General features: G+C 36.2%; 4 protein-coding genes and 1 pseudogene across 5 annotated transcripts; 2 read left to right on the plus strand and 3 right to left on the minus strand.

The window, feature by feature from the left end:
• The first annotated feature begins 5,998 nt into the window (after positions 1–5,998).
• Positions 5,999–7,950, plus strand: LOC145132979 (cyclin-dependent kinase B2-2). The gene is made up of 8 exons (XM_079067936.1): positions 5,999–6,345; positions 6,596–6,737; positions 6,835–6,896; positions 6,970–7,081; positions 7,151–7,244; positions 7,332–7,401; positions 7,491–7,629; positions 7,707–7,950. Exons 1-8 carry the CDS (start codon positions 6,128–6,130, stop codon positions 7,800–7,802), a joined length of 933 nt encoding a protein of 310 aa, XP_078924062.1. The 5' UTR covers positions 5,999–6,127; the 3' UTR covers positions 7,803–7,950.
• Positions 7,951–15,746: 7,796 nt separating this feature from the next.
• On the plus strand, positions 15,747–19,321 carry LOC145133471 (AT-rich interactive domain-containing protein 6-like). Of its 2 annotated transcripts, none has more exons than XM_079068406.1 (14): positions 15,747–16,079; positions 16,685–17,213; positions 17,287–17,420; positions 17,506–17,545; positions 17,645–17,697; positions 17,808–17,853; positions 17,932–18,027; positions 18,106–18,207; positions 18,288–18,339; positions 18,429–18,501; positions 18,608–18,674; positions 18,754–18,804; positions 18,891–18,983; positions 19,081–19,321. In XM_079068406.1, exons 2-14 carry the CDS (start codon positions 16,692–16,694, stop codon positions 19,183–19,185), a joined length of 1,434 nt encoding a protein of 477 aa, XP_078924532.1. In that variant the 5' UTR covers positions 15,747–16,079; positions 16,685–16,691; the 3' UTR covers positions 19,186–19,321. The 2 variants fall into 2 exon arrangements, with proteins under 2 accessions (XP_078924532.1, XP_078924531.1); XM_079068405.1 differs by having other exon boundaries at positions 15,747–16,049.
• Positions 19,322–20,019: 698 nt separating this feature from the next.
• LOC145132878 (uncharacterized) lies at positions 20,020–20,920 on the minus strand. The gene is made up of 3 exons (XM_079067829.1): positions 20,627–20,920; positions 20,469–20,543; positions 20,020–20,310 (listed from the first exon to the last, which is right to left on the minus strand). Exons 1-3 carry the CDS (start codon positions 20,789–20,791, stop codon positions 20,257–20,259), a joined length of 294 nt encoding a protein of 97 aa, XP_078923955.1. The 5' UTR covers positions 20,792–20,920; the 3' UTR covers positions 20,020–20,256.
• Positions 20,921–22,999: 2,079 nt separating this feature from the next.
• On the minus strand, positions 23,000–25,708 carry LOC145133058 (3-hydroxy-3-methylglutaryl coenzyme A reductase 1-like). The gene is made up of 4 exons (XM_079068001.1): positions 24,594–25,708; positions 24,085–24,266; positions 23,656–24,002; positions 23,000–23,578 (listed from the first exon to the last, which is right to left on the minus strand). The coding sequence occupies exons 1-4, from the start codon at positions 25,691–25,693 to the stop codon at positions 23,336–23,338; spliced, it is 1,872 nt and encodes a 623-aa protein (XP_078924127.1). The 5' UTR covers positions 25,694–25,708; the 3' UTR covers positions 23,000–23,335.
• A 19,941-nt stretch (positions 25,709–45,649) lies between these two features.
• Positions 45,650–47,272, minus strand: LOC145133265 (alkane hydroxylase MAH1 pseudogene; annotated as a pseudogene).
• Positions 47,273–72,089: the final 24,817 nt, after the last annotated feature.

Genomic DNA, 72,089 nt, shown 5'->3' on the forward strand with positions numbered 1-72,089 from the left:
GCATAGTCATTACGAGAGGATCAATGCATATAAGTTTAGAATCTAACAAATTTTGTTAAATGGTAGGAATTTGGAATTCTTACATTTACGATAAAGATTTGAGATTGTGAAATGAGCATCATTGGAATCATGTTCAATTGATCTACTTCACAAAGTAAAGATCATAGATAAACATAGTGTGCATACTTGGTGTATGGCATGACTAGTGTATAGAAAACCATAGTTTACATGCTTGGAGCATGGGACAACTATTGTTTTAATTCAAGTATAAAGTTGATTATTTGAAACATTATACAATGAATAATGAGTAATCAATATGGTGTTTAAATAAAGGGATAATGACTTGAAAGGGTAACGAACTTTCGACTTTTTTCACATTTAGTCACTAAACTTTTTTTCGTTATCTATTTGCCATTGAACTATTGAAACTGTTCACATTTTACCCTTATGACCGGCTGTTGCCGGTCATAAGGGTAAAATGTGAACAGTTTCAATAGTTCAATGGCAAATAGATAATGAAAAAAAGTTTAGTGACTAAATGTGAACAAAATCGAAAGTTCGTTTCCCTCTAAAAAGTTCAATGACTAAATATGAACAAACTTTCTATTGTATTATGTTTTAGCAAATTATTTATTTTTGTTTAATTGTAGCAACATTTGTTGATGAAGAAATCTATGAAATAAAAAAATAACAAAACCCTGAAAATATATTTAAAAAAAAAACAAAAAACCGAAACCGAAATAAAAAACCAATGGTTTGACATTTTCCAAAATAAAAAATCAAAATTTCCAATCTGATTTTGGTTTTACAAAAAAATGAACCATTCTCACTGATGTGAATTATGACCATTGGTTTGGCATGCGGAATTTGTGACATCCCATGAATATGTAGTTACAACATCGTCTGAACTCGTAATTCATCACCTACAAGTTATGGGCCTGCTGGTGTTTCCACTGGGTTGTCTAGAATAGTCTGTGGTCGTCATCTATACTCTGGTAGATGACTACATCGCCACATTGCCGGTTAAGGTTATGGTATCTCCTTTCATCCTACATCACCTATTCATCATCATCTATTTACCTAATTATCATCACCTTTCTATCATCACCTATCTCTCATCATTTTATTTCATCACACACCAACTATTTCATCTACCTATGTTTCATCCGTAACATATTTGTAGATATAAAATAAATATACCGTTTAAATCTTTTAAAGCATGTATAAAATTGTTCATCCAGCATAGACAGCAAGTATTCAAATAATATACACACATAACACGTAATTTATATAAAATACTTCATATCTATGTGTAAGATGAAAGTAACTATATATACCATAAAAATCCCATAAATGCTTCCTAACTTCAAACCCCAAGGTTTACTCTACTAAAGCTTCATATTCTCGGCTCTCTGGACCTAGAAGGGTCCAGATCAATAACAAAAACTTGCAAGAGGGGTTTGAGGCATTCAAAACCCCAAAGATGAAGTGATTCAAGCCCTAACCCCAAATGGAATCTACACAATAGGGAAGGAAAAGGGTTCATTTTTGTACCTCATAATGAAGCTCCTTGCTTGAATAACTCAGAACAATAACTTTCCTTGGTCCCTCTTGTTGGAACTCTTCTCCTTTCTTGCAAAATCACACCAAAAAGCTCAAGATAGCTCTTCTCTCATTCTACACACTCAAGCTCGCTAGGGTTCTCACTTATGGGAAAGGTAGTCGCAATTGAAGGCCATAAGTGCCTTTAAATATGGCTCGGGCCCAAATATTTAGGGTTTCTGCCAACAGTGCGGACTCGTCGAGTCGCCTCACCGACTCGTCGAGTCCATTCAATAATCTGAGTCATCAGTCGCGACCTTACTCGACGAGTTGAGGCGTCAACTCGTCGAGTCTCTCTTCTTAACTCAAAAGAAAAATACTTAAATTATGATACCTGGAAATCTGGATGTTACATTTTGTTTTTTTATTTCATAGATTTCTTCATCAACAAATGTTCCTACAATTAAACAAAAATAAATAATTTGCTAAAACATAATACAATAGAAAGTTTGTTCACATTTAGTCATTGAACTTTTTAGAGGGAAACGAACTTTCGATTTTGTTCACATTTAGTCACTAAGCTTTTTTTCGTTATCTATTTGCCACTAAACTATTGAAATTGTTCACATTTTACCCTTATGACCGGTAACAGCCGGTCATAAGGGTAAAATGTGATCAGTTTCAATAGTTCAATGGCAAATAGATAACGAAAAAAAGTTTAGTGACTAAATGTGAACAAAGTCGAAAGTTCGTTACCCTTTCAAGTCATTATCCCTTTAAATAAAAGGTGTTCTATTTACTCTCAAAGGTGCTTGGGACCATAGAGTGATTAGTATTATTCTTGTGTTTCACGTTGCATGTTTTGACTTCCAGAATAACTAGGTTATTCTTTCCGAATGACTAAGTTATTCAAACCATCCACAATCGATAATACGTTGGAAGTAGGTATTAAGGCAAGACTGTCATGAATCGGGTTTGTAGATGTCCAAGGTAGTGGACATAGTAAGAGTTACTACAACATTAATGAGTACTCCTGGAATAGGGATTTGAGTATTGGATTCAACCCACGCTCACTTGAATCACTTCATGGATTTTATCACGAGTGATCGTGAGACGATAATATCTTATATTCTTCAAACCTAGAGATATGACTTGTTGCCTATGAGTTGTACATTGATTGCACGTAAACGCATTTGGTAACTCGATGTTATAAAACGTGCCTTTGTGTATGATTCAACAAGTAGTAGAACAAGCATATGAGTCGAAGTTTATCCATTCCTTTTACCCTTGGAGGGATAAAAGCGATATCTGTGGGCCCCTCGATGATTTGGTGATGACAAACGTAAGTGCTCGGCCGGGCCTGGACTGATTTGATTTGTTCAATTAGTCAGTCGTCATAAATCGGAAATCGGGAAACAACAAATGGACAGAGAGAATGATTATAATCCATGTCTCAGTCCATATGATATCTAGAATGGAGGAATATATGATCCCTTATCTAATGGACGCGTCATTGATTTGTTTAGAGTTCGACAGCGGCTTTAAGAGCTACGATTGCTGGTCGGGTTTTGGAGTCATACGCAATAATAGTTTTAGACTTATCCAAGTGGGAGATTGTTGGATTAGGTGTCTAAGCCCATAACTATTATTGGTATGTATTCGACCCGAGAGTAGCATGGTCCATTTGGGTTGCATATCATCAGGACAATTTGTTAGGATGGACTTTTGAGAGAAGAGGTTATATATGATTTATTAATATATTATAAGTTCTATGAAGTCATATGTTTTAAATAGTATTGATCAAGAATTAATTTGGAATTAATTTAGTGATCAAAAGAGACTAATTAAAACTATGGGGACTAATTATGGTAATTAGTTATATTTATATGTGTTGGGCTTATGATCCATGTTGGACCAAGTTTATGTATGGATACATAAAGAGTTGGGCCACATGAACCATGGATCATAAGATCCATGGATATGGGTTTGGGTTATACCCATGACTCTTAGAATTAAACACATATAAATACATATGTTATGACCTAAAACCGAAACCTCCTAGCCACCCTAGTGTGTGTGTGCATGTTCTTGGAGTTCATGAAGGTTTTAGAGTGCATGGAGATTCTCTCTCAAGTCCTACCTTTGTCCTTGATGTGTTGTGACTTCATTTGAGGCTTCCACACTATTGGGGCTAAGTTCTTAAGGCCAAATACATCAAGACTTCCAGCCACACAAAAAGGTATGTTACACTATCTAGTATTTTATGTAGTTTGTATGACAATTGCATGCTAGCTATAGGTTCAATACCTTGGAAACCATTTGCATGGATAATTAGTGAAAACATAGATCCAAGGTATTTAGGGTTGTATGTGCACCATAGGATGTTGTATTATACCAAAACCCAACACATTTACCATGCTCTAACATCATCAACTTCATTGTTAAGGGTGTCCATATCTCTTCTGACCCTCTTGTGTAGCTCGCGCATGTCATTAACAACCTCCTCATTGATCAATGACACCTCCAACTGTGTTTGGAGAAGGCTGATGGCCATGTCTTCTTCTATGACTCCGTTAGACCCGCTCTCCTCTAAGTGACGTCGGTTACTAAACGACCGACTGTTAGGGGGAGATGCAGAAAGTGTACGAAAGTTTGGATTTTTGCCATTTTAGGGCGCAGGCTTGTAGTTTTATACGAAGGCGGCAATGAATAGTTCTAACTTCGGCCCTACGATTCATACACAAAACAATGTCGTTTGGGTAACCCGTAACAATTACATGGTTGTCATGTCATATCTGATGTGTCAACTAATGTGGATGTGACACGCTAACCAGGTATAACAAATCTAAGAGACTAAATTGACAAGTTGCCAACCATTTTGTTCTCTCAGAAAATTCATAGGACATTTATGTCATTTTCCTATATAAATATATAACAATAACAATTAGATAAATAAAAATATATATTCCCCGTATAAATATATAACAATAACAACTAGCATGAATCAAGTGTGCGCCTTTGGCGCTGTCTTGCATGTAAGTGATGATAAATATTTATGTGGATATTGTCAATCGATAGTTCGATGTTATGTGGATTGGAGGGTTGTGGGTTAATTGTTTATGTGAGGTATGTTACTTTGTAATATAGCATTTATTTATATACTGATATGGAGGTTATTCCACTTCACAAGACCTGAACAAACTTTTGTTGGAGGAAAATATAGAAACGAACGCAGCATAAACATAAAGGAAATAGACATAGAGAAACATAAAAGCAATGTCGACGTCTAGTCATCAGTTGTATGTTTGATTGTGCGTTTGTACTTTCCATGGTGAAGCCTTCTTGTAATTTCGTCTCAGCTGCTTCAATAAGATCTGCTACTTCCCGAATGCAAGCAATGAGTGAGAGGAGCACGTTGTGGAGTTGTTGGTTGTTCATCTTTTAGGTTTTCGCCTTCAGATAAGTAATGTGGTTATTGTACGTGTTTGAGATGTTGGGTTTTCTATAGAACTTGCTAAAGGAGCAGGGGGAGGGGAGGACGAGGGGGTTATGGGTGTGGTTAATCAGTGACGTGCATGTATCTAAATTTCTCTGTGTGACATTGCTGTCATAGTAGGTTAAATAAGTCATTTCATGCAATTGTATTTAGGATATGAGGTGGCCTGTTTTGGTGGTGTTAGTTATACAACTTATATTTGCCTATGCTAGATATGGTCTGAAAGAAGCATGAAGACGGTGCCCACAATGTGGAGCTTTCTTTTTGTGTGTGTATATGATTAAAATACTTGTTATTAAAATTATTGTGGTTGAAGATGGTCTTTTTAATAATGTATATATAACCAATAAGAAACGGAAGGTAGAGGCGGTGAGTGAAATTGCAAATACAAGGTAATTTGGTGCCGAATATATGAATGTACAAACTATATTGTTAACCAAGTTGTTTGTGAATTATTATATGATAAATTAAATAGTCTCCTACTTTTTGTTCCTATTATCCTCCTACCTATTTTAGATGGTAACAAGTGTTATTAAATTTAATTTAAATTTGATTGAGATTTTGAATTTGTACACTTATCATCATCTTAAATAGGTAGGAAAAAAAGTATGAACAAAATGTAGGATGATATTTAATTTCTCTTATTATATATATAAATTATTGGGGTTGAAGTGGGTTGTTTTTAATAATTTATATATAACAAAAAAGAAACTGAAGGTAAAGGCGGTGGGTGAAATTGAAAATACAAGGTAATTTGGTGCCAAAAATATGAATGTACAAACTTTACTGTTAACCAAGTCGGTTTTGAATTAATATATATATATATATATATATATATATATATATATATATATATATATATATAATATAATGAGATAAATAGAAAAAATATATTTCTTTTTATACACCTATATAATAAAAAAACGAATGTTAAAACACATATTCAAATTTCAAAATACATTGTTGTGCCGTTAGACAACAAGAGAGTCGGTCTCCTCAACGGCTGTATAAAATCCACGCCATTTCTTCTTCGTCTGAAAGCCTTTTTTATTCTGACGATTCTTCTTTCTTCGAGAGAGATAGAGAGAGATGGAGTCCACCAAAACTGCAATGGAGGCCTTCGAGAAGCTAGAGAAGGTCGGAGAAGGAACCTATGGCAAAGTATACAGAGCCAGAGAGAGAGCCACCGGAAGAATCATCGCCCTTAAGAAAACCAAACTTCATGAAGACGATGAAGGCGTCCCCCCAACAACGCTTCGAGAGATCTCGATCTTGCGAATGCTCTCCCGTGATCCTCATGTCGTCAAGTATTTTTTCGATTTCATTTTCCTACTACCACTAGGGTTTTGAAATTTGATGATTCCGCAACTGGTTTTCCATTTTGATTATTCTAACGGGAATTTTGATTTGTAATCTATTGATTTGAATCACTCTTCTTTGGGTTTTAGGTTATATTATGAGTATCCGATTTATGTTTCTATCTATGATTTTTTAGTAATCAAATCGAAATGGTATTGATTCGTTCTGGATTTGACTGCCATTAACGAAATCAAACAGGCTGTTGGATGTGAAGCAAGGTGTAAACAAAGATGGGAAGACAGTCCTCTACTTGGTCTTCGAGTACATGGAAACCGATTTAAAGAAATTCATCAGATCATTTCGGCAAACTGGTGAAAACATTCAACCCAACGTCGTCAAGGTAAAAATCGTCTTAACATCCCACTTCCCATTCTTTATTTTCTTCTTTGATTTCATCAATAATCTTATCATGTAACGTTTTGTGCTGTTTAATGCAGTGCTTGATGTACCAGCTTTGTAAGGGGGTTGCTTTCTGCCATGCCCATGGTGTATTACACAGGTACATAAGATCTTTTTCTCTTTCTTGAAAATTCAAAAAGAATCTTTCTGATTTCTTTTCTCATTTGTTTTAGGGATCTTAAGCCCCACAATCTCTTGATGGACAAAAAGACATTGATACTTAAAATAGCAGACCTTGGACTTGCTAGAGCTTTTACTCTACCAATCAAGAAGTATACTCATGAGGTATAACAAAATGGTTAAATCTGTTAAAAAGTTAATTACAAGTTTGCTAAATAACTTGTATCATTTCAGATATTAACCCTTTGGTATAGAGCTCCAGAAGTCCTTTTGGGTGCTACTCATTATTCAACAGCTGTTGACATGTGGTCTGTTGGCTGCATATTTGGTATTCCTTCTTTCTGAATTAATTAAGTCCTTTATGTATTAAGTCAAAAAAAAAAAAAAAACACTAATTTGTTCTTCAAATTTGAAGCTGAACTAGTCACAAAAACTGCTCTTTTTGCTGGTGATTCAGAGCTTCAACAGCTCCTGCATATTTTCAGGTCCATATTTCATAACAAGATTATAATTTCTCATTGTTTAAATAATTAAATTCTTGATTATTATTATTGTGATATTTATGAATATTCAGATTGTTGGGTACTCCAAATGAAGAAATCTGGCCAGGAGTTAGCAAGCTTAAAGACTGGCATGAATATCCTCAATGGAAGCCTAAGCCAATTTCAACCTGTGTGCCAAATCTTGATGACGATGGGCTTAATCTTCTTTCGGTAATTAAATATAAATTTAACTTCTTTTTTATTAACCAATTTTTATAAACTTTGATATATTGTTGTTATTTGGGCAGCAAATGTTGGAGTATGAGCCATCAAAACGGATTTCTGCAAAGAAGGCAATGGAGCATCCGTATTTTGATGATCTGGTGGACAAGACCCATTTATGAAGTTCTTGTCGTTGCTTATCTCGAGCATAATTCATTTTTTTTTTGAAAGTTTTTGATAGATAACAAAATGTCAACATGTTGTTTCATTCTATTTGTTATACAATTTTCTTCAGATTCTAATGCAAAATAATATGTTATTGATCTGCAATTAATTTGGCCTTGGAATCGCATCAACTAAACTACGCATTAAAATAGAACTAGAAAATATCTTTAATATGATAACATATTCTTTTTTATTAGTATATTTACTTTACAATAATAATTTATGCTATAAAAATCAGTTACTCCTCTAGATAGTTCAAATGAAGAGAACAACTAGTCTAAGATTTCATAGTCCCCTATTGACATCCCAAACCTAGTTTACTAAGTTAAGTCAAATCCATGCTCAATGTCCATAATTGGCAAATTGACCCCTTAACATTCAAATTTTCAAATAAACCCAAAATGACTTTTTAATTAACATTTCTAGTCTTATAATATATCTTCTAATTCAACTTTAAATGATAAAAACACTTTCGAATAAGTTTATATCCTAATTAAATCGGTTTACTCATGTATCATTCCTTAATTCCCAATTGTAAAGCTTTCAACTTTAACTTTCCTCAACAAATTGAAATTTTAATTTAGACATTTCTAATCTAACTAACTTTGAAAAAAAAAATTAATTAATTATTTCCATTTGCTTTAGAGAAAACTACAAAAAAAGGTCCATGGGGATTGCATTTTTCTTTGACAAGGTTTAAAAATGTTTCATATTACAAAAATTATCATTATTTGATGGTTTCATTGTGGATTTGGTCCATTAAATCTTTGTAGAATGATAATTTGTCCCTCTAGTTTTATATTTTTATTATTAATAATAATATTATCAATATCTTATTAGCATAAAAAGAAAAGTTAACACCAATACCCAGCCCCACGATCCTCTCATATTTTCTTTCTTGTGTCGTCCCCCTCTTATTTCCTTACATCTTATTCCCGAGTTCAATTTAACGAAAGAAAATAAGAAAATTTGATAGAAGTGAGAAGAAAGCAAAAAGAAAAAAAAAAGTGTTCCTCAATTTCACTAATGGAAATGAAAAAAAAATGGAAGGAAAACTTTCCCTCCAAACTTTCATTTCTATTTAGAAGGATTTCGAGAGAAATGAACACAATGTTTAATTTTTCTTTAACTTCTCTTCAACTCGTTAACACACAATACAATTTTCTTGTACTTTTCTTTGTCTTCATACTTTCTCTCCCCTTCTTTTCTTTTCTTTGCTAAAACACGGAAACTAGGCGTTACCTTTCCATCCCTAAAATATAACCATCGGTGACATACATGCTCTCCATCCCTAACATATAACCATCATCCCCCCCCCACCAAAAAAAAAAAAAAAAAAAAACAACCCTCATCTCTGATTAACTCACATCGATGACACCCGCTGCTCCGTCGATCAAATCACCGACATTACCGGCCCGTTTCGTTTTCTCTGGCCATGGCTTCGTCGTATCCCTTTCTTCTCCGACTACATTAACTAGATGTTAGGGTTTTTTTTCTCTTTTTGTTCTAGAGCATCAAAAGTTGACGAACATTATATTGTAAATGAGTATCAAGGATCATTCCCAAACCCAAATCTCAGAGTTGAGTATCAACCCTCAAAATTTTGTGTTTCTCTCTTTATGAATGTGTGTAATCGGATGAATGGGTGTAGAAAGTTTGTGAAGAATGTAATTGGGAAGATAGTTATAAGGTGAGTAGGGGTGCAAACGAGCCAATCTACTCGTGAGCTACTCGAGATCGGCTTGTTGAAAGCTCGACTCGAAGCCGATTTTAAACGAGCCTAAACCAATATTGATCTTAATATTAAGCTCGTTTGTTAAACGAGCTCGAGCTCGAGCCTATGTCACTAAGCTTGATTAGGTTCGCGAGCCTAAACGACCATATATATAATATAATTTATTATTATTTTTATATATTAAAATTAAAACATATTTAGGGGATTAGGGATTTAGGATATTAGTAAACGAGTTTGAACTGAGCTTAAGCTTATTTAGGTTCATTAGACAACAAACGAGCTAAGTCTGAGCCCGAGTCGAGCTTGTATAATTCTTTATGAGCTCGAGCCGAGCTCAGTATAATAAAGCTCGAATCGAGCCGAGCTCGAGCTCGAGCCCCGTATAACTTAAACGAGCCCGAGCTGAGCCTGGCCAGGCTCGGGATCGGCTTGGCTCGTTTACATCCCTAAAGGTGAGGAAGGATATGGTCAATAAAGAAAAGAGAAATAGGTTCATTGAAGAAGACAAACGGGATGAGATAGAACTAGGTGGGTATAGAAACATTATAAAAGGTAGCTGGGAATATGGAGATACACATACTAGATCGTCGATGCCACCACTATGTTTCCATAGATTTAAATTCAAGCTTCCTAGTAGTGATGGACTGAACCTTCTTTTATACTACATAAACAAGTGAATATTCATGTGTTGTGCATAATGAAACTATATAATTAACTTTTTGCATATACATGTTGAAAATAATAATACATTAACTATAAAATAATAACCATAACACTACGATGTTATATAAATTTGTAATTACTTTGAACCATATTATAAAATATACATATATCATTGTCACAACTAGGAATTTTGACGCCTTGTAACAACAACAATGATAACATTTGTAAACCAACAATGTGAAAGCATGCATGATGCTTATTCAATAACAACAAAACTTCAATCCAACACTTTATTCAAGCACTACAAATAGTCAACAAAGAATTGGAAGCCCTAGAAATCCCGGTTTAAGTCGATTTTGGACTAGGATTTCCTTATTGGGCCTAATGGACCAATAAGCTTCCAATTTAACTATCTTGAACATAGAACTCTCAAATGGGCCCTAATTGGACCCATATACATGAAACTTAATATTCTGGGCCTTATAAGACTAAAATGAACTAGGTTAACTTTAATGGGCCTTATTGGGCCACAACAAATTTGTATAGCCTTAATGAATCATAAAAATCATTTCTTGATTTATTTTGGGCCGAAAATCACCTAATTGGATCATAATATGGGCTTAAGCATTAAAGGGCCCAATCTCTCTTCTTTCTTCTCCTCTTCTCGGCCCAACAACACAAAGGGGGAAGGAGTTGACTTTAGGATTGCCACCTCATTATTATATGTTGGTCTTCCATGCACCAACACATACTTCCATGCACACATCACTTCACTCACTTCTCTTCCTCTCTCTTTTCTATCCTCGGCCGAGAACCACAAAGGAAAAACACACACACATTCACTCAAACACTCTCAAAGAACTCTCTTCATTCTTCATCAAATTTTCGAGATCTAAGGGCTTTTCAAGGAGATTATTCCACAAAATTCATCATTTAAGGTAAGTTGATGTTTAATCTATGATCTAACTACTTCATTTAATCAAAAACCTCCTCCTAATCTATTCAAACTCGTGATCACCATCTTAGAAGCCTCTAAGTTCGAGATCTTCCAAGAAGACTTGTTATGATCAAAACTTTCTTCATTTCTTCCTTCTAAACCGAAAACAACAAGCAAAGGTGAACTTCATACCCCTCTTTTTTCGGTTTTTATATGTTTTATGGGGGAAAATACAAGAAAATGTGTAGATCTATGTGTATGTGTATGTTATGTATGATTTTATGCATGTATGTGTGATTTTATGTGTTTTTGTGATGAACATGTAACCACAAGGGAAGATATCTCGAGATCTATGACATAATAAGTAAATCAAACATAATCTAAGTTATTTTGCACTAAACAAGTCAAGAATAATAACTTATAAGATTGTGATAAATATATTTCACCACAAAACTCATTTTTGGGCTTAAATTGTCAAAAATACAAAAGTTGGGTTAAAAATTGCCAAATCACGGTTTCTTAAAGGTCAAAAGAATCAAAACAGTTACAATAATTGTTTTTATGAACATTATAACCTCCAAAGGACTTAAAATGTAAATATTAGCTTAATGGGCTAAATTTTGGGCTTTTCGGCCCAATAAACCCAAAGTTGCGAAAATATGACATTTAAAGGGGCTGAAGTGGCAATTTCTTCAAAACAGGGGATAAAAAGTGTAACAAAACTATTTCAAGGGTTAAAAATGCTTTTCATTTTCAAAAAGGATCAAAAATTTAAAGTTTTTGGATTTGGGGCAAAAATTGTAAAAATTGCAAAAAGTTGGGCTTTAACCGAAAAATACTATTCTGGAAGGGCTGAAACTGCCAAAGTATAAGTCTTGAGTCAAAAATATCATTTAAACAAGTCTATGATGCAAAAGTGTCAAGAAAATGTTTTAAGGGCTTAAAATGTCTTTTCTTTTATATAAAGGATTAAAAATGTTATTTTTATAAAAGAAAGGGGTTGAAAAGGCCAGACCACTATTTCTAAGTAAATTAATTCATTTAAAGAGTATCGAGCCAAAAATACTAACTACGACTTACGAAAAATTGTAAGATGAATACACGCATAAATCCAAATATCGTTGTAAACAAATCCACCGGTCTCGAGTCGATACAAAAACAACAATCGTTCAATCGAACCCTCCAGTAGTTATGCGATACCTAAGACGAGTAAACATTCGACACTTGGGCATGAAAGTTTCAAATCATGCTTGTTGGACCTTGCAAATCCATTAACATGATCTTTGGGGCCCAAGGGAAAATGATTATATGTTATTGGGCCTCCTATGACCCAATTCCATATAAAGGGACCTTCAATGGCTTTTATGTGCTATTGGGCCCTAGTGGTCCATTAGTATTGCTAGTAAGGTCAAAGTAATCAAATGCAAGATGGGCCAACGTGTTCTTCGCATCCCCGACAGCCTAAAGTAACTCACGAAAGTGGTAGGACTTCATACTCCTCTTCTCTCGTTTGCTAAGGCTTGCGAGTAATCAAGTAAACAGACTCAGGTCGTTAACCAATAATAATCAAGGTGGTTTAGATTAAGTGAGTAATAACGGACGGCACCTCTAAGGGTCGTTTGTAGTTGGTAGTTATAACCAGTCATTATCAGGCATAGTTATAACGAGTCACTAGAATTGATAATCTCCGACACCACCCGAGTAATCAAGGAAGAGTAATCAAAAATCATTCGTTGTGGCGGTATAGAAATTAGTAATCAAGTATATCTTTCGTCATCGGAAAACATCGGGTTTTTCGGGGAATTCAACAACACTCGCTCGTAATCTAAATAATTGTAATACAAAACTCCCTTTTTATACACGTTATGAAATCATTCATGCATCAACTTATGGATCTTCACACTTTGATAAACTATTGTCTTTTCAAAAAATATCGGATTTTCTGGGTTTTACAAACTACACAAATCATTTTTATCACAACATTGCTTATGAACTCACCAACATTACATATGTTGACGTTTTCCAAAATAACTTGTATTCTCAGGTAACAGGTAAGCGGAAGGGTAATATCAAGTAATGTTAGGATGTTATGTTTTTGAAAACTCTCAAACAATTTATGTTATGAATGTGTAATATTTAAAACAATGTACTGGATGTAAACAATACCAGTTGTAATGTATTGATGCATGGTGATGTTTATGTTATGATTCATGTATATTCATTGTGATGATATTCAATTTAAGTCACGCGAGCCCCCGGACGTTTCCGCCGTCTGGTTTCGGGGGTGTGACAATCATAATCATATCATTCAATAACATCTACCGACAATTTTTGTTTAAATGAAACTAAACATGGTTTTTAATTTAGTATTACAATTTAACGTTATGATTGATTAATTTAGAAATGACTTATCTATTGATTTTTCTTTTTTTATTTCGATATGATGATTAATTGATATACAAACCATTGTATGTAAGTTAACACAATGTATTTTTTTCTGTTAATTAATTAAAAGCCATTTATTTAGAAAAACTAAATTATAATAAAAAAAAAACAATTTTTTGATATTTTTTATTTAATTTGATTTACCGTTCTACATTTATAATATTTAAACTTTTTTTTAACTATTTTGAAAAATAGTATTTAAATATATTTTTCAGTTTATTTAATATTTTGATTTATGTCTTGGATTTAATATAATATTTATATTAACAAGTAAGTGTTATGATAATCATTTTAAAAGTCTACCAATAGTAAGATAATAATTTGCATTTAATAATATATGTTAAATTAATAAATTAATTTTATTAAATTGATAATTAAAATGTTATTGAGGTTTCAGATGCATAATATAATAGAAAAAATGTCTCATTTATGGTGTAGTATATGATTCTTTGTGAAATATATAAATTTGATTCCAATATATAGGTACATTTAAAGCTTTGGTCCCTCATGTAGTTACCATACTTTGTTAAATGCATATGAAATGACAATATTACTCATAAATTTATCATTTTTTGATTTTTGATTTTTTATTATTTAACTTTTATTATAATGAAATGACAACCGTACTTTCACATCCAATCTTAAAACCACCACTTACCCTACCAACCACAATTGACTTCGTGATTGAACCACTATTGACACCACCAGCCCCACTACTATTATCGCCATCGTCCCCACCATCACCATCACCAATCACCATCCACCACTAATATCATTACCATTATGAAATTAATTTCACTAAACCAAAATTAGGACCAAATTAAAATCCTAGCTTACAAATCAAAATCTGAAATGTAAATGACAACTCTAATCAAATCAAAATTTGGAAGGACAAAATTTAAAATCAAAATTAAAGAGATATATGTGTTAGGTTATGCCGACATTTGCAGGTGAAACATAAAGAGGGTGATTAGAGGTAAATGGGAGAGAAATTAAGGTGAAATGATGATAGTCGGAGTTGCTAGATGGTTTTGCTCTTTGGTCTTGTTCATATTTGAGTTCCCGAGTGGGAGAGACATATATGGGAGAGGTCGTCGTCAGAGGCCAACATCACTGTCGAATTTTACAACGAATGTCAACGATGGGAAGAATGCTAAAGATGATGATCGGTTGACAGTGAGTGAAGAAGGAGGATGCGTTGAGGCTTAATCGTTGTTAACGTTGGGTGGGTGAAAGATAGGTTTACTTCGGCTTTTCATTTATTTACACAAATGATCTATGATGTTTATAAATGAACTAAATTAGAAATGACAAAACATGGGTAACTTTGTCATTTCATACTCATTTAACGATGAGTGTTAATCGGTAATCGGGAAAATGACAAAATGTTATGTATAAGATTGTGCGGCATACCGACAAAGGCTCACACAACCACATCAACACCAAGATTCTTCTTCTCTCTACCACTGGCATATGGGGTGGTGTTCAAGCGTGAAGTAGTTTCTACTAGTTCAAGAATGAGACAATTTGAAAAGGAAGAATGTGAAACCTATATGACAAATCATGACAATGGCCACGATTCACCACGCCAATAAGGAGGGGGTGGTGTTTGCATACTATAACGCGTGCTACGTAGGCTCCATCCACTCGATATTACGAGTACACCTCATAGCCTAATGAGACCATGAGGACCATTCATATTAGGTTTTTTTTTGTATAGGACCAAAACGGCATAAATATGCATTCCTAAGGACCAAACTGTAATTTACTCTCAATGTTACTTTTATTTTTATTAATAACTTTGTTTTATTTCTGAAACTGCAACGATGAGATGAGAGCAGTCTTACGTAAGTTCTATGCTTTTGGAAATCTATTTTCGTCGGTATTTAAAATTTGTTTAATTGTTTATTATTATTTTTTTTAAAATATATAAACATGTTATATAATTTAATTTTACTATGATAATTAAAACATGTTTAATCTTTAAGTCAAATATTCTGAAAAAGAAATTTTACTAAACATTTTTATGAAATAAAATTGATTATCAAAATATTTTAACATGAAATATATGGGTAATTTTGACATTTTAAGGTAATCAATTATATATCCAGGTGGCTTTGTGAGGGAGACTCGTTCTCTTATTTGACGAAGAAACCGCAGACGGAAGCAGACACAAATGCTAACACCACCGCCGTGCCTCTAAGCTGACGCTCTGCCCGGCGTTACCATTTCTGCCTCTCGACCAATCGCGCGCCCACACCTGTCCCCTTTCGCCCCTCATCGCATCTCACAGAACCTCACCACCTATAAAGAGGCGTTACGTACATAAACACACGCGTCGCCATCACTACTCTCTGTGAAACACCCAGCCAAGAACAAACCCTAGTTTTTATTCGCTTAATTTCGGTTTCATAGCAGACGAAGGTGAATTTATTTTGTGTTTCTGATAACAATGTATGTTTACATCTCAACACTTGTCGTAATTTGTTGAAACTTTTGGCGATTTGCTTTGAATTTTAGCTGCGTTAAGTGAAAATTGAAAATCCGCGAAATGCGCTCTATCAGTTCCGATTCCTTTTGTTTTCTTCGTCAAATTTTAGATATCAGTGTTCTCATTTGATGTTTAAGACTTAACAAACACTGTGCAGATTTTTGTGTTTTCTGAAGATGCAAAAACATGTGTGAACCTTTTCATTTGCTGTAAATTTTGTTTCTCAAAGTCATTCAGAATCGTTAGGAAGAAACGAACCAGGAAATACTTTGTTCATATTGTTTTTTGTCATACGTCTCAATCTGCAATGCTGATTTTGTGTTTATTGGTACCTTCTTGATGGTAGAAAGCTAGGGTTTGTGTGGGATTAGTTTTTATCACTCCCTTCGTGAGGATTTTAGAGAGGTTATTACTAGTGCCATGAATCCTGTGTTATTTAGGTTGAATATAGGCACCTTCAGTCCCAAATAAGGGTTGTTTATTTACAAATTTCATAACTATTTCCACCTTACGCTTAGAAATATGTAGTCTATATATGAAGTTACACTTCTACTCTTTTTTTTTGTAGAATTTAAATGGATGAAAGGGATGTGGAGATGGAGGACGCTGGAAAGCTTCTAGAAGATGAAGTGGTGGGTGGTGAAGAGTGTGTTGAAAAAAACCAGCTTGATGAAAAAGAAGCAGGAGACAAACAACAAGAGTCTTATGATGTTCAAAGCCCAAATGAAATTGGGACAAAGCAAGAAAAACCAAGTAAGGAAGACAAAAGTGAGGAGGAATCACCTGTGGATGAGACTCAGGTTAATGAGAAAGATACTAAATCCATGGACGATGATGATAAGATTCATGAAGGTAACAAAGATGCTACAACAATGGATGATGATAAAGTTCATGATGGTAACAAAGATGATGACAATGGTGTACTAGATGAAGCTGACCATGACCATGATGCTTTAATGAATATGCAAGAGAATAACAATGAAGGAGATGAAAAACATCAAGAGCTTGTGACTCCAACCACCCTTGTGATACAATCACCTAGCAAAGCTGAGGATCATAGTGCAGTGACACTAAAGAATGAGCTAGAGGACACAAAGGTAATTTCTCATTGAAATTAAGAAGTTCAATCGACACCTTTATTTAAGCTTCCTTTTTGTATTAAACTATTAGATGGATGAGGGCTATGAATCTGGAACTCCAGAGGATCAAGAAACATTCATGAAAGAGGTGGAAGCCATTTATAAGGAGAAAAACTTGGAATTTAAGCCTCCTAAGTTTTATGGACAACCGTTGAATTGTTTAAAGTAAGTTTTCTTTTTTCTTTTTCCAAAATTTCTTTTTATGATCTTTGGGTGAAGCCTTAGTTGTAATGTTGTGATTTTGTGGTAGGTTATGGAGGGCTGTTATCAAATTGGGTGGATATGAACGGGTATACACTCTTTATTTTTAGGTCTATTTAAGCAAGATTTAATAATAATAATAATTATTATCGTCTCCTATTATTACCTTTTATGGCGATTTTCTTTAGGTAACTGCATCCAAATGGTGGCGACAAGTAGGAGAATCTTTTCGTCCACCCAAGTAAGAACATAATAACATCTACAGTTTTTTATTTTACTTATAAACATTGATATTTTATATTTTTTATATAATTACCATGCTATTAATTCAATACATTATGTATCATGAAGGACATGCACAACCGTTTCGTGGACATTCCGCCAGTTCTATGAAAAGGTAATTACTCTTTTTATTTTTTTTCTGTTTTTAATTTTTTTTTTGCAATAATCAATTATTGAAAGTTATTATTTGTAGGCACTTCTTGAATATGAAAAGCATAAGATCCAAACTGGTGAGGTTGAACTCCCTCTAGCAACCGTATACCCAGAGGCTCCTATTGTTGAAATTGAGGTCAACTTAAATCTTAATTTCCAAATACTTTTAATTTTTATTCCACTTCATAAATTGATTTTTAAATGGCTTTTTCAGACAGTTGGTCATCAGACACCAGGGTCAGGTAGGGCCCGTAGGGATGCTGCAGCTCGAGCCATGCAAGGCTGGCATGCCCAACGTCTCCTAGGTTTTGGTGAGGTTAGTTAGTTACTTGGTCAATGAAAAAGTCAACATTATAATTTTTTTTTTACCATTTATATCGACTTTGTTTTTGTTAGGAAAAGAATTCTAACAATTCACAGAAGCGCGAAAAAAGTCTGAAAAGCATTGGTGAGTATTTTTATGAATGTTTTAGTTTTAACATTAAAAAGACCAAAATGTGTTTGTTAATATTAATTGCATAATCTTTGAGTTTATAGGGTCACTTAAACAAAAAAGACCAAGTGAAGTGCAGCATCCAGTGAAAGCTGTACGAACCGAAACATCTAGGCAGTTAAGAATCAAGTTTTTAATTGCTAATATTTGTTACTTTCTTTTAATATCATATAATAATATTTAACTGTTTATAAATACATCTGCTTGTTTTGAAATGTGATAGAGTTGTCACCACGGTTGCCGATGTGGGCCCCCCTGCTAATTGGGTGAAAATAAATGTGCGAGAAACCGTAAGTGTATTGTCACATCACACCATTTGACATTTATAACACACATTTGACTTTTGCTGACTTTATGTGTTATGTACAGAAAGATTGCTTTGAAGTGTATGCCCTAGTTCCAGGACTTCTGCGGGAAGAGGTGTGTATATATATATATGTTGATTATAAATGCTCTAGCTTTATTTTCAGCTAAAATGACTGATTTGTTCTCTCATTGACTTTTAGGTACGAGTCCAGTCTGATCCAGCTGGACGTCTAGTCATCACGGGTCAACCCGAGCAACTTGACAACCCGTGGGGCATTGCTGCTTTCAAAAAGGTCTGTTGATTATAATATATGTATAAATGGCTCTCTGTTTGTGTTTGTGTTTGTGAAAGTTATTGTGTTTGACTTTTTGACTTGTAATAATAAACAGGTGATTAGCCTACCATCAAGAATTGATCCGCTTCGTACATCAGCAATTGTGAGCTTACATGGACGCCTGTTGGTTCGTGTGCCTTTTGAGCAGTCAAACATCTGATCTCATCTGATGTTTTAAACTGAAAAACAAGTTTTAGCCTAGGGGACATTGAATTGAAGTAGTAGGAGGCAAATATTTAGTGTTAATTACTATTATTATATATGATATGATTGGTGGTAAAAATGATTTGAGCCAAGCCAACAAGTTTAGCTTTTTCTGCTTAAGGTTAACTACCAAAGACTAGTGTGAGCAACTTAATTTTCTTTAAAATGTTGGTTGGTTTTCGTAAAGAATTTTCAACTGCACTTTGTTAGGAGAAGTCAAAACATCTTAAAATCCATATCTCAATGGCCTAAAACAAAAGCAAGTATTTTTCACATAAACTTTAGTTGCAATTAAGCAATCTTCAAGAGTCTGTTCTTTAAATAGCCAACAAGATCTCTTGTATCTTGCTAGAAATCATTATTTAGTTTGTGAAGATGACACATTATTAATATAAAACATGAACCATCACGTCTAAGTTAAATAAAATTCAACATATATGATCAGAAACAAATCTGGTAGCAAACAACACTTTGATCTTATATAGATACATACATACATATGTGTATATGTACATGTTTACATTCATGCACGTATACATGCATCTGCCAATGTGCGTATGTACATACACATGTATGGGTGTATGTATTATCACTAAAACAAGAATGAAACTTCTCATCGTAGTGTTTGTGAACTCATTCTCTTTCCATGTCCCACAAAAGCAAATTATGGTAGGTATCATTTCCCCATATCACACAATTTTCTTACACATCCTGCAACTGTTTCTCAATCAAGCTACCTCATAAAGTGTAGATAAAGTGATAGACATGTAGGAAAGTTGAACAAAGATCATTTGAAAATTGAGATGTATAATTTGTCAATTTGTGTCCTCCTCATAAGAGATTACATGGAGACATTATTACAATGCACAAGCTCTCTGCAAATATAGAATAACTATAACTCTTTCTCTCATATATTTCTTAACATAATAACACCAAAAGTTTCACAATCACTGTATACTACATCAAACCCTTCGACTGTGAAGTAAGTAACAAAATTACCTTTACCCCTCTCCCAGAATCATCTCAATCAGTTTTCAGGAGTATTACTTCGACTTTTGTTCCCATAAATGAGCCCAGTTTCCTACCAAAAAAAAAAAAAAAAAAAGGTTCAGTAATGGAAGAATTGGATAAAATTCATTTCAAACTCTCAATTCTGGATCAAACTGGTGTTAAATGAAGTTAATTTTGAGGGTTCTTCGGCAAAAGAGGCATGAAATTGATATAAGAACACAATCGAACCTGAAGATCTGGAATCGGTTTTACTTTCTCAACATATCGATAACGATCCGACGCTGCCGCAAGCGCAGCTCGCTCCTAACATAGAATAAAACAAACAATTTGATCACCAGTCATTCAATTTTGAAATCATTCAGACATATAGCCAAGAAGATCAGTACTTGTTGTTCTCTCTTGAGCTCTTGGGAAGGCTTGACCCACAGAAAGTACGCTAAGGTTCCGGCCACCACCCAAGATGCTAGGTTGCTTCCTCCACGGAGACCACCCATTGCGTTTCCGACGACCGATCTGGCATTGCCTAAATGTTTCTTCAATCCGGTAGCCATCGATAATCCTCTTAGGACTTTCAGATGTAAATTAGGGTTCCGTCGGGTAAAATAGAGGTTGATCTTTGAAACTTGAAATTTACCAATCGCTTCCTTGCAGGAATTTCGCGTGCGTGTTTTTTCTAAATATCTCGCGATATTACGAGGTTTCACAAATTTATTTAAATTATTATAAAAATGTAAAATATCTTTTTATACTATTTTATTCAAGCAACAAATCTCAAAAATACTAAAAAAAAAACTATATTTTTAGTACTTATACGATCGCACATATCGATATTATGGAATGGTCCTTAGTCCACGATGACCAAAATACTAAAAGAATGTATGCTTCATATATTATTATTATTATTATTATTATTATTATTATTATTATTATTATTAATGAAATCGATAATTATTCCACGATGGCACATTTGAAGAAAACTTTATGGCAAATGCTTTGAACTAAATTGCATCATATCAAGTAAGTGGTGTGCATCATCTCCTTTATTTAATTGTTTCTAATCGTAGTCGTGATTTTCTATTTGTGATTCGTGATATGTATTTTCAATGTTTTTTGAAATCCTTTTTCGATTGTATAACATGTTAGGTCAATGTTGTTCTATATCCCCCCTAACCAAACTTGTGACTTGTTGCTTCTTCTAACCATATTACATATTTTGAAAACCCTATCATACCTATGGAGACCGTTTGTGATATGTGGTTATTTAACATATTTTTAAGCTATGTTTTGATTACTAAAACGTTTTAGATCAATGTTGTCCTATTTCTTCTTAAACTAAACTACAATTTCATAATGTTTTTAGTCGGATGGATTATGTATCTTGAAAATCTAGTATATCTCTAAAGTCTATATAATAAACCATTGCCCGTTGGACGTAAGTTTTTTCATGGTTTCCAAAGTTATATTTTGACTATTAGCATTTAGGACTATTATAGGTGTATATCTTCTCAAACGAATGTATTTTACTGATTTTTCTTGTTAGATTATATATCGCGAAGACCTAACACATCTCTAAACCTAAACCTAAACCTTCGGAGAAGTGTTTTTTTTTTCATGATTTTTGAAGTTATGATTTGAAATTAGTTAAATCTAACATATCTATAAAATCTAATGTTAGAAAAGATGTATCCCAAAATATTAATAAATATCATTACATTCAAGATCGCCTTTATATATATATATATATATATATATATATATATATATATATATATATATATATATATATATATATATAAATCCAGTTCACGACATGCATATCATTCTTTTAATAAATAATGGAAATATTTTTATTTTGTTATTTTGTTATTTTGTTATGACACTCCTCCCATTTTGATAATTTTGTGGTGAGCGAAACTCTTTAATACATATCATATTTAGCGTTTTTTAATCATTATAATCCCGGCACTTATGCAAAAGATTTATTTTACACATTATAACATCAACTCCTTAATTCAATTAGAATGAGATAATGAAAAGTTGATATCGGTAGTTAAATCTCTGTCAGGTGGTAGACCTCCGTCATATGAAAACACAAACATATAAATAGCAAAGATCTCAGAAAAATTGAGAGGATGCTTGAGGTGGTATATCTATGCCATCAACACCGGAAAGGAGGATAGAGGGCAAACATCAAACCCGAAGAAGTTTGTTCTTTCCGATCACATACATGACTTCAAATATGGGGGTAAACATCAGGATAGATATTGTCGGATTTTTTTGTTTTCTATTTTGATCCTTTATGTTGATATAATTCATCTTGTATACTTGTCTACTATTTTATTCATATATATTTTTTTATTGTTTAAATTGACCAACTCCACTTGCTTTTGTCTCATTTGCAGGCTCTTGAAGTCTTTCTGCATTTATTATGATTTATCATTGTATCTATCTTATTGTTCATTTTAACTTACTCTCTTCTTGTTCTTGTTTTTCCTTATTTACATGTCTTTGTTTTGCACATGACAAAGGTCACCTTTGTGACATAATCACTCTTCTACACAATTGTCGACATCTACCTCCCCTACTCCATAATAATAGGAATCCCGAGTGCAACGTTGTTGATAAATAACACAAACAAGGAAGGCCAAATATGAAACTTTTAACATATCAAACAATAATCCTATGATAGTAAAATAAAAAGAAATGTTTACCAATAACTTCCTTTCTTTATCAAACAATTTAAGTTAAAACATAAGATATAACATAAACACCATTCATTGTCACATAAAATTCGTATGCAAATGTCTCAAAGATAACTCATAATCCGAACTTGCCCCATGTCGTGCTACTGCTACACAAATTAACAAAAGAGGAGCAAGAATTACACCCTCATTATTCTACCTGAAATTACATCCCCAAAAGCAAACACAACAATCTAACACAAAGTAAACATGAACAAATACATCTCTTTCTTCGGGGGAAAATGGTCAGTAACACCTCACATTGTGGTCTTTACAGATACTTTCAACTCTTTTAACTCTCCAATCCTTTTTCTTTAATTTAGACCTATATTTCTTTCTCTTTTATTTACTAAACTAAGACGAAATTACTGTCATATCCCTGTTGGATCTGTTATACTTCATATGACTCTTAACAAGCTGCCCAGATGAAATAGCTGACATCAAAGACAACTCCCCAGCCAGCACTGACCCCGCTACAATTGTTGCCAAAAGTCTCGCATTTGCCCCTGGTGACTCTTTGCTTGCACCCTTCACTCCAAGTAAATTCAAACAAGCAGATTGAGATGCCAATTGGGTCCCACCTCCCACTGTCCCAACCTAAACCAAATTCCCAAAATACCCCTCAGTATAAAAATGGGTAGTATTTAAAAGATAGTGTAGAATGGTGAAAATACCTCAATGGAGGGCATAGTGACAGAAATGTGGAGGTCTTTTCCGGAATTGACAGGCTCCATCATTGTAATGCAATGAGAGCTTTCAATGTTTTGAGCAGGATCTTGACCTGTGGCTATAAAGACAGCTGAAACAATATTGGCTGCATGAGCATTGAAGCCACCAAGAGAACCTGCAATGGCTGAACCAGTAAGGTTCTTGAGCATGTTAAGCTCTACAAGAGCAGGCACTGTGGTTTTTAGCACCTTCTTCACCACATCTGCAGTGATCACTGACTCACAAACTACAGATTTTCCTCTCCCTTCGATCCAATTTACAGCGGATGGTTTTTTATCTGAGCAAAAGTTTCCTGTAAAAAAACCAACAAAATTAAAGAATCTTAATGAAAGATATGGTGTCAATGTTGCAAGTTTAGGAATTGAAGGGCTTACCAGATATACCAATTACTTCCATGTCTGGGAATTCGATTTGAAGAAAATCTAGAACGTTTTGGACGCCTTTTGACACCATGTTCATCCCCATTGCATCACCTGTGCTGCATGTGAATCTGATGTATAGATTTTTTCCGGCGATTGAGCATTGAATGCTTTGAAGCCGAGCAAATCTGCTTGATCTGATGTAAAAGAATGTAGAAATTAATCAAGATTCTCAAAACTAGTAGTCTATTACAAAGAAAGTAGAGCCATATATGGTAACAAGTTGGTGAAGTACTAAAGCAAGAAATGTAACCTTTTTTCAACCTAAATCTGATGGGATTGAAGGGTTTTTTCAATTTTTGTTGGATATGATGGCAATTTGTTTGATGTGGTTCAATTTGAAGATAGAAACTTCCAAAACAGTTCTTGTTGATGGTGATTGAAAAAGTAGTTTTCTATCTTAAAAAGGAAAGTTATCAAGAATGAAGAATTGAAGGTGGAAACACCTAAAAGAGGGATCTTACTTGTTAAAAACGATGCTTAATGCATCAAAATTGAGGGCGTCTTCCAAGAAGAACTTAAGGTGAGAAGCCCTTGCCGCCGATCCAAACCTAACAACAGGCGCCCTTGTCATCCCATCCTTTAACAGAATCGCCGTGGCTCCGCCTGATGCAAATATGGCTTTACAGCCTCTATTTGTGCTCGCAACCAAACATCCCTCCGTCGTAGCCATGGGCACCATGTACTCGCCACCATTCAACAACAAAGGTCCTGCGATTCCAACAGGTACCTGAACATAACCAATAGGCATCTCACAGCACTGCCCCAATATCGAATTGTAATCGAATCCTTCAAGCGGTAACCCTAATAACGGCCTCCCCGTTTTTCTCTCTAACGCCTCCCGTCGAATCGAAGCCGCTCTCCGGCAGTCCCCAAGCTTTGATTCGAGAGAATACGAAGGAATCGATCCAGAAACCACAGATTTCACAATATCTTCGTCCTTTTTAGACGTGAGAGTAGCAACCGTCGGTAAATGATCCATAATTCTAGGTTTAGGTTTAGAATGATGTTCGACGTCGTCTTCGAGAGTGAAGTTGTCCTCGTCCACACGTGAGGTGCCGATGAAGGATTGAACGAAATCGATGCCAAAGAACCCTAGAAGGTAGATGAAGGAGGCAATGAGGGAGACGATGGCTGCGAGTTCGGAGAGGGTAACGACGTGAAGAGGGGTAGAGGACCGGATTTTTTCCCGCCAACGGTGGAGGAGGAAGTAGGCGACGCAGAAGAAGAGAGTGAAGAAAATACCGTTTGTCAGGTATAGAGGAAGGGGCAATGCATCGGATGCTTTAGGGATAGGAGAAGTTGAGCGATGATCGACGACGGTGCCGTTGGAGGAAGATGATCGGTTGTTATTCTTATTGTTAGAAGTAGTCTTCCGGTGGCGGATTATGGGAGTGGTGGAGGGAGGTATTGGAGGAAGTCCACGGCGGAGATCCATGGAAATGGTAATGGTAGTGGTGGCGGTTGGGAGAAGGCGGCGTATGATCGGTGGTTTCGAGGGGGAATTTATACATGTGAATTGGATGCGGTGACGTGGGGTTGTAAAGCAATTGATATTTGACATTGGATGCAGCTGTCGCTTTCACTTGCTTTTGTACTACACGTGGCATGCATCCATTGATCTTGTTTTTTCCTTCTTGCTTAAGACAAAAATAAGGACGTGTTTTTTCAGCAGTCGATGGTTGATATCTAATAGTTGGTAGGTTCACGAAAGTTGGAAGCTAGTATCGGGTGGGGTGTTCATCTGGTAATTTTTTTGGTTTCGGATAATTTAGGTTTTTTATATTAAAAAAAATACCCGTTATCCGACTGTAGGGCCGGTCCCGAGGATTGAAATGTCCAGGACGAACCGGAAAAAAATGTCATTAGGCCCTAACATGTAACGAATTAAATTATATAAATTAAAGTTTTTTAAAACGATGATAAACTTTATATCAATAAACCTGACAAAATCATATTATTTTAATAAGTAACTACATATCGTAACAGCTATAACATCTAACCTAAAACCCTTGAAGCTATCCTAGCATTATTGATAGAAGATTGGTTGATCAACTATTCGTAGTCTATACTCTCTAAGATTTTGTTCTCGATAGATATCATCGCCAAACCGCTATGTCTTTCTAATAATTAACATCGATGGCTCATACCCAACAACTAATTAAATATACTACACTAATCCAACTAGTAGTTGACAAAATAGCAATTAAATACATAAAATTCTGAAATTTATAATGACTTCAAATAGTTGACAAAATGAAAAAAAACAAAAAAAAAACAAAAATTACATTGAGATTTGAGAGTCTATATACACTAATCCCATAAGTAATTAACATACACTGCACTAATAAGAACAAGTAATTACTAACTAGCTCAAGTAATGTGGGGTTTCATAACATTCAATAGAGTTAAAAGCTAATTAAATTAACCATGGGCATATAGCAGGTTTAGTTTTATTAATAAGCAGAAATGGAAAATTGTGTTAGTGTTGACTAATTACTCAAAGTTGAAGCTAAATTTGTGCAACTTGACAAAGCTGTAGCTTTATGGAATATTATACCTTTTAAGTGTTGGTTTTAAGTTTAAATAGAACTTCAAAAATTGGTAGGCCTAACTGCAAGTCGACAAACTTCATTTGTATTCTATTTATTGTCAATACATACTATTCATTCATCCCTTTAAAGAAACTAAATAAATGCACATTATATTTTACACATATGATGCCTAAAACCTAATTATCATAGAATACGATTAACAAAATTTATGAAGAAATCTATCAATATGATATGTGGAAGTGTGGAACAAATAGAAAACTAGAAATTGATTACCTGATTAGCACGACTGGAGGAGTGGACGATCAAATGATCGAGTGATTTTCGTAATCGATTAATCTGAGTAATCGACCTTCGTTGAATGATCGCTTTGTTGCCTTTGTGTGTGGACTACGAGTCTACTACAGATCTCGATTAGAGGATTCGTCTGGAAAAGCTTTGCATTTGGGCCTAAGAACTGAATATAGTATAAAAAATGGGCCCCTTAAAAAGGTGGGCCCTGTGTATGTGCCCACCTTGCCCTTGGTCATAATCGGGCCTGCCCGTCTCAAATTAAATTCGGGTAATTCAGGTTTGGATAATTCAGGTAATGGGTCGGGTTTGGGTAATTCAGGGTATTACCCGAAATATATAATTTTTTTTTAAATGACATCTGAAAATAAATTTAATGAAATAAATATGTCGTGCTCTATTAGTCTTGTTTATATAAACAAACGAGACATAAATGAAGTTACTCAAACTTTGAACATTGAGATAACTTTCGACCATTCTAGTTAATAAGGGAAAAGTCATTAAAATAACTTTCGACCATTTTGAGTTAGAAGTACAATAAGATTTTTAGATTCCAGTTTTTGAGTTTTGGCCACTGAATTATCTTTGTACTATCTTCTCCTACAATCTCATCAAGAAATAAACATCATTTGTATTTGGTCATTCTTGTTTGTTTCTTCATTATAGTTTTTTCCTAATAATTAGATTATAGTTTCCATATATATTTTCACAACATGCAATATGTATATGTACAAATCATTCATTTTTCACATGACATATATGCTCATTTTCGCTTATGGTAAAAACACAATCCATTAACAATGTTATACACACTCCTGAAACTATAAAAATAGTAAAAGTTCAACTTTTGATAGAAAATGATTCAGTATTACTTGTAATATTAGAGAGTTGTACATACAAACTTCATTTCTAACAGAAAATTCTAGACTCGGTTCCAACATCTGGTGCTTCCTGTCGTTGGATAGAAATTCCAATATCCAAATAATTAAACTCAGAAGTTCAAAGTTTTGTGTGACAACCAAAAGAACTCGGGGCAAATCTTTGAATTTGAAATCAACTTCTTTAATTTATGTTTTAAAGGGAGGTGGATATTGTAGAGGTGTAAGATGCGATTTAGTTAATCTAATAAATTAAGCCTCTTGTTGCTTTGATTCTTTTATATTTTAAGGCTAAGAAACTCGTGTAGAGGAATGCATGAACGTACACCTAGAGCATTGTGACTAAACACCATCTCTATTTAATAATATTTATTGGGTTATGCTTTTGGAGACCAAAAATATTATTATCATCATTATTTGCTCTACGAAAAAAAAGTAATTTTTAAAATAATTCGGGTATACCCGAAACCCAACAAACATACCCTATACCCGACCTGAAAAAAAAAATCGGGTTACCCGAATACCCCAAAAAGTTAACCTGATACCCGATTTACCCGATACCCGAAAAACTCAGGCCGGTAATTTGGGTATCGGGTATTTTCGATAGGGCTAGTACCGGGTAGTTGATAGTTGGAAGCTGGAAACTGGAAATTGGTTGCGGTAACTAATAGTTGAAAATTATAGTTTTTATTTGTTATAAGGCTTGAGGGAGTGGCATCGCCACCCCTCTCACCAAAACAGTCGCTACCAATATTTACTCCATCCCCTATGAGTCGCTAAGGGACTCGCCAGTGACGAATCGCTTCTGTAATAGCGAGAATAGAAATAAGGAAAATATTGGTTGTGATTGGTTGGGGTTGTTTTCTTTTAAATTTTTTTCCTTATTTTTTTCAAAACAAAACCTGTTAAACTCCTCTCACTACCACTCCTTACCTTTTTTAACCTATACTTGCTAAGCTTACTTGGCAATATAATAACTTATGTGGCAATAAAAAATCTTACATGACAAGGTGCTAGGAATGTTACCACTCCCCTTAGCCTAAAGACATCTTATTGAAAAAATTGAGGTATCTTATTGAACAAAAATGGTGATATTGTTCCTCCATTGATCAAAGAATTTAGATTTTTGGCAAGTCTCATGATCATCCAATAAGAAGGGTTTCAATTTTTTCAAATGAACGTTTTGAAGACCTATTGATTCTAAAAACTGTGGATCATTCGGACATTTCAATTCATAGATGTAGATCTCGGACCTATGAATGGGGATATTCCCGAAACAGACAAAACAAAAAGGGAAGTGAGTTAGACAAAAAAGAAGCAACTTGGACAAAAAGAAACGAAGTGGCTTAGACAAATATTTTTTGTCGATAACCTCAGACCAATCAATCGAATATTCATTAATACGTAATCGATCGAACACTACTTGAAAACGACTCTTCTGCTCAGAAACGAAATGTTCCTGGAAATTCTTGCTCCCAGTGGACCATTTGTGTCTATATGCATCAGGATCCCGATTCATAGATCTCTTGGTTCAAGAGAAAAATAAAAGAGGATCAAACCATCTCTTATGACTCTTTTTCAAATTCGATAAATGTTGGTTGATCATATATTTCATTAGAGTTCTATGATTCAGAGTATCCTTTCCTATTTGATTCCTTTGAATTGTATATTGAAGTTGTGATCGAGTCTATTCATTAAAAATAATTGATTCAATATATTTCTCCAACCCCCAAACTCCATTTTTCCCTATTTCTTCCTCATTCTCTTCCAACCCTACCCTATTTCCATCTCCATTTTTGGAGATATGAATAACATTCCCCCATATTTGAGGGAATACTAGTCATATCTCAAAAAATGGAGTTGAAGTTTCGGTTACCAATTTTAGTCCTCTCATTTTTGTTTTACACATTTCTAGTTTATTTTTATCTACTAATTATAATTTAAATGCAATATTTAATATTTCTAATATCATGTTATATACTGATTTATATTAATTAATCATAAATACAGAGTTTAATATTTATTTATCGAATTCATATAAAAAATTAAATATATACAAAAGACTTGAAAAATGGTAACATAATTTATAAAATATAGTAATCAAATATGATCGTGATCTTGATATATTTATTATAAATATAATCTTATTAATTTAAAAATTATTTATAATAAAGTAATAAATAATTTAAATTTATTTTATATAAACATTTTATTTATGATAATATAACCTGTAATATATTTTGTAATGAAAAAATATAATATATATTTGTTAAAATCTAATTAGTATATTTGACAATATATAAGTTACAAAAATGGAATATTCTAGGAATATATTTTTTAGGATAAAAAATGGGGTAAAAAATAGAGTAGGGTTAGAGATGAAACATTTTATTTATGATAATATAACCTGTAATATATTTTGTAATGAAAAAATATAATATATATTTGTTAAAATCTAATTAGTAGAGGGATGTATTTGACAATATATAAGTTACAAAAATGGAATATTCTAGGAATATATTTTTTAGGATAAAAAATGGGGTAAAAATAGAGTAGGGTTAGAGATGAAACACAATTACCCCATTTTTTACTCCATTTATGGAGAAAAAAATGGAGATGGGTTGGAGATGATCTAAGTGTTTGAAAAAAGTAGATAGAAGTGTGGCAACCCTGATTATTAAAAGATATCCTAATTAAAATATGTTAGGATCGTTAGATATCCTAGAAAGATAGTAAATTATGATTAATAAAATATATCCTAATTAAAATACGTTAGGATCGTTAAATATCCTAAAAGATAGAAAGTTAGGTTAAGAATTAAGAAATGTTTTCTCAAAGAAAAGGATTCTTAAAAAGATTTAAAAGTAAAAACTCGTACACTCACCAACATTATGTTGAATTTCAAAATACATGTATTCTCAGGAAAACGAGTGTGGAGGAGTGTCTCACTAGTAAGAAGGAGGTTTGCAAGGGAGTTGTTGAAGTTTGGTATCGCTTGTTTTTAGGAGTATGTGTCTGTCTCAAAAACAACGTTCCTTCAAAAATCAATAATAAATAACTGTTTAAAATATACATTTATGTTTGATTCTATTTGTTGCCGAGATCCAATTATCCCTACGTCGTACTACCCGGTGTTTCCGCCAATGGCTGGGCAGGGTGTGACAAGAAGCTTTTGAAATGTATAAAATTATAGACAATTGTTTAAAAAGGATAAATATATAAATACATTTTTAAGGACAATTATGGAAATTGATTCTAAAAGCTCAATAGTTTTTCTTAAACGCTACATGAAGTAAGTTTTATATTTGAACATTTTGTTTAAACTAAAAGTTAAAAGTTCGTACTGTCTAAACGAAACTTTTTGTTTAAATCTAACATTTTATCAAAAACTAAAAGCTCGAAGTTCCGAAATGATCATTGCCAAACACGCCCTAGACCATGAAACTATTCGAAAAAGATATCCTTCCATATTTTCTTTCTACGGAACAAATGAATTAAAATATTATTAATTTCATTAAATACGATACATGTTAGCATTTAACATTGATATAATTATGAGTATGAAGAAAATATAGAATGATATTTAATTTCTCTTCCGAAAAATATATTTAGCAAATTTATAAAACCAAAAGCCCTTAGGCCCAACGGTAATTAGCAAACCTTTTAATGGAGAATTGATGAGCTCAAGTCTCATTATAAACAGAGATGATAATTAGAAGTACATTAGTTATTAGTTTGTTGTTTCAAAAAGAACCTCAAATTAACAAGAATAAGATTACAATAGCCGAGCTTAATATTTAAACTCAAACCAAATACTCAAACACTTTTACAGCTCGTAATATCAAATTAGACACCAAAGATTTTTAAATAGAATAGAACAAAGGTGAACCATTTACGTCTAACTACATTATCTTTACAAGAACATAATCAAAGTTATTATAGGCAAACCTTAATTATGTGCTTTATATATACTCAACGAGTGGTGCGTGCATTTGTGCACCTATTTTGCACGTCCATTTCTGTCTTTTCATTGCGTTTTACTTCCTAATTCTTGCATGTAGTTAACTATTTGGAAACTTGCACGTTTTATTCAGAATGTTTGGTACTTCACTATTTTTGATTTATTTTGTAGGCATTATGGAGCACGGAGCTTAGAGAGTATGAAGAGAAGATGGATCGGTCGTGTCGCGGAATAAAACTTGAAGATATAATTTGATTCGTTGCATTTCATCATAGCAAAGGACCACATTTGAAACACGGTTCGTGTCACACCGACACAGGTCGTGTTTGTCATTTTCATCGTATATTTGAGCAACATGACTGGGGTTGAAGCTAGATCGAAGACAAATAGTTTTTGAAGAGAAGAGAGCGATTTGGGAGATTTTTGGAGCTTCGGAATATTTATAATCATTGCGAGCACTTTTAATTTCCATTTGTAATCATTAAGCATTTCCAATTCCTTCTTTTTTGTTTGATTTGTTCTTAGACATGTGTGGCTTAGAAACCCTAATTTCTAGTTCTTGTTCAAGACATGTTGATTGTTTGATTTGATATATATGGCTTGATGTTTCATTTATGATTCTATTGTAGTGGTTATGTTCTTGTTTAAACTAGAATCCTTGAATTTGATTTATGTTTGATTGACCACTTATATGAATTGAATTATTGTGTAATTAATTAACTTTTGGGGGACCTAATCGTTATATAAAGTTAATGATTGGTAACAAACAATATGTTTTCTTATTGTAGAATATATATCACATGTTTTCACACTTCCAAGTGTATGAGAAGAAAAGAACATTGTTGTGAAGCTTGTACAAAACTTAATGCGGTTTTTCAATACAATCTAAGAGCGTGTTTGGGTTGAATTAGTAAAGCTAGGTCTAGATAAAGAGCGTATTTTGATTAGATAATTTGGCAAGCGAGAGGTATTAAAGTGTGTTAGTATCTTTCAATACTGTAACACCGTAAATTTTCAAACAAATTTTTCATTTTAAAATCACATAAATCTCATCAACACATTTCACAAAATCCCCAATTGTCAAATTATCGAAAACACATATTCCTAATTGGTTGAATAAAATTCAGGATCCTCAAAACATAACTCCATCTCGTGTGTACAATCAAGTCGGCGCCTTCCCGCGATCCTGAGAAGTACCTGAAACACATATCACATAACACGGTAAGCACGAAGCTTAGTGAGTTCCCCAAAATACCACACACGTCTCATTAGCCTCTCATGTATATACTCGAATAAGACCCTCCGGTCAATGTGTCTCAGTGGAACCCTCCGGTCCCACAACTCGGGTGGACCCTCCGGTCCTAACTCAGTAAGCTCAGAATAATACACAACATAAATCACAAAGACATAATGTAGGATATCACAATAGTCAATACAAGCACATAAGACCCTCCGGTCACACAAATATTACCACTCTAGGTAAGTATAGTGAGAAGACTCACCTCGTAAGCAAGCAAATAAACCTCGTACACGAATCACCGATCTAGCCTCCGCCTAACAGATATGATAATTATCTCTAATTATCACTTCGATCACAACTCTAAATAAACAAAGCTACTTTATCTCTCTAACTCTTGGTATGGGTAAAAGACCATTTTACCCCTCCATGGTCCCCATAATCCCTGTCTTGACTAAACCCTAAAGTCAACAGGAGTCCACACTCGAGTCAACAGCCCATGTTGACCTGACTCGCCGAGTATAGCTCATAAACTCGTCGTGTCTCCCAGAACTCAGTACATCGTGAAAACCCAAGTCAACTCGACGAGTTTCTCGCCACCTCGCCGAGTTCATGCAGTGTCTAGAAGACCAGGGAACCCCACCTACTCGTCGAGTCCACTCTGAATCCACAGATGGGTAAAACCCTTTCAACTCGTCGAGTTGTCTCGTCAACCCGCCGAGTCTGCAACATGTCCAAACCATCGGGGTAAACCCTAACCTACTCGTCGAGTTGTCTCATCAACTCGTCGAGTCCATTAAGTCTATTTTCTCATTCAGACGTTTTTAGACAGAAATAAGGTCTCATACTCTGGATCTAGCCTCCTAAGGCTGAATCATCACGTAAAGCTGCAAGCTTTACGTTCATGCATGGCATATAGGGCTCAAAATGCCAAAACAAGCTCCATAAAGGTCTTTATGCTTGAAGACTTGCCCAAAGCTTGATAAAGCTCGAATCTTTGGGCTCATATGGACTCATATAGCTCAGATCCGTAGTCTCAACTCTCATGACCAGCTCAACGACTCCAAACCAAAACATAGATGGGTTAAAGCCCTAAAACTTTCTAGAAAGAGATCTAACAAAAGGAATGATCAAGGAGATAGCTTTTTACCTCCAATTGACAGCTAGCACCAAAAGAACACTGGATCCAAAGCTTCTTCTCATTCAAACCTTCTTGCTCTTCAATCTTCTTCTAAAAATGCATTTGAACACAAGATCTTTAGCCTTTCTCTCTCTCATAACGACTACAACTCATCTAGGGTTTCTCTCAGTGTGTCTAAATGGCCAGGGAGGCGGAAATGAGGGATTAAGGGCCTTTAAATAGGGTGCAAGCCCTAAAATTAGGGTTTTCTCAATACAGACTCAACTCGTCGAGTCCAGCCCTTCGATTTGACGAGTAGGCTTCATAATTCGCGTGGCCAGCTCAACCCCTACACGACGAGTCGGGTCCAACAAACTCGTCGAGTAGGTCCTCCAAAGTGCAATATAACTCTTAAATTTCTCATCCAGAATTTGGGGTGTTACAAATACCAACATAGAATAATAATCATGAATTGCATCAAGTCAAAATCAAATTAAATGAAAAACACTGAGAACTAGAACTAGAACTATTTAACTCACTTTTTACAAATTTAGTTCAATTTATGCATGTTCTAAAACTAGATTGTTATTTCCATTTGTTTAACATTTTGCAAACAAAACCCCTTTTTTGTGACCAAAGTACATTGTGCAAAGAGGTATAGACTTTTGTCACGTGTCTCTGAGGATCGACCGTGCTTGCCTTGTACTACTTTTTAGTGCATTAAAGCAATGTATTTGGAGTCTATTGTACCCATTTTATTTGTTGGGTTTAACATACCTAAGGCGTCGTTGCCCCAGGAACGGTATTACTAATTGTGTATGTCAATATCTTTTCGTACAGGTACCCTATTACCAGTTGATACAAAAATTGAGAAGACACTCGAGAGGATAAAGAAGCTAGCCAAGCTTAAAAAGAAGCAACCAGATTTTGGTTCCTCATCATCACTCGTTCCTCCTATCATCAACATCTGGGAGGAAGTTCCCCTCTCAAGTGATTTAGAGACAGAAACCCCATCATCATCTCAACCATCCTCACCCATAAACACCACCCCACCTCTCTCACTCACTCATAATATCCCAAATCCTACACCTAACGAAACATTAATCCCACCAATTAACATGGCTAACAATCCACCCGAGCAAACCCTTTGCCAATGAGCGAGGCACCAACCTGGGTAACAATCTATCCGAACAATCCACCTATCCCGCAACCACCAACCTCGAACTAAAATATGAACTCATACATTTGTTAGGTCCATAAAATTCACATTGTCACATGTTTATTTATAGCATTGCATTTCATTTTAGTACATGCATTTTCCATTTTCGAGACATTTTTGAGGATCAATATACATTTCACGATTTTTGTGGATGTTTCAGGGTGATTTGAAGACTGTAGCATGTTTGGGATGTTCGAGGGAAGCTCTCGGTGAAGTTTCGGAATTTTCGGAGCCAGATTGAAGAAATTGATAATTTGGAAAAATCACATTTTCAGATTATTACGCAGGCCGTGTAATGTTTACTCTTGTAATTACATGGCCGTGTAATGGATCCTTTCAGCATATATATGTCGTTACACGGTCATGTAACTTTGCTCTTGTCATTATGCGGGCTGTGTAACGTGGTTTGACAGTTTTTGAGTTTGCAACTTCCGATTTATCTTGTTTTTTCGGCACATTTTGACATAACTTCGACCAAGGACTTCTAGATGGCGATTTTGGGAGATCATATCATCACCTAGCACTTTGGAAACACTTTGATTTTGATTTTGTAAGTTTGTTTTAAGATCAAAACTTGTCGGATTTATGTTTTAAGTTAGTCATGTGTGGCTAACGTTTCTTATCATTTCTGATTCTAGATTCCTATGTACTTGTTGTTTAGATTGTTATTTGCACTAGATTCTATGTTTCTATCTAGTAGTCATTGATTTGATCTTCATTAAATGTTTGATTTGTACTCAATTTTCACTTGATCAATGAAATTAGGGTTCATATCATCATTGTTAGTCAAATTATGAATTTCGTAAATGTTTTATGATTTGATGTAGTAACAAGCACTTAATTGGTTTTAATGGAATCAAAATTAGTGTAATCAAATGTTAGATGTTCATATTCCCGAGCTTATAAAGAATATTAGACATTGTTGGTATGAATTGCTTGAACTTAACGTCTTTTAATGATATAATTAAAGAGCTTGTTTGGATTTACTCAACTACATGAAGTTTTACTTAAAAATCATGTTTTGAGTAAAATATTTTAGTAAATTTGGAGATATTAGAGCTTATTAATATCTTAATTACCAACCTAGATTGAACATGAATTGAAGTCATAATATATCTAACAACACAATACTCGAATATGATTTGGAATCGAAAATGTCTTTAAATTTTAAATTTTAGTCTTTAATTTATTTATTTATGAAGTTTAAATTGAAGTCAACACCCCCCCCCCCATTTAACAACTTATATTGTGATGTGTGAACATATGGCTGAATAATAAGTCTCATATCTCAATGGTTCGACCCTTCTTATTCTATACTATCTCTAGTAGTATATTGTAACAGTGAATTATGTTTAATTGTTATTATATTATCCCTTTATTCGTTGGTTTGACAACTAAACAAATTGGCGTTGTTGCTGGGGATACGGTAGTGCTAATTGTTTATGCCAAGATCTTTTCGCATAGGGACACCATTACCAGTTGATTTGGAGATAAAGAAATCAACGAAGCAAAGACGGAAGCAAGCTAGACTTCTAAAAAAACAACAACAATTCGGAGCTTCTTCATCAAACCTTTCAACCACATCTCCACCAACATCCAAAGATTCCACATCACCACCCTCACCCACTCATTCCACCGAGCCTGAAACTTCCATCCTTACACCTACCATGGGAGACCAAGGAGGCAATAATGGTCCTCCTGTTCCACATCCTAAACAAACCCTTACATAATGGTCCACCCAAGATGTTACCCAACAACCATTATGTACCACTTATCCTGTAACAACAAACTTTTAACACAAATGCATACTCATTCACTTGTTGCCTACATTTCGTGGTCTTGAGAATGTAGACCCACACAAGTTCCTTAAGAAATTTCATGTTGTTTGTGTGTGGATGAAACCACATGAAGTTACTGAATATCAAATAAAGTTAAGGGAATTCCCCTTTGCTTTACAAGATTCAACCAAGGAGTGGTTATATGACTTGCCACAGCGATCAGTCACAACATGGAATGAGCTTGCACGGATGTTTTTGTACAAGTATTTACAGAAATAAGAGCTTTGGATTTACGCATGGAAATTATAGGTATCAATCAACAGAAAAGAAGAGCCTTGTATACATATTGAGAACAGTTCAAGAAGTTGTGTTAAAGATGTCCAAAGCATGGGATCTTAGAGTACCAATTGCTGCAATATTTTTGTGAAGGAATGTCACCTTGGGAGAGAAGATTGCTTAATGCATCAAGTGGGGATCCATAGCTGATAAGACTCCTACATAAATCAGAATTCTTATAAAAAAATATGGTTGAAGAGTCCAATCGTACAACTCAAGAAGAAGAATGGTACACTGATACAGCAAGAGGAGTGAAAGAAATTGCCACACCAAAAATTGAGAATCAACTTTTCGAGTTGACTAAAGTTGTTATTATGCTTGCCAATGACAAGGGTGTGCAACCAACATTTAGACCTTGTGGTATTTATACCTAAGTAGGACACCCCACTAATATGTGTCCTATGTTACAAGAAGATACAAAAGAAGTTCGAGCTATGGGATTTTCTAGTAAAAAACAAGACAATTTTCAACCAAGAAGCAATCCAAATTGGCATCAACCTGATAGGTGCATTTTATGCACCTATTTTGCATGTTTTTTTTTCCTTCCTTTCATAGCATTCTACTTCATAATTCTTGCATTTAGTTAATTATTTGGACAATTGAATATTTTATTAAGAATGTATGGTACTTCACTATTTTTGATTTATTTTGTAGGCATCATGGAAGATAGATCATGGAGCATGGAACATGGAGCTTGGAACATGGAACATGGAGCATGGAGCATGGAGCATTGGAGTATGAAGATAAGATGGACCGGTCATGCCATAGAAGAAAACATGAAGACATAACTCGATTCGTTGCATATCATCATAGCAAAGGACTACGTTTGAAACACAGTTCGTGTCACACCGACACGGGTCGTGTTTGACCTTTTTCATCTTATTTTTTAGCAACATGACTCGGGGTGAAGCTAGACTGAAGAAGGAGCCAACTTGGAAGACTTATTGGACTTTTAGCAAAAAGCACGGGCCATGCCAAAACACATGGTTAAAACACATGACCATGCTAAAAACACATGGGCAAAAGGCATAACCATGCCAAAAAACGCATGGCCTTGAGTTAGGCACGTGAGCATTACTAAAAGAGGGGAAGACGTCATTTTTGAGAAAAGACGGTTTCTGAAGCATTTTTTTTGGTGATCTTGGGCAATTTTGGGAGATTTCTTGGAGCTTTTGAGAAGACTGAATCATGGCAAACATTTTTTATTTCCATTTGTTCTTAGCCATGTGTGGCTAAGAAACCCTAATTTCCAGTTCTTGTTCAAAACATGTTGATTGCTTGACTTGAAGTATATGGCTTGATACTTGATTTATGATTTTATTCTAGTGATTATGTTCTTGTTTAAACTAGAATCCTTGAATTTGATTTATGTTTGATTGGCCACTTTCATGAATTGAATTTTTTGTACAGTTAATTAACTTCTAGGGCACCTAATCGTTCTATAAAGTTAATGATTGGTAACAAACAATAGTTTTTCTTATTGTAGATCATATATCGCATGTTTTCACACTTCTGAGCGTACAAGAAGAAATGAACATTGTTGGGAAGCTTGTACAAAACTTAATGCAATTTTCAATACAATCTAAGAGCGTGTTTAGATTGAATTAGTAAAGTTAGGTCTAGTCAAAGAACGTGTTTTGGTTAGATAATTTGGCAAGCGAGAGGTATCAGAGTGTGTTAATATTTTTTAGTACCAACTTAGAATAGCAATCATGAATTACATCAAGTCATAATCAAGTTAAATGACAACATTGAGAAATAGAATTAGAACCATTCCATCAAATTGTTTACAAACCTAATTCATATTCTTTATGGTATTAACCTTGTATATAATGCAATAAATTTCTATGCCTCGTCACACTACCATCTCCCAAAGTTGTCAAAATCGAGATCATACTTAAAATTGTTGTACGTTTTGCAAAATCGTGATCGTAAGATCCTACCAAAATGAACTCATATTCAATTTTGCTTGCAAGATGATGTAATTAACTTTAACTTCTTAATCATCATCCATAATTTTTATTGTTGCAAACCGCAAACATTAAGAATAAAACATCTTAATTAGAATAAGATTATTTTGATCATGTATACGTAAGACATAAGATCACAAAGGGATTATTATGGGTGTCATGCCTAACTCGAGGTGAGTTGATACAATGATGATGCTCTAGAAGACTTTATGCAACTTGTGACGCTCGATTTCAAGTATGAATAGACGAAATTTTTGATATTCGGCTGTATAATAAAACTAAAAAGGTGGGATCAGGATCGTCGTGTGATCGAGATCGTTTTTCACTTGTAGGATCTTAAAACCTTAAGATCGTAAGATCAAAATCGATATTTTAACAACCTTGCCCTCTCCTATTGTCTTATTATATTTGTGAAGTGATCTATCATAGATCATCTATGAGGCTGTGGACAGGGCCAGAGCTGGCCTAATACATGGATGAATTGGGCATAGATTGAGGGGCATCATTGTAGCCCAGCAAATTATAGGTAGAGTATTATTTAGCCCAGCCCAATAAATTTGTTGGATTTTTGCTTTTTTGGTTCTCGACGACGGTAACTGGTAAAAGGAAAAGGCCGCAAAGGCGCGAGAATTGAAATGCTTGGAAAAACGAAGCGTCACGACTCTGAGAATCAATATGTAGACGACGAGGAGTCGACTCTCTCCTCCTGTCGATTTCTTTCTCAAAACACACGATCTCTGGATACTCTCCCATAGGCCCACATACGAATCGGATTCATCATCTCTCACTCTCAATTTCTGAATTCTGGATACAGGATGCCCTATTTCTGATTACCCTCGTCGCTCTTTCAGTCGATTTCTGAACACCCTCCCACTCTCTTTCCCGATTTCTTATGTATATACCCAATTTCTGGATAACTAATTCGGAAAAGTGAAGACAGGAGTTGGAGACTTCAAACTTGGACACTTCAGCCTTCAGACATGGTGCATCTTTCACCATTTAGACTCCTTGTAAGGTATCTCTCCTCTGTTTATTTCCCTTTTATCTTGTATATTATACTAATTGTATATTTCTCCAATAACATGATACAATATGGCGAAGTATTCACCGATTCACAAGAATTATTGAAAATAACATAATAAGTCTCTTTTACTATTCAAATAACAATCAGTTTGGTTGAAAATAACATAAGAGGTCTCCTTTACTGTAATGAAATTGACTTTAAATAACAATCAATTTGGTTGAAGTTCTATTAACTTGTGCGGTTTAAAACTTATTTAGTAATGCCTTCTTATATTTGCGGTTTTTAGTACCGAAAGTAATTGCTGTTTTGCAATTTTATGTATTAAAAGTGTCCCAAAATCCTGCAAATGTTCGAGGTTGTAGAAACAGGTAAAACGATTTACTATTTTTCATTGATTTTTGAACCTTTATGTTTTATATAATAGTAATTGAATTTTGAACATGTTTTTTTGTTATCAAGAAGTAATATGTTAAAGAAAATGTCTATATGTGCAGGATTGTGGACACCATGCATCCAAGGAGTGTTGTTGTGATGGTGGTTGCTCTTGTTTCTCTTCTCATTTTCTGTAATTTTCTCCCAAGTATCTATGAGAATGTTTGCTATTTCGGGTTTGGAACTGCTATCGAATCTTCATTAGTTTCTATTTTACTGAATTGTTCTGCTTATATTTTGAAATTGAAGCATCTAAGCATGCTTTTAATAAAAGTTTTGATCTTATTTACTAAAAATCCAATTTAAAGGCATGTTTATTTTGGTGGTTGTTTCGGGCTTTAGAATCAAGGGTAAGATGTTCGCTAAGAAATGAAGAAGACCTTTGCCATTGGTTGAATGAACTTAGGGTTCTAATTCTCAATTCAAATTTTGATCCATTTAGGCAAATACGACAATATAATATCAAATCCGAATCTTGATTCTCATTTTTCTAAAACGCATTTATGATCAGATACATAAGATAATATAAGAAATTGCTAGCATGGGTACAACATCGAATCCATCTATACGACCTTAGTTCAAAACCCTAAGTCTCTTTTGGTTTGATGTTATGTTTAATCTACTGGTTTTGAATTGATGAGTTGATTTGTTGTTTTTAATTGATGAAGGTAATTGAAACTAGGGATGAGCATATGGACCGGGGAACCGGAACCGGAACCCGATGGAACCGGTCGGGCCGGGACCGGGACGTTATTTTTGTGGATTTTTGGAACCGGGAACCGGAACCGATATAACCGGAACCGGTAGGACCGGCAAATGCTATTTTTTGAGGACTGGTTCCAACATTTGAAGACACGACAAGAATCGGTAGGAATCGGGAACCGGTAGAACCGCCGGGCCGGTTCGGTTCTTGATTTTGGCCGAAGCCGGTTCCCGGGTCGGGTCTGGTTCGGGCCTGTTCTGGCCGGTTCGGTCTTTTTGGTCATCCCTAATTGAAACTTACTTTCATTTTTATTTTTTGTGATTTCCATCTTATGAGTTCGTATTGTTCATTTTTTGGATTTTTGTTAATTGCAATCTGCTAAATGTGGCTAAATTATCTTGTACGCCAAAAAAAGGAGTCAGTAATGAAAATAGAGTTGAAAAGCTGACTTTATCCATGTTAAATATATCTGAATTTACAAAAATAATAATGGGGTGACATGAGGAACTTCAAGACACCCATTAATATGATCCGGTAAGTAAAATTTTTAAATTCCTAATTTATTCACCCATTATAGAAAATCTTTACATTTTTACCAATAAAATTAATATATTTAAAATTTCCTTACACATAATAGTAACCTATTTGTAACAGCAACATGCTTACATGTATTTATTGATAATAGAAAAATATAACAAATAAAGTTCAATGTCCATATTAGTAGCAAAATGCAAATACGTTGTTATTATAGGTAAAAAATAAAGTAATTATAAATATATACAAAATGTAATCTTTCATTTGTGAAAGAACATTACTATAGCTAATAGTATAACCAAGTAACCAACTTGTTAGTTCATGAAAAGCGATCCATAGGCTATTCGAGAAATGAGTGTTTCCGAGGTGTGTATCCATCCGAAGTCGTTGAGTGTTATGAGTTGTTTCCGAAAAGAGAACGTCAGAGAAATGAAGACAAGTACTATTTTGGATTATTTTGTTTGTCTTATGTAAAAGACTTAGGGGACAAGATCAACAACGATGTCATGTCACCTTTTATCAATTCAAGAATCACATCTGTCATTCTCTTAAAACATTCTCTTTGCTTATTTACTTCACTTATACTCCTTGTTTAGTTGTTGCATTGTATACTTGGTTGTTCTTCAAGGCTTGATCGGATATAATCCAGACTTGGAAACCATTATCAGCCTCTATTGTTGTTTACTCAAGGTATAATTTATTATTCACTCCTGATATCTTTTGTTCTTTCACATTTTATAAATTTAAAACTAGTAGTAGTAAAATACACATCAACCACATTTTTGGTTGAAACCAGGTCAACCCTTTTCATGAATGAAACAAACATCCATATACCTTTCGAGGGACATAGTTTTCATACAACTTGGATATCCCTTTGATTTTATATGATTTCTAAAAGATAGGTGACAGATTCATGAAATCACAATACCACCATGTTTAAGTACCCTTTTTGTCCCACTTATTAAGCACTTAACTATTAAGATCATAACCATCAATTCGAAAAGGATATAAATTCTAAACATCTATACTGAGAGGTTTAATAACAACATCTTAATGGATTAAGATATTGTCTAAAATCAACATATAAACCTCACTTCTCCACTTAATGAATATTAGAAGGAAAACATGGGTTTGACCTTCATTCCAAACACATTAATCACTTAATTCTCATTGATATGAGCTGAAAATGGAGCACCACCCAACCATCATGAAGTGGTTGTGAGATGGTGGCTTAATGGTGGTCCTAGGGTGACAAAAACCTTCACACCATTGTTGAACTCATAAGATGGTGATTCTTATCTATTTAGCCATGGCATTGACATCATCATTGACCTGACCACCACCCAATGACTTAATGGTGGTGATGGGGTGTTTTCCCGACCGCCACCACCACCACCGACGAAGGTGGTGGTTGGTAGTGATTGTGTGTTGTGTTTAGAGAAGAAAAAGAAAGGAATTAAGCTAAAGGGGCAAGAGATTTTACCCACACAAGATTCCAAGCAGGAAAAACCTCTTTCCCGCTCCCTTCTTCGGCGCTTGCTCCGGCGAGAATTTTGGCGACTTCTGAATGGCGATGTCTCCCTCTCTCTATCTCAAGCGAAATTCGGCCACTCCAAGCCCTCCTCTCTCCTCCTTATAATCTTGTTGCACCTCTAGACAATGGTTAGGGTTTGTACCATTAGGTAAAAGGGTGCACCACCTATTACCAATTAATCCATGTGCTTTACCCCATAAACTTTTCATTTTAACCCCTCTACTTTTCCATTTTGACAAAAACAACCCCTAAAGTCAAATATCTTAACAAATTAAGTTTCTAATTATACCCCATTTAGTCTCTCACCATATTCTCTTTTTATGCTACATAATTATTTCTAATTATTTTTATTAATTGATATTATTTATTTATTATTATTTCCTTAATTATTATTAATTATTAATTACTTACTTTAAATTTACTTAATGTATTTCATTTATTTAATTCATTTATCTAATTTTAAAAGTTTATCTTTAATTATTATATAATTGTTCATATTCTTTATTTTACATTTTTTTTCTAAATAATAAAATGATAGACAAGATGTTACAAATATTGTGCTCCATCGTCATACATTACACAAAGTAGAATACTAGGGGTGTGTATGAGGCGGTTTGGTTCGATTATTGAACAAAACCGAACCATAACCATTACTGTTGGTTAATGCGTTTTGGTACCAGTGGTTATGATTAGTATTGGTTATGGTTAATGTTTTTTTTTTCGGTTAATGGTTAATATTGGTTAACCATAATGTTCAAAAACAATACAAAATGAAAGTATATTGGTATAAAAAATGAAAAAGAATACAAAAAGTATTGGACCAATAATTTTTGTAAGCTTTTGAAATCTTATAATAATAAACTAAAGCATATAACTTTTGTATTTGAATGCAGCCTCCAATCAACTCTGCTAAACGTTTACAAATTGTAGAATTAAGAATTACCAAATTAATCAATTGTCTTAGCGCAATGCGTGATTGCTAATTGCATGTGTCTAAGTGTGTGCAACCGTAGATGGTTTAACTCCTCAATCATGTCTACTGATAAGTGAACATTAATGATTTTTTTTAAAAAAAATTTAATTGCACTTGAATAAGTTGAACGGTATTCTTTTATATATAATGTATAATTTATATATATATTTAAATATAAAGTTATCGGTCCAGTTAATCTATAAAACCATAACAGAACTGTTAGTTATCGGTTAGGTCAAAATACAAACCGAACCATCGGTTTTAAAAATGGTTCAGTTAATATGGTTTGGTTTTATCGTTTAATTTGGTTTTGGTTCGGTTTTTCGGTTATTATGCTCACCCTTATAAAATATCATAGTTTTTACTAGGCCACTTGCAATAATCAATTTCTTTTTATCCTTCCATCCTGATAGTATATTAATTAATCAGATATGAAGCTCTACCATCCAATCTAGTATTTGTTGAAACTTGAAACCATATTATGTGTAAAATAACGCATGGTCTTATAAATGAATAAGGAAATCATAAAATATGTATTATCTATATGTAGTTTCATATTTTTCAAAGACAATATGTTAGGCACATGTGAGTATAGCTGAGGCCATGTGTTAGATTTATTTTTTCACACGCATTTAGCATCGATGCAGGTGGTAGCAAAGAGTTTCTCTTAAAAAGATAAGAAAAATGACCAAAACTTCACCAAAACTTAAACAACCCTTTTATAGTGCATACATAATTATATATCCTAATCATTTGTAACGTTTCATGAATACGTACAACCATTTGTTATTTTATATTGCCAAAAATCCAAACCAAAAAAAATAACGGTAAAGTTTAAGATTATTATCCTACAAACTGAAATTTGATACGCATCTTACGTACATACCATCTTCTATGTAATATAGATACATAGAAACACGGGTGACATGTCAATATGGTAATGAATATATGTTCTTAGCACACACATATCCATGAGGATTTATTAAGAAAATTAAAAATTCATAAACAAAACAAAACATACAGTCTCACACAAGATATATCACCTTTTTCCATATATTTGGCTCACATATTCACTTCACTTAGTTTGGTTAACCTCACCTTCAACCCATGCTTCATTTGAAGTGTTATTGAAGCAATTGGATACACCGTTTGACCTTCCACCAACTCAATGTGATAATGATAAATGATCATAGAAGCCACTATCTTTAGCTGAGTGAAACTCATGTCCTTACCTATACAAATCCTTGGTCCACCATTGAAAGTCGGGAACTTGTAAGATGATTCATGTTTGATCCCTCCTTCCTTTGAAATCCATCTCTCAGGCTTAAACTCCATGCAATCCTCACCCCATATCTTTTCCATCCTTCCCATGCCATAAAAATATAGCAAAATCTTAGTGTTTTGATTAACTTGGTGGCCACTTGGAAGTATATCTGGCTGTAAGGGAGTTTTGTGGTTAAAAGGAACAGGAGGGTAAAGCCTCAAGGCTTCACATAGAGCCCCATGAAGATAAACCAGTTTGCCTAACTCTTTGGAATTCCAGTTCTTTTGATCATCTACTTTCTCCTGCAATAATGTGTGAATCTCCTCTCGGATCTTGTCCTCTACAATTGGATTTTTTGCAATAAGATAGAAAAACCATGAGAGAGCTGTGCTAGTTGTATCTCTCCCAGCACCAATTAGGTTCTTTATGACATCTTTTAAAAACTTGCTAGGATCTTCAAAACTACTGCTTTGGTCTTTAAACTCTCTAACCAAGGATGCCAATCCAAAATGTTCACTTTCTATGTTAGTATTGGACACATGTTGTATTCTAGCTAAGCACTTACACAGGAAGTGATCAAAAGTATTGTTTGCTTCACTTAACTTCTTTTCATTCCCCATTCTAAACAGTTGTTGAAATTTCCAAAAGATTGGAGGTGAAAATAGCCTGCACAACATACTTTCTCCAATATCTGTTAAGGACTTCTCACAAGGAAGGAAAGGAAAATCAAGAGACAAGCTTTTTGGGTCAAAGTCTAAGAGCAAGGTGCATATAGTATCAAAAGTGAACCTTTGGAATATATCCTGCAAATCCATCTCATTGCCTGGTTTGGAAATAGATTCCAATATTGGTAAAAGCCCTCTTTCCATCTTATTCCAGACAATCCCTTCGAAGACACTTTGAAAGTTGGGTTGCCTGAAAAGAGACATGGTGGTTTTGCGTTGGATCTCCCATAAATGTCCATCGACATTAAAGATGCCATCTCCAAAGAAATCAAATATTTCACGGAATTTTGGGCCTTTTGGATAATTAGTAAAGTTCTTGCTCAAAACGTGTTGGATGTCTAATGGGTCTGTGGTAAAAAGCATGTCCATGTTGGTAAACCAAGGTCCTCTCAACATGAAACTACCGCCACTACGATTAATATATATCGCCAAGAAATCATGGATTTTGTTCAAGTTTGTAAGGGCTTGAAACACACCAAGATGCGGCCAATATCTATCGATAAGAGCTTTTACGTATTGAGGTTTGTAATGAAATATTAATAAAGAAAGAAAAATGAGGATGGCCAAAGATTCAAGGAAAGCCATATGAAAATGTAAAGATATACATATGAACTTAAGTGGTACATGAATGATTATATATATATATATATATATATATATATATATATATATATATATATATATATATATATATATATATATATATATATATATATATAGGCTTAGGTTATTCTATTCAAAGTAATTATTGTGTTATTGTATGCATAAATGTGGGCCAATCAAATTTACTTATTTTAAGAAAGTGATTAATATATATTATTGAATTAAATATAATTGAAAAATATCATCTTAATTAATTACAAGGGTAATTTAGTCAATTAATATAGATTTAATAAATGAAAATTGCATTTTTTAAGGGATAATAGATTCTATTAATTTTAAAAATCCGATTTTACGAATTATAATTCTTTTAATTCGGACATTCTGACAGAATATGTTTATGAGTATATTCAAAAATAAAAATATTCTTGAACCATAAATAATAAAAATATTCTTGAACCTATTTCTTGATCATGAATTTAAAAACTTCTTGTAGATTAACAAATTCTTGAAGAATAAATTGAAGAATAAAAACAAAAAATACATTATTTCTTATAGAATACGGGTAACAATTGTTAAGAATTACATTTATTGTTAAAGAATAAAACTAAAAAAACTTTCAAAACGGGAAAGAAAACATCAAAATCTAACAACGACTAATACATTCTAAAAGAATAATGTGACCCGTTTCAATTTTGTGGTCCGTTCTTCAAGCATCAACTTCTGTGATTCCAACAGAATTGGAATTCGTGATTCCATTCCAACATAATTGGAATTCGTGATTCCATTCCAATAGAATTGGAATCTCACCAATACCATTCTGTGATTCCATTTCATTATGGTTTTCAGGACATTACTACACTCAAACCCAAAGGAAAAAGTGTTTCCTTTTCACAATAGATGTTGTCACATGGATTACAGTCAAGAAATACAAGAACAATCTTGTTCTTGCCCTTATGTACCCAGCAAACCAACAAAAAAAAGAGGGCAGTTTCCCATTCGTGTTCTTCCTTCTCCCATTCCTGTGAAAACAACAAACCCAATCAACTCTACAAACACCCATCGATTTTCTGTCAAAAGCAACCCCAAAATATCTAATTTTGTACAACTGAAATGGTGTTCCCTTTACCCTTTCTGAATTGAACTAATGTGCACTCCTTTCTTCACTGCTAGCCTCGGACCACCCAAACACCAGCTGTTCCCTCTTGTTCTTCCTTCTTCCTTCTTTCCTGTCAAACAATCAAACCCATAACCTGATAAAAATTAATAACTTATCACCAATGCTTGATTCACAATTGTATAAAAAGATCATAGTTCACAATTGTATAAAGAGATCATAGAGAAACCTGATCAAATATCTATCCTTTGCTGAATTCGTTCAAATGCCTCCTTCCTCTCTCTCGTTTCTGACCTGCTCACCGGGAAACATAGGAGCAACCGAAGTTGCTGCCTCCCCCAACACCACCTTGCACGGTCACCACCCTACCACCATTCCACCCCTGTCGCTTCTTGTTTAGGTGACCAAGCCTCAACTCAAACATTTGCAGATTCCCTCTCATTTCCAGTCAAAAACAAGCTATTTTGTTCCATTTCTGTTGAAATCAAAGCCAAGGATCCAAAATAGAAAGAAGATAGAGACAAGGAATTACCGGAGCAAATAACCCCTACTGTTGCCTTCGTCTTTCATTCCTGATCAACCAAAGAAGTCGACCCAAATCAGAGATGAAGGCATGCCGGGGATCGACTGCCCTTTTTTCTCGCCGACCGAGCAGATAACCCCTACTGTTGCCTTCGTCTTTCATCCCTGTGTCTGGTTTGACTGTTTTACCCTCTTCGTTGAAGATGAAGAGGTTTTCCCCATCGATTATTTTTGGATGATCAGTGAGGGTTTCCGAACACGATCTGAAAGCGTCAATACCATGTAGGATACTAGGGCTTTATCGGATGGGAGATTGAAGAGACACGCTTATTTATTTAGGTTATAAGTCAATACCATGATTATAGAGATTATTTTTGGAAGTTAGTAAACAAATTACTAAATTACCCTTATTTTTTATTTAATTATTTAATTTTTTATTTAATTATCATTGGCCCACATTGATGCATACAATAACACAATAATTACTTTAAACACCTGAACCTATATATATATATATATATATATATATATATATATATATATATATATATATATATATATATATAAAGAGACATTTATTATTTCACCACATCGATTTGAAACTTCCATTACTTTTCAATTTTTTTCTAATAATGATTATAAGTTGGTTAATTAATGTTATATAAGTGAAAAACCTAAATTAACTAAACTTTAATATTAAAATAACATCTCTTGCTTCTACTTATAAAACTTATATCTTTGACTTTTAACATATTATACTAAACTTATTAGTTTTGGATATTTTGTATATAAACCGTTGTCATTTAAAGTCTTAATTTTTGAATAATTTTTATAAAATACTTAAATTGTTAATTAAATATAATGTTAAAAGGTTAACTTAAATCAGAATTTTAATTAAACTTTAAAAGAAAATCCAAAGACTTTTTTTGTAAATAGTTACAAGTTATAAATTGTATTGTTAAATGCAAAACTTAAATTGTAACCCTATATTAACTAAAAAATTTCCTAATTTTTTTTATAATCATTGAGAGTCTCCAAATAAGTAGCTTATAAAAACTCTTACAACAACAATAGTTAAAAGTAATATTATATAAAAAATTATATTGTTACATTTAAAAACAAAACAATGATTGATGTTTTAAATAATTATAATGATACAAATTAATATGTTAAGAAAATAAATTTTTTAAAAATTAATTAGTCATAATAACAACTATAAATAACATTAAATAATATATTGTATTTAATTTTATTCATGAATAACCTGCGGATAGAGATCATTGATACAATTGAGATTAAATTGTTTTAATAGATGTCTACCTTATCATTAAAAATAATAAATATTTTACATCAACTTAATAGAAGAATTATTATATAAAATTAACAACAATGTCATTGTTATATTTAAAAACATATATATATATATATATATATATATATATATATATATATATATATATATATATATATATATATATATATATATATATATATATATATATACTATATTATTGTATTATGCATAACACAATTATTCACCTAGTTATATAATTAATTATATGGATTGATGGTAAATATCATGCAATGCCTAACATGCCTAACATGCCAAAATTCGTTTAGTTACACTCATCACATACCATGCATCCTAACATTTACAACTAATTTAATTAGAACTTTCTAGCATGTGTTGAATGTGAGGTTAACCAAATAAGTGAAGTTAATATGTGCCAAACGTAATAGAAAAAATTGAAGATTTACTATGAAATTACTATATATGTTCTATTTCATTTATAAATTTAATATTTCTTTATAAATTCTCATGGATATCTGTGTATTAAGAACATAATATATATATATATATATATTAAGAACATAATATATATATATATATATATATATATATATATTTTGTAGCATCCAGATTTTCAGTATGTATCTTTTCTGGCTTTAATTTACTTAATTCGTTGAAATCTGAAAAACTGAAAATTTAGGATTTTTATCTAGGTGCGCCGGGAAGCCCAAGACCACGGGCTGAACGACCTTTAGGGTTTTTGAGACTATTTATTGCACCTTAACTCCTAGGGTTTGTCCAATCTCGATCTATCTTAGTTCTAGAACGTCCCTTTGGAGAAACTCTAACCTTCTTTGAGTGTTGTGGGATTATCCTCCCTCTGCTTGAACCTCATTTAGTGCTTATTTTGTGTGCTTTAGTGAAGGAATCAAGAAAGGTGGTGTTTAGGAGCTTGAAGCTTGAAGATCTTTACATTCTCAATACTTCTGGACCATTGTAAGTCACAAAGATCCATGCTTTATTGTGTTTCCTTTTTAGATCTAAGAGTATTTGGTGTTTTGGTCCTTAGTTATGAAGATTTGGTCCCTTTATGGCTTGATCTATGGAGTTTGGACAACTCATTGATCTTTGAGTTATGTTCTACTTCACATATGATGTTTAAGTGGTGTTGAGAGTGCATGCAAGATCTCTCTTTACTCCACGCATGAAGAAAAATGGATTCATGGACTTTTTGGAAACTAGGGTTTTGGACCTAGTTGGTTTGGGGTGTTTTAATGGATAAAGTTGGAATCTTTATCCATTAAGACATCATTTAGGTCCATGATTGAGAGTTAGAAATTTGGCCTTAAGAGATTAAGTCGAAAAATAAATATTGGATCAGCAAGACGTCGGGGCGCTTTTTGGGTTTTCTAAGACGCGACTTTTTTTATGCCAAGTCCCAACTATTTTGTCTTGTAGTGTGCATTGGGCGCTTAAGAAAGGTGTGGGTTAACCAAAAGTTTAAATTTTTTTACTAAGTATTTGAAATCTGGAATACAAAACGCCCCCTAGGGCTTGAAGAGGTTAATTAACATTTTTTTTTTACAATTTTAGATGACTCTAACTTCTTACATGTTTTGTTTTGAATTTTCATGAAGGATTATGGAGCGGAAAATGGACCATTTGGTTGGATTTTTGGTTGATTTCAACATCAAATTGTACTTTCAAGTTTAATAAATGTAGATGTTATATATATATATATATATATATATATATATATATATATATATATATATATATATTACCAACAAGAGTTTCCCTCACAGATTTACTGTTCATTAGAACTTTGATTTATAGTCATTGGATAGTCATACCAGATATTCACTCTAGCCGTTGGATAGCCACAACAGTTTTCACTAGTTGCTTCGTTCTCTTTCTGTGTACGAAAAAAATCTAATGCTCATTTTATTTTGTTTTTTTACAGAACTAAAAATGCCTATTCTAAATCATAAGAAATGTGTAAAGCCCTTTAATATAATATATCACATAAAGATCTCTTGGAAATAACAGCTTTAATTTTGTTCATAGTAAGTTTTACATATTTACATTTTTCCCCTCAAATAATTTTAGTCTGATAGTTTGAATCCATTTAAAGTTAAATTATTAGTATTTGTAAGTTTCAATTTTAATAATTTATTATATTTTAAAGTTACGTTTTTCATCCGTTATATATATATATATATATATATATATATATATATATATATATATATATATATATATATATATATTGATAGCTTATTTTATTTTATTATTTTTATTAGTTTATTTTATATTTTTAGATCTTTTTATCATTATTGCATTGTATTTTATTTATTTTCTTTAGTATGGATCGTACCGGGTGCTTTTTATGCTGCATGAGGTATTTTGCAGGGTTTTGGTGCTTATCGTGATTGTGGATTAGAGTGAAGACGGACTTGTGGGCTCTCGAGGCGCTATTGGGCTTGGCGGATCCATAAAAGAAGACTTGGGCCTTAAAGAGTTGAAGACTTGGATATTTTGGGCTTGTAAAGATGGGTCATAAACTTTTAAATTGGACTTGGAGCATCCATCTTTGTAGCTAAATGATGATTGGGTTGTTTAAATCACATGGATATGGAGGGGACCAAAGGAATCTTTGGTAGTGGAAGGGTGGAGTGGAGGAATGAAGGATCAATAGCATTACAACAACATTTGCGCGGGTGAAATTTTCGTCGCGCGGGTACCCGCACAACTGCCCAGTTTGGGCATTTTGGTCATTTGGCTTGCCATTACCTTGAGGGATGAGATCTAGCAGCCATACTTTCGATTTTACACCATTGGAGAGCTGAAGGAGGCGATTTTGAAGCTCAAGAGTCATTTCCTTTCATCTTTCCAAGATATTTGGTAGTTTCTTTATGCAATTAGACTTTTGTGATTGTTGTTCTATTGCCATGAGTGGCTAAACTCTCTATTTTGGTAGACCTTGGCTAAAACCTCTGAATGTTTGTGGGTTTTTGAAGGATTTATGCTTATTTATCATTTATCTTATGTCTATGATTCTAGTTCATATTTCCTATGCTTGTTTAGTGCTTTGATCATGAGCTTGGTACTTTAATAAGCAATTGTTGGTTTATTTCTTTGGTTTAGCATTTAATCATTGAATTTACTTAGAACAAATGATTTATGATGGTAGAAATCATCTCTAACTTATGAATCATAACTCCTTTATGGATGTGTAAGCATTGACATCCTCTAGGAATTGGGGATTTCTTCATTCTTAAGGCTAATCAACTTCTTGGGTTCAATTGCTTCAATTAACCCTTGATCTTGATTAAGAAGGTGTGTTGTGGGCTTTCCCAACCTCCATACTACCTATAAGAAATCTTGGCATATCATGCTTCATGATTGCTATAACCAATTTGGGATGAATGATAAGCTTCATGTTAAATCCTAATGATAAACACACAAATGTTCATTGTGTTGAATTGCCTTGGTTTACCAATTCTCTCCAATATTTGAGCATCTCACTTTCTTGCTTAATTGCTAGTTTTTAGTTATTTAAGTATTTTTAGTTTTCAAGCAATCATAACACCCCCCCCCCCTTTTAGTTTAATTGTAGTGAGTTAGTTTATTTTCACTAGTTCTATTAGATTGCATTGGTGATTGAATACAACCATTTCCCCGAGGATCGATACCCCTTTTTACCATTATATTACGTTTTATTTGCAAACAAAGGGTGTAATTTGCTTGGTTGACTTGACATCCAACCAAGTTTTGGCGCCGTTGCCGGGGAAATTGGTTATTGTTATTTGATTGTTTATGCCTAGGTCTACAAGAACCGGTGAACTACTCTACAATCCGGAAATTGAAAAAGAAGCAAAAAGGTTGAAAAAGTTAGCCAAACAAGCAAAGCTACAACAACTCGTTCAAGCTTCTTCCTCTCCTCCACTAATCAACATAGAAGATCAAGTTCATACTTCAAGTGATACCGACACCGAGCCGAATTCTGCAATTGTTGGTCAATCCTTTGAAGATATTCCGTTTGAAAACTACATAGCCATGAATCAAACTCCACCTCACAATCCCAACCCAAACCCAAACAATCAAGATGCCAAGACAACAACAACAAGAACCTCTCATTGATATGCCACCTTGGAATCAATCCCCTCCTCAACACCAACCCAATTATCAACCTACACAACCACACAACCAACAATTCCACCAAAACAAACAACCTCAAACCAATGCTTTTCATGTTTAACAACAAGTACATTACCCAAATCAACCCAATTACCAACAATCTCCAATGTACCAAAACCCGATGTACCCACAACCACAACCTCCCTACAACCAATACCCAAACTACCAACCTTATCCACCACCAATGTACAATCACAACCAATACCCATACCCACCTTACCAACAACAACCCAATTACATGCAACAATATCCCAATCACCCCTTTCCACCCAATCCCCCTCAAGAATTGACACTTAGACAAATGATGGAGACGGGTGTTACTCATACACCTCTTGCTATTGTTTATCCAGCAAACCGCCGAGGAATTAAATTGAAGTCAAGTTTCATACATCAACTTACCAAGTTCCATGGATTGGATAGAGAAGATCCTCAAAAACATTTGAAGTCTTTTCATATGATATGTGTTAGCATGTTGCCCGAAAATGTGACATTGGATGATTTCAAGTTAACCGCCTTCCCGCTGACCTTGGAAGATAAAGCTAGAGAGTGGTTATTCAACTTACCACCAGGATCTATTCATACATGGGAAGAGTTACTCAAAGCCTTCAATAGCAAGTTCTATCCCACCTCCCGAATTTCAAGCCAAAGAAGTGACATTTTGGGGATTCGTCAAGGGGAGAATGAGACTTTTCATGATTTTTGGGAGCGATTCAACAATTTGTGTACAAGTTGCCCTCAACACAATATACCCGAACAATTACTTCTTCAACAATTTTATGAGGGTATGAATGAAAACGATCGAAGGATGATTGATGCTTCAAGTGGTGGTGATATCTTTAACAAGACACCTCAAGAGATAAGATCACTTTTTTGGAACCATTTCTCAAAATCAAAGGAACTTTGGGACCCGAAATGAAATGAAGAGAAATTCTCCACAAGTGGTTGGTGAAGTTAGCAACACTCAACACTTGGAATCAAAGCTCTTGGATTTGACTAATGTGTTAAGTCAAATGGTGGTGGGAAGTGGTCAACAATTGATGGTATGTGGTATTTGTGCCATGACGAGGCATTATACGGATAAATGCCCCATACTTGGAAGTGAACCGGAGGATGTGAATGCAATGGGAGGATATCAAGGTCAACCAAGACCCATGGGATTTCAAAACAACTTCAATCCAAATTGGCGGAATAACCCATACACACCAAAGCAAAATCCACCAAACATTTTGATGAAACCCCAACATCTACAATATCCTTCCCAAAAACCTCCATATCCACAAACTTATTATACCCCTCAAAATTACCAACAACCTCCACAACACGGCCAATCAAGTGGTAACCATCAAATGAGCCTTCAAGAACTTGTTACTTCTCTTGCTCAAAGCCAAACCCAATTTCAACAAGATACCAAGAACACTTTCTCCAACATTCAAGCACAGTGGAGACTTGGCTACCGCTCTCAACAAGATAGAACAAAGGGGTAAACTTCCATCTCAAACCGAGAAGAATCCCAATGTGAGTGCAATCACCTTGAGAAATGGGAAAACACTTGGAGAGAGCAACCCTAAAAGAGTTTCAAGAGAAGAAGAAGATGAGGTTATTGTTGTTGAGCCTCCGAAGGTTGAAACTACTCCAAAGGACCCGATTATGCCAACCAATGATCAACCCGACTCTTCCAACAAGAACATCACGCCATTGGTCATACCACCACCCTTCCCTTCCCGGTTAGCCTTTTCCAAGAAGATAGAGGAAGAAAATGAATTCTTTGAAATTTTCCGCAAGGTCCAAATCAACATTCCACTATTGAATGCTATTAATCAAATTCCAAGTTATGCAAAATTCCTCAAGGATTTGTGAACCAATAAGAGGAAATTCAAAGCGAATGAAAAGATTCAAGTCAATGCAAACGTGTCTGCGGTTATCCAAAAGAATTTACCTCCCAAATGCAAGGATCCGAGAATATTTGCTATCCCTTGTACCATTGGTGATTTGCATGTGAAAAGTGTCATGTTAGATCTTGGAGCCTCGATCAATATGATGCCATACTCGGTTTTTCAATCTCTCAATGTTGGACCTTTGGAAGTAACCGGAGTAATCATTCAATTAGCGGACAAGTCAAGTGTGTCTCCAAGAGGAGTGTTGGAGGATGTGTTAGTACAAGTTAATCAACTTGTTTTTCCCTTGGATTTTTATGTCATTGATATTGAAGAGAAGACTCCTTCCAAATCATCTATGATCCTCCTTGGAAGACCTTTCATGAATACCGCTCACACGATCATTGATGTCCATAAAGGGAAAATTACTATGGAGTTTGATGGAGAGATCATTCACTTCAACATCTTTGAAGCAATGAAGTACCCTAGCAACATGTCGCCATTGTATCGGGTTGATGTGATTGAGCCAATAAACGGGATAAGCCCTAAAGTATGCACACACAAGATTCTTATGGAAGATTATTGCAAGCCTAAGAGAGAGGCTCAAAGAAGATTGAATCCTCCAATGATGGAAGTGGTCAAGAAGAAGATAACTAAAAGGTTTAAAAGGTGCAAAGAGAAGACAAAAGCGTTTCATGACAAGCACATAACCCAAAAGCACTTTGTTTTGGGTCAAAAAGTTCTTCTTTATCATTCGCGTTTGAAGTTATTCCCGGGAAAATTGCGATCTCGATGGCACGGACCTTTCATTGTTTTAAAAGTGTTTGATCATGGTGCGGTTGAAATCAAGAGTTTGGAAACGAATCAAATCTTCAAAGTGAATGGAAACTGTTTAAAACCATTTTATGAAGGCTTTGACACGGGAGAATTCGACAACGTAACATTGGAAATCCCGATTTATGAAGATTGACGGAAGCGGGGCTATGTCTTGGCAAAGACGTTAAATAAATGCATTGTAAATAAATAATCTTGCTTGAAGTTTTGGTGTTTCTAAGCTTGAAATTGGTCAAAAATAAGCATCTTGAAGTCTAGCAATGATCTTGGTAAAGTTTGCAAATAATGTCAAAATCTGCAACTTACGCGGGTACCCGCACAAACGTTGCGCGACCCAACCTTACCCGCGCAAAATCCGAGCTCAAAATTACCCCCACACGAGTTGTAAACTGATGTGCGCGCGCGGCTGCTCTCCACCCGAACAAAGTTTTCGAGGGTACCCGCGCAAATCTTGCAAGACTGCCCCCACCCGCGCAAACCCGAGCTCCAAAATTCCTCCAACACGAGGTGTATTCTGATGTCTGCGCGCGGCCGGTTCCTTACCCGCGCAAATGTTTGCGCGTCTGACTGCCACCCTCGCAACCTACTTACGCGGCTGCCTCCCACCCGTGCAGACATCTGCGAGGGTACCCGTACAAATATGCCACTTCATAAGAAAATTTCGAGCCATTTCATATGCTTCCTTTGTGCGACCAAGCTTTCATCCATGTGTACTTAAGCATCCAAGAACTCCACCCACACATCATTATGCGACCCATGTGTTGCTTCCGTACCGTCCTCGCGAGTCTCCTCCACCTTGATCCTGATATGATCCTTTCTTACTCTCATCCTAAGCATTGAGGACAATGCTTAATTTTAAGCTTGGGGTGATGTAACGACCCAAAAATCAGGGGTAAAAATTTCATTTTTAATATAACCTAAAAATAGATATCATTTATTCCAAACATTTCAAATCATCATTAAGTAAAACATTTATCAGAGTTCATCCCAAAATCATTCATTGCGGAAATCATAGGTCTGTGCACTGCGATCAATCCGAGCCCTTCCTTTCCAAAACGATGATACCTGAAACAATAAACAAAACCTGTAAGCACGAAGCTTAGTGAGTTTCCCAGAGCATACCATACATACAATCCACATAACACATATCCTGTTAGCTATAAAAGCTACCTGTATCACATAAGCCATGCATACATAAAACCTAGGAAAGCCATGGGCTACCCCACATGGTCTTACTTCCAATGTCATGGGCTACCCCACATGGTCTTTACCTAGGATTGCCATGGGCTACCCCACATGGTCTTACATCCAATGCCATGGGCTACCCCCCACATGGTCCTTATCTAGGACTGCCATGAGCTACCCCACATGGTCTTACATCCAATGCCACGGGCTCCCCCCGGGGTCTTCCATGCAAGTATCACAAAGACAACTAGCATAAAACATATCATATAATCACTAGCATATCACTTAGCATAAAGCTAACTACCATACCACATATCTCTACTACAGCTAGTGTACCACATAACGTAAAATGGGCCGGCCTTGGTGCCTTAGACCCATTGGTATGGTGAGAAGACTCACCTCGAATGCAGAAGCTTCCTGAAGAAATCCTTAGCTGCTGCCCCGCCAGCTTCCCGAGCTGCCACTACCAATCAATATACCCAAGTTAGCAATTGGGCCCCATACCATAATCCTTAATCCACACATGGGGTAGAATGACCATTTTACCCCTGGCCCAATATGATCCACAACTAAGGTCCGAACCCAAAACGAAAGCCCAACATTATAATGTCCATAAAACCGTCAATGGCCCAATTTTCCAAATTGGGCCCAAACCTTTCTAATGGACCTTATACTAAAGCTCAATATTCTCCTTAGTCAATAATACTGACCAAATTGGCCCACGAAGGCCCACAACAACCTATTCCAAGAATTGGCCCAAACCGAGGCCCACAAATGTGAAGTCCATTTCTATATTGGGCCACAAGGCCCAATAGGCCCAACTATTCCATTATTGGCCCAAAGATGCATACAGGCCCAACTATCAACAAATCCAGCCCCAAAACCATTAGGGCCCAAAGGTCCGAAGTCCTCAAAGGCCCATGTCCTCCTGAGAGCGTACGCCCAGCGTACCTCTTCTGTACGCTTAGCGTACTGAGCAAATGGACTGTACGCGCAGCGTACTACGTAGTATGCCCAGCGTACAAGTAGCTCATGCACAACATCCATTAAGTGCTTAATACTTGATCCAACAAGTCCAAATTACAGATCTGAGCTATACTTAACATCTAAACCCATAAAGTCACTGACTTGGTGACTTTGCATGCCCCAAACAAACCCAAACTACAAAAATGGCATTATACTTCCATAAAAGTGACCCTAACTCAAGCATGAACCCATTAAGACCATCAAGATGGCAACTTTCTGCCTTAGGGACTCAAATAGCATCAAGGGTGGCAACCCCAAGCCCAAAAACGGATTTGGAACCATAAAGCCCCATTCTTGGAACCAAAAAGATCCAAAAACTCAACATAATAGATCTAAGCATTCAATGGTCAAGTTCAGAGCTTTATACCTTCATTAAGCTAAGAATGAGTCCTAAAAGCCAGACCCATAAGCTCCTCCTTGATTCCCATCCTTGCATCAAACTCCAACTTCTTGGAAATGGATTAAACATCCCAAAAATGGACTCCATAAGCTCAAAATGCCACCATGGATGATATATGTAGATTTCTAATGTTTAGAGGGGTGGAGGCTGAAGATGCTAGCGTTTGGTTATGAGATAAGGGGTTTAAATAGGGTCCAAGACCCTAAAATAGGGTTCTGATCTGACGAGATTACGCCCAGCGTAATTATGGTACGCCCAGCGTACTCTAGAGAACCTTCGCGACCACTCCTGGTCATTACGCCCAGCGTAACCCAAGGTACGCCCAGCGTACTCCCTTTTTCCCTAGTACACCCAGCGTACTCTTTGTGTACGCCCAACGTACTCGGCTAAGCCTGAAACTACTAAACTTCTGAAAGCCATAACTTCTTCGTTATAAATCCGTTTTCAACGATCCTTATATCCACGGAAAGGTAACAAGAAGCTCTACACATCTATCAAATCATATATTACTTTAGACCTTCCGAACAAAAATCCATTATCCACAAAATCCCGAACTGACACATCACCGAAATACCCCTAAGCTTCAAAACACAACCCGAACACTCGAAACACTTCTAATACATCACCCGCACCCAAATGGACCTAGATCTTACCTTATCTAGAGCCATACTCCTTATGAAGACCAACCTTCGGCCCACAACCTCAGATTAGAAGTCAATTCGGAACAGAGCGTTACAACTCTCCCCCACTTAAATTAGATTTCGTCCTCGAAATCAAGCATCACCGTCCCCGACACACTAGACAACCTGAGCAACACCGCCACAAACCCGTTAATACCACAACCTACTCAAGGCAACTAAAACCAATCCTCATAAGGTTCTAGAACACGGAGATGAACAAATTCCTTACAACCCGATCACACCTGCCCCACCTGAAATCTGAAGTTTTGAGATGATCCGTCTCCCTGACATATTGCCCACACCGAATCATCATAGAACTGATTCTATAAGAAAACCAGTCAAAAATAGAATACTTTCCACCCGTAATATCTTGAGGCTTCCAATAAGGACAAAAATGACCGGTCAACTACGGCTACCGAATAACGAGCAATTCCACACACGGATCTCGAATCACTGAAGCCGCTCCTACTCCTGTTCCTGCCACATGGCTACTTTCCTAAAGATGGTTGGGACCTTCCCGATCCCAACTTGCCTGCCAACTATCCGGAACACCGGACACCTTCCCGATTGCTGAGCCAGAGACACACGCTCCACTGTCCCGCATGACCTCCGAAGGACACCTAGACTGACAATAATCGCCCTGGCGATACCGCTTCTCTCTACTCCTTCAACCCTTTGATCCATCCGATCATGACAGGCTGACAACCCGTCGCCACTGAACCCGACGCAAAATGAATGCCACAAGAACAACTGTGGTCTTAGATTGTACCCGACCTCCCTTGACCTGACTTTTCCTGGTTCAACACGTCATGGTCCCATTACTAATAGAACCAACTCGAGTCACATCGTGATGGCTTGAGCTACCATCGAACCAAACCCATACATTACCCTGGCATCCTGCATTTGATGCCCTTGGCATCTTACGCTCCCAAATCTCATCTTACTGAAACAAAATCCTGTACTGAACATGCACGAACCCCGATTCGGAATCTTTTCCGAAACGAGTCGATACCCCGCTACTATCCCGAGATTCATAATACACCATAACTTCCGACTTTCCCTTCCTGACCGGTAACTAGATACCCTTATTCGATCCCCGAGACTACCAGTCTCGCACCTGGTCCAACCACCTAGTTCCCGAGAAGTCACTATCAAGACTACCCAACCGTAGCCCGACTATGCTACGTACCACTTATCCACCAGATCCTGCAACGCAAGATCCAAACCTTGACTCAGCAGTCTCTACCAGTTCCATTCCGCATTCCCATAACCATCCGGGCTCGCCCACAGATAGTTGATCGAATAATCCATCCGATCCCGACTCTACCTAAGTTGTGGCTTTCCCACAACCTTGCGAACTGGTCTACTCTAACCTCAATCACTCGAAGAAATCGTGAATGCTACGGCTACCCCGTAGTCTTACAACACCTTTACCTTAACAGTCCATTAGTGAATGCTACAGCTCCCCCGTAGCCTTACAACACTTACATACTACATGATCGATACCCATGGCCCTACTGCTCACCTATCAATCCGAACACATCTCAATATTGAGCACCCACACAGCCTGTCCTCCCAAACTGAACTCAATTACTGACTGGAACTCTACATGGTTCCTTTCCCCGAAGCCTGTAATATGACGTCAGAAGGACGCGATCCAAATGTCGGGGAGTTTCCCGAACTCCCATCCCACGATATCCGATACTCAGTCGGCCCCTAAGGCCGCCTTTCCTCCCAAAAAGGGGAATGTGAGACGCATCCTCGTTTCACACTCGCTTTTATCCTAGATATCCGAATGATTCTCCCCCACTTAGATTCGACTAAGTCCGTTTGGCACATGAAAATTGAAGGACTCCCAAATCCTCTCTCGTTCTAATGATCAATCTGCTGATGGGCGGTGCCTAACAAAGCTAGAACACCATGAATAACCCTTCCCAAAACAACACAACTTCCGAAAACCCGCTAGCATCTCTGAACCCTAACCATATCAATGGATTCAGATGCTTAAAATAAAGTCATACTCGGTTCTTGCTGACCAAAGAACAGATGGTCTAACCAAATCTTCAGCAACAATTCTCTCTTCCCTTGACAACCTCGGAAGCCTTTCCAAACATGATAGCTAAGGTTACTGGAACCTAGTCATAATTCCCTCGTACAAGCCCTTGAACCAATCCCGGCCATAACCCAAAATGACACGCGCGTACTGAAAACTCCAAGATAACTGGAGTCGGTGCCCTCACTGCTCTTCCCTGATCGTCCAGAAGTTGACTTCCTTGTCCCCCATCTGCCCCCAACGACAATATGAAGAACTTTCCCCCTATGGGCATTCCCTGCTGACGTGTCCGAACCCGCTACACCCGTAGCATCCTAGGTCACTGAACAAATTCCGATAATGACTCAGAGCAATCACGGTACATGCGGAATCCGCTCCGCAAGACACCTCCGTCTGAAGATCTCTCAAAGATTCCTCGGCATGCTGACCGACACCTGATACTCTTGCTAATTCAAACAATAGCAGAAAACCGACCCGATATCTAACTTATCACACTTCCCACGCGATGCAAATTTCCGATACCCACCGAAACTGGCCGAAGATAGCATATTTGTAACATCTGGAGGAACCCTGACCACCTCCACTTGGGTTACCTCGAACACCCTGAGAACATGATGCAACACTTCATCCCGATCTCAAAGACAATCCAATCCCTTGTAACGAAACTCCATCATGCAGTCTCCGCAAGTGTTACACCGAATTCGGCCCTACTGGCCTCTCACAAGCCGATCCAAACTCCTGGACCCCCTCTCGAGATCCTCCACTATAGGCACCCAATCTGATCCCCTCTTCCCAAGGTGACCCTAATCAATCCCTGCTCTCGAACTCTAGAAGTCATATCATTCAGGGTCTCGCACCCTGACACACTCACCAGCTCAATCGTCCACGACCGATCTGCAATAGATGGAGCAACCTATGCTCTCAACCAGCTATAAACTACCCCCAAGGCAAGTCTCTAACTCCGAAAGTGCAATAGATTGCACCATCGATCCTTGCCGCCTGACGCAAGAGATCCAATGCGATCTCCAAACCTTGGCAGTCTTTCCGCTAACTGGCTCACCACCGGAGCCGGGACCAAACCCTGGTCCTTGCCCTTGCGTGCTCATCCCCATTCAACACAACAGCTATTCCCACGATCAAGGCATAACCAAGAATTCTCCTTCCCATAAGCTTCTCAGATTCTCCAAGACTCTCACCGATTCGAGTATGGATCTTGTGCTTTCAGTAGTACGGGCCCAATACTACCTTCCACACCTATCCATACTTTCCTCAGCAATCCTCTTGAATCCTCTAAGTCGCTTACTCCACCGGTACACTACATGTCTGCTAAACAGCAAGACAATCCCTACCGTAGCACCTCCTAGGCTCCTCCTAGGTTCCCAACTTCACCGAACTGCCCCACTAAGCTCACTAGAGCATATCCTAGGCTTTCCTAGGTTCCCAACCTCACCCCGCCATCAGCTGCTGAGGAACTCCCATGATGCCAACCATCCACCTCCTGGATATCGTCATATCCGCTTAGTAGTTGACTCCCATCATTCAAGAGTTCCACAAAGCACAAAGCAAGCAGCATTCGTGCAGTAGCACTCCGATCCAAAGAACTATCATAGAACTTTCCGTCCACATGTCGCGACTTGCGCTGTCCACATCCATCCATCCTCACTGACGGCTGCCTTATGCATGCAAATCTAAAAGCTCATACAACATATAAAGGCATCTCTCCTAGCCCTAACTAGCACGCGATATCCAGATTCATAATCAAATCATAACAAATAACAGATGTGGGTATTCTAGGGAAACTTACTTGAGCTCGGCTGATTGCATGCACCACACCCTTTCGTTTCTTAGAAAACTTTTCCTTGAAAACATTTTCCTTTAAAACCTTACAGATCCTCAGTTTGAGTTCAGACACACCCGAAAGTATGTCCGAATCCCTCAAACCAAGGCTCTGATACCAACTTGTAACGACCCAAAAATCAGGGGTAAAAATTTCATTTTTAATATAACCTAAAAATAGACATCATTTATTCCAAACATTTCAAATCATCATTAAGTAAAACATTTATCAGAGTTCTGATACCAACTTGTAACGACCCAAAAATCAGGGGTAAAAATTTCATTTTTAATATAACCTAAAAATAGATATCATTTATTCCAAACATTTCAAATCATCATTAAGTAAAACATTTATCAGAGTTCATCCCAAAATCATTCATTGCGGAAATCATAGGTCTGTGCACTGCGATCAATCCGAGCCCTTCCTTTCCAAAACGATGATACCTGAAACAATAAACAAAACCTGTAAGCACGAAGCTTAGTGAGTTTCCCAGAGCATACCATACATACAATCCACATAACACATATCCTGTTAGCTATAAAAGCTACCTGTATCACATAAGCCATGCATACATAAAACCTAGGAAAGCCATGGGCTACCCACATGGTCTTACTTCCAATGTCATGGGCTACCCCACATGGTCTTTACCTAGGACTGCCATGAGCTACCCCACATGGTCTTACATCCAATGCCATGGGCTACCCCCCACATGGTCCTTATCTAGGACTGCCATGGGCTACCCCACATGGTCTTACATCCAATGCCACGGGCTCCCCCCGGGGTCTTCCATGCAAGTATCACAAAGACAACTAGCATAAAACATATCATATAATCACTAGCATATCACTTAGCATAAAGCTAACTACCATACCACATATCTCTACTACAGCTAGTGTACCACATAACGTAAAATGGGCCGGCCTTGGTGCCTTAGACCCATTGGTATGGTGAGAAGACTCACCTCGAATGCAGAAGCTTCCTGAAGAAATCCTTAGCTGCTGCCCCGCCAGCTTCCCGAGCTGCCACTACCAATCAATATACCCAAGTTAGCAATTGGGCCCAATACCATAATCCTTAATCCACACATGGGGTAGAATGACCATTTTACCCCTGGCCCAATATGATCCACAACTAAGGTCCGAACCCAAAACGAAAGCCCAACATTATAATGTCCATAAAACCGTCAATGGCCCAATTTTCCAAATTGGGCCCAAACCTTTCTAATGGACCTTATACTAAAGCTCAATATTCTCCTTAGTCAATAATACTGACCAAATTGGCCCACGAAGGCCCACAACAACCTATTCCAAGAATTGGCCCAAACCGAGGCCCACAAATGTGAAGTCCATTTCTATATTGGGCCACAAGGCCCAATAGGCCCAACTATTCCATTATTGGCCCAAAGATGCATACAGGCCCAACTATCAACAAATCCAGCCCCAAAACCATTAGGGCCCAAAGGTCCGAAGTCCTCAAAGGCCCATGTCCTCCTGAGAGCGTACGCCCAGCATACCTCTTCTGTACGCTTAGCGTACTTAGCAAATGGACTGTACGCGCAGCGTACTACGTAGTACGCCCAACGTACAAGTAGCTCATGCACAACATCCATTAAGTGCTTAATACTTGATCCAACAAGTCCAAATTACAGATCTGAGCTATACTTAACATCTAAACCCATAAAGTCACTAACTTGGTGACTTTGCATGCCCCAAACAAACCCAAACTACAAAATGGCATTATACTTCCATAAAAGTGACCCTAACTCAAGCATGAACCCATTAAGACCATCAAGATGGCAACTTTCTGCCTTAGGGACTCAAATAGCATCAAGGGTGGCAACCCCAAGCCCAAAAACGGATTTGGAACCATAAAGCCCCATTCTTGGGACCAAAAAGATCCAAAAACTCAACATAATAGATCTAAGCATTCAATGGTCAAGTTCAGAGCTTTATACCTTCATTAAGCTGAGAATGAGTCCTAAAAGCCAGATCCATAAGCTCCTCCTTGATTCCCATCCTTGCATCAAACTCCAACTTCTTGGAAATGGGTTAAACATCCCAAAAATGGACTCCATAAGCTCAAAATGCCACCATGGATGATATATGTAGATTTCTAATGTTTAGAGGGGTGGAGGCTGAAGATGCTAGGGTTTGGTTATGAGATAAGGGGTTTAAATAGGGTCCAAGACCCTAAAATAGGGTTATGATCTGACGGGATTACGCCCAGCGTAATTATGGTACGCCCAGCGTACTCCAGAGAACCTTCGCGACCACTCCTGGTCATTACGCCCAGCGTAACCCAAGGTACGCCCAGCGTACTCCCTTTTTCCCTAGTATGCCCAGCGTACTCCTTGTGTACGCCCAACGTACTCGGCTACGCCTGAAACTACTAAACTTCCGAAAGCCATAACTTCTTCGTTATAAATTCGTTTTCAACGATCCTTATATCCACGGAAAGGTAACAAGAAGCTCTACACATCTATCAAATCATATATTACTTTAGACCATCCGAACAAAAATCCATTATCCACAAAAGCCCGAACTGACACATCACCGAAATACCCCTAAGCTTCAAAACACAACCCGAACACCCGAAACACTTCTAATACATCACCCGCACCCAAATGGACCTAGATCTTACCTTATCTAGAGCCATACTCCTTATGAAGACCAACCTTCGGCCCACAGCCTTAGACTAGAAGTCAATTCAGAACAGAGCGTTACAGGTGAGGTAATCTTTATCTTTTATTTTTTTATTGCATTTAGGTTGTATATAGTTTCATTTAGAGTAAGTAGTTTAGGTCATTCATAAAAATTGCACAAAAAATTCAAAAATATTGCATATTTTCTTTCTTTATTTTCTAATTTTCATACTTTTTAGATGCATTCTAGTTTAAGTTCATGCATTTTTGTTCTATCTTGTCTTCTCATCCCTATAGGTACCATAGCGTCGAGTCATAAGTATTGAATCATAGATTGGTCCCGGGTCTTAATATGGAATTCCTTGTATTGGATAAATGGGACACGTTTTGAGCCTCACAGACCACTTTGAGACCGCTTGTGTGGGGGTCAGATGCATGTAGCTTGATTGGGTCTAGGTGCGGAGGGATGTGGTTGGTCATGCCAATGTGTGCGAGCAAAGATTAGCCCGGTAAGGTATTTTGAAGACATTGAAGATATTGAAGACTCGCATCTTGGTTTTGGGGGGAGTACCCCTTAGTACTCCCGAGTCTCATCCGAGCCTTACTTAGTTAGATTCTCACCACCTTTTTAAGATAGGTTATTTTTTTAGGAGTCTAGAGTAGATAGTTAGATAGATTTTGTTTATCACACCTTGCATTAAGGTGCTTGATGAACTTTGAAGTGGGTCCCCCAATTCACATCTTTTGGGACCAAGTCTTTTCGGTAACACCCATTTTTGAGTCATTCCCCACCCTTTTTAGTTGATCTTGGCACATTTTCAATGATCATTAGGCGTTCATGTTAGCCTCCATCATTTGTTACATGGTGAAATTCCTTAGACCTTCAAAGAAGAAAACACAAAAAATGAAGAAATTGGAAAAGTGAAGACAAAAAGAAACAATGAAGAAGATTAAAGAAAAGCAAAAAGAAACAAAGAAGAAAAAAATGAAGAAAAAGAGCAACACAAAAAAGAAGAACAAGAATCCAAGTTCAAGGCTTTAGTTCTAAAAAAAAAATTGAAGATTTAAGAAGACTGAATATCAAGCAACAAAGAGGCTGAAGACCAAATAACAAAAGTTCAAGATTGAAGATATAAGCTGTTAGGTTTAGATTTAGGTTAAGTAGAATTTTTATTATTTTATTTTATTTTTGAATTTTGGTGAGAAAAGGCCTTGACGATGAGACGGTAGAATGTAAAGGACAGTACAAGGGAGAAACCTCTGAAACCGGATGTTTTCCCGGAGGCCGCGCTGCAAAACCCTATTTCGTACTATACACTTTAGCATGACAAATGTAGGAATCGTAGTGTGTGAAGAGGCGCCTTTCCTTCATGCATTATGATCTGCATTGGTGATTTAAAGTGCCCCCATTGGGCGCATCTCAGTTTGCTTTGTCTTGCACACCGTGACTACATCCAGCCGTGATCTATTCGCCCATCAAGTGGTTGAGAATGTGGTTTATGGCTCTAAAGCGGGGAACATTTTGAGGATGCGTAGGGTCCAGGAAGGACTAATTCTGACCATGTTGACTGATGTTGACCAAGTTCTATGGTACCTTTCTTTTTCCTTTTTAGTTTAGCTCATCCCGAGCTCATTTTAGTCTTGCTCTAACTTGAGGACAAGTTAGGTTTAAGCTTGGGGTGATTTGATAGCTTATTTTATTTCCTGATTTTTATTAGTTTATTTTAGATTTCTAGATCTTTTTATCATTATTGAATTGTATTTTATTTATTTTCTTTAGTATGGATCGTACCGGGTGCTTTTTATGTTGCATGAGGTATTTTGCAGGGTTTTGGTGCTTATCGCGATTGTGGATTAGAGTGAAGACGGACTTGTGGGCTCTCGAGGCGCTATTGGGCTTGGCGGATCCATAAAAGAAGACTTGCGCCTTAAAGAGTTGAAGACTTAGATATTTTGAGCTTGTAAAGATGGGTCATAAACTTATAATTTGGGCTTGGAGCATCCATCTTTGTAGCTAAATGATGATTGGGTTGTTTAAATCACATGGATATGGAGGGGACCAAAGGAATCTTTGGTAGTGGAAGGGTGGAGTGGAGGAATGAAGGACCAATAGCATTACAGCAACATTTGCGCGGGTGGAAATTTAGTCGTGCGGGTACCCGCGCAACTGCCCAGTTTGGGCATTTTGGTCATTTGGCTTGCCATTACCTTGGGGGATGAGATCTAGCAGCCACACTTTCGATTTTACGCCATTGGAGAGCCGAAGGAGGCGATTTTGAAGCTCAAGAGTCATTTCTTTTCATCTTTCCAAGTTATTTGATAGTTTCTTTATGCAATTAGACTTTTGTGATTGTTGTTCTATTGCCATGAGTGGCTAAACTCTCTATTTTGGTAGACCTTGGCTAAAACCTCTGAATGTTTGTGGGTTTTTGAAGGATTTATGCTTATTTATCATTTATCTTATGTCTATGATTCTAGTTCATATTTCCTATGCTTGTTTAGTGCTTTGATCATGAGCTTGGTACTTTAATAAGAAATTGTTGGTTTATTTATTTGGTTTAGCATTGAATCATTGAATTTACTTAGAACAAATGCTTTATGATGGTAGAAATCATCTTTAGCTTATGAATCATAACTCTTTTATGGATGTGTAAGCATTGACATCCTCTAGGAATTGGGGATTTCTTCATTCTTAAGGCTAATCAACTTCTTGGGTTCAATTGCTTCAATTGACCCTTGATCTTGATTAAGAAGGTGTGTTGTGGGCTTTCCCAACCTCCATACTACCTATGAGAAATCTTGGCATATCATGCTTCATGATTGCTATAACCAATTTGGGATGAATGATAAGCTTCATGTTAAATCCTAATGATAAACACACAAATGTTCATTGTGTTGAATTGCCTTGGTTTACCAATTCTCTCCAATATTTGAGCATCTCACTTTCTTGCTTAATTGCAAGTTTTTAGTTATTCAAGTCTTTTTAGTTTTCAAGCAATCATAACACCCCCCCCTTTTTAGTTTAATTGTAGTTAGTTAGTTTATTTTCACTAGTTCTATTGGATTGCATTGGTGATTGAATACAACCATTTCCCCGAGGATCGATACCCCTTTTTACCATTATATTACGTTTTATTTGCAAACAAATGATGTAATTTGCTTGGTGGATTTGACATCCCACCATATATATATATATATATATATATATATATATATATATATATATATATATAGGCTTGAGCAAAAACCGAACCGCATACCGAAAAAACCGAAACTGAAATGAAAACCGACGGTGCGTTTTTTAGTTTTGTGAAAACCGAAAATGTTCGGTGCGGTGCGGTTTCTAGTCTTGCAAAAACCGCAAAAAACCGAACCGCACCGAATATATATATATATATATATATATATATATATATATATATATATATATATATATATATATATATATATATATATATATATATATATATATATATATATATATATATATATATCGGAGGCGTGCGCCAGGTTCTGATGGAGGAGGCGCACAAATCCCGATTCTCCATTCATCCCGGGGCGACGAAGATGTATAGGGATCTTCGTCTTGATTATTGGTAGCCCTGCATGAAGCGGGATGTAGCATGGTATGTGGAGCAGTGCTTGACCTGCAGGAAGGTCAAGGCCGAGCACCAGAGGCCACACGGAAAGATGCAGCCGTTGGATATTCCCCTGTGGAAGTGGGAAGATATTACTATGGATTTCATCACCAAGCTTCCCAGGACCGCGCGGGGAGTGGATTCCATATGGGTCATCGTGGATCGGTTGACCAAGAGTGCCCATTTTATACCGATCCAGGAGAGCATATCGGCCGAGAAGCTGGCCGATATTTATATTCGAGAGGTGGTGGCTTGTCACGGGGTGCCGGTCTCTGTGATTTCTGAAAGGGATGTTCGGTTCACTTCCAGGTTTTTGAAGAAATTCCACGACGAGTTGGGTACTCGTCTGCATTTCAGCACCGCCTTTCACCCGCAGACGGATGGTCAGAGCGAGCGGACCATCCAGACGCTAGAGGATATGCTGCGGGCATGTGTTTTAGACTTTGGAGGTAGCTGGGATACCTACCTTCCGTTGGCGGAGTTCTCGTATAATAATAGCTATTATGCGAGTATCGATCGACCTCCCTTCGAGATGTTGTACGGGAGAAAGTGCAGGACCCCGATATGCTGGGGCGAGGTTGGCCAGAGGGTCATGGGGAGCACCGAAGTGGTGCTCAAGATGACGGAGAGGATTCAGCAGGTCAGGAGCAGACTTCAGACTGCACAGAGTCGGCAGAAAAGTTATGCTGATAAGCGTCGATCAGACCTGGAGTTTCAGGTCGGGTATATGGTTCTCCTGAAGGTGTCGCCATGGAAGGGCGTCATCCGATTCAGGAAGCGGGGCAAGTTGGGCCCCAGGTATATTGGGCCTTTCAAGGTCATAGCCCGGGTGGCAAGGTGGCGTATCGGCTGCACCTGCCAGCCGAACTCAGTCAGATTCATAGCACATTCCACGTCTCCCAGCTATGGAAATGCCTGGTGGACGACTCGGCAGTGGTACCATTAGAGGATATTGAGGTCGATGACAGCCTGAATTACATTGAGCGGCCTGTAGCGATTCTCGACCGGAAGTCGAAGGATCTGAGGAACAAGAGGGTGGAGCTCGTGAAGGTGCAATGGCAGCACCAGAAGGGCTCGGAATGGACCTGGGAGCCAGTGGATGAGATGATGGAGCATTACCCAGAGCTATTCCAGGATCGAGCAGCAGACTTCGAGGACGAAGTCTAAAATAAGTGGGGGAGATTTGTAGCACCTGTTTCCTGGTATGTATTTTATTTAAGTAATGTTGCATTTTTGGCCTGGGACTCGGCGAGTTGAAGGCCCAACTCGCCGAGTAGAAGCGGGATGAGACGCAGGATTTAAGTGATGGACTCGTCGAGTCGGGTCCCGGACTCGACGAGTAGGCTCTGTCTGGACAAAACCCTAATCTGAGGGTTTGAACCCTATTTAAACAACCTTATACAACCTCCATTGTCCCTTTATGCTCCCAGAAACCCTCTATAGAAAACCCTAGCCGTTGTTGAAGCAATCTAAGTCAGTTTAGTGGATTTTGGTGTTGGTAGTCCTAAGAAGGAAGGAGAAGAGCTTGAGG

Source organism: Lactuca virosa, chromosome 8 (assembly GCF_052849685.1).
Source record: "Lactuca virosa cultivar CGN04683 chromosome 8, Lactuca_virosa_CGN04683_v6, whole genome shotgun sequence".
Lineage (NCBI taxonomy): Eukaryota > Viridiplantae > Streptophyta > Magnoliopsida > Asterales > Asteraceae > Lactuca > Lactuca virosa.

What these genes read in the sequence shown, in the direction of transcription:
- LOC145133471 (XM_079068406.1), top strand. Translation starts at nt 16,692, where the DNA reads ATGGATGAAAGGGATGTGGAGATGGAGGACGCTGGAAAGCTTCTAGAA. An exon ending in GAATCTTTTCGTCCACCCAA is followed by an intron (nt 17,698 to 17,807) that starts GTAAGAACATAA and finishes TGTATCATGAAG; the next exon opens with GACATGCACAACCGTTTCGT. An exon ending in CAGGACTTCTGCGGGAAGAG is followed by an intron (nt 18,805 to 18,890) that starts GTGTGTATATAT and finishes ATTGACTTTTAG; the next exon opens with GTACGAGTCCAGTCTGATCC.
- LOC145133058 (XM_079068001.1), bottom strand. Translation starts at nt 25,693, where the DNA reads ATGTCAAATATCAATTGCTTTACAACCCCACGTCACCGCATCCAATTC. An exon ending in TTAAGCATCGTTTTTAACAA is followed by an intron (nt 24,267 to 24,593) that starts GTAAGATCCCTC and finishes CTTTTACATCAG; the next exon opens with ATCAAGCAGATTTGCTCGGC. An exon ending in GGAAGTAATTGGTATATCTG is followed by an intron (nt 24,003 to 24,084) that starts GTAAGCCCTTCA and finishes GTTTTTTTACAG; the next exon opens with GAAACTTTTGCTCAGATAAA.
- LOC145132878 (XM_079067829.1), bottom strand. Translation starts at nt 20,791, where the DNA reads ATGGCTACCGGATTGAAGAAACATTTAGGCAATGCCAGATCGGTCGTC. An exon ending in AGCTCAAGAGAGAACAACAA is followed by an intron (nt 20,544 to 20,626) that starts GTACTGATCTTC and finishes ATTCTATGTTAG; the next exon opens with GAGCGAGCTGCGCTTGCGGC. An exon ending in AACCGATTCCAGATCTTCAG is followed by an intron (nt 20,311 to 20,468) that starts GTTCGATTGTGT and finishes TTTTTTTGGTAG; the next exon opens with GAAACTGGGCTCATTTATGG.
- LOC145132979 (XM_079067936.1), top strand. Translation starts at nt 6,128, where the DNA reads ATGGAGTCCACCAAAACTGCAATGGAGGCCTTCGAGAAGCTAGAGAAG. An exon ending in TTCAACCCAACGTCGTCAAG is followed by an intron (nt 6,738 to 6,834) that starts GTAAAAATCGTC and finishes TGTTTAATGCAG; the next exon opens with TGCTTGATGTACCAGCTTTG. An exon ending in ATGGGCTTAATCTTCTTTCG is followed by an intron (nt 7,630 to 7,706) that starts GTAATTAAATAT and finishes TTATTTGGGCAG; the next exon opens with CAAATGTTGGAGTATGAGCC.